The sequence below is a fragment of the Lepisma saccharinum genome, unplaced genomic scaffold (genome assembly GCF_977018435.1).
Source record: "Lepisma saccharinum unplaced genomic scaffold, izLepSacc3.1 HAP1_SCAFFOLD_252, whole genome shotgun sequence".
Classification (NCBI taxonomy): Eukaryota; Metazoa; Arthropoda; class Insecta; order Zygentoma; family Lepismatidae; genus Lepisma; species Lepisma saccharinum.
Genome location: NW_028143018.1, coordinates 443,743 through 515,831, shown reverse-complemented (window position 1 = coordinate 515,831; position 72,089 = coordinate 443,743).

The following is a 72,089-nucleotide window of genomic DNA, read 5'->3' as shown; positions in this document are numbered from 1 at the left end:
CAAGAGATAGGAGACATCAAGATTTTGGACGAATTTTTTAACAATTTTCAAATTTTCAGAAAGGATGTTCCAGATAAGGTCAAAAACAACATACTCAGATCTTCACCAAACTTTGCAGGGATACATTGGATATCAAGACACGTGGAAAAAACGTACAAAACAAGAGATTGGAGACATCAAGATTTTGGACGAATTTTTTAAGAATTTTCAAATTTTCAGATAGGAGGTTCCAGATAAGATCAAAAACTACATACTCAGATCTTCACCAAACTTTGCAGGTATACATTGGATGTCAAGACACGTGGAAAAAAAGTACAAAACAAGAGATTGGGGTCATCAAGATTTTGGACGGATTTTTTAGGAATTTTCAAATTTTCAGATGGGAGGTTCCAGATAAGGTCAAAAACTACATACTCAGATCTTCACCAAACATTGCAGGGATACATTGGATGTCAAGACACGTGGAAAAAACGTACAAAACAAGAGATTGGAGACATCAAGATTTTGGACGAATTTTTTAAGAATTTTCAAATTTTCAGATAGGAGGTTCCAGATGAGGTCAAAAACTACATACTCAGATCTTCACCAAACTTTGCAGGAATACTTTGCATGTCAAGACACGTGGAAAAAACGTACAAAACAAGAGATCGGAGACATCAAGATTTTCGACGAATTTTTTAAGAATTTTCAAATTTTCAGATGGGAGGTTCCAGATAAGGTCAAAAACGACATACTCAGATCTTCACCAAACTTTGCATGGATACATTGGATGTCAAGACACGTGGAAAAAACATACAAAACATAGGATTGGTGACATCAAGATTTTTGACGAATTTTTTAAGAATTTTCAAATTTTCAGATAGGAGGTTCCATATAAGGTCAAAAACTACATACTCAGATCTTCACCAAACTTTGCAGGGATACATTGGATGTCAAGACACGTGGAAAAAACGTACAAAACAAGAGATTGGAGACATCAAGATTTTGGACGAATTTTTGAAGAATTTTCAAATTTTCAGAAAGGAGGTTCCAGATAAGGTCTAAAACTACATACTCAGATCTCCACCAAACATTGCAGGAATACATTGGATGTCAAGACACGTGGAAAAAACGTACAAAACAAGAGATTGGAGACATCAAGATTTTCGACGAATTTTTGAAGAATTTTCAAATTTTCAGATAGGAGGTTCCAGATAAGGTCAAAAACTACATACTCAGATCTTCACCAAACGTTGCAGGGATACTTTGCATGTCAAGACACGTGGAAAAAACGTACAAAACAAAAGATTGGAGACATCAAGATTTTCGACGAATTTTTTAAGAATTTTCAAATTTTCAGATGGGAGGTTCCAGATAAGGTCAAAAACGACATACTCAGATCTTCACCAAACTTTGCATGGATACATTGGATGTCAAGACACGTGGAAAAAACGTACAAAACAAGAGATTGGAGACATCAAGATTTTGGACGAATTTTTTAAGAATTTTCATATTTTCAGATGGGAGGTTCAATATAAGGTCAAAAACTACATACTCAGATCTTCACCAAACTTTGCGGGGATACTTTGGATGTCAAGACACGTGGAAAAAACGTACAAAACAAGAGATTGGGGTCATCAAGATTTTGGACGAATTTTTTAAGAATTTTCAAATTTTCAGATGGGAGGTTCAATATAAGGTCAAAAACTACATACTCAGATCTTCACCAAACTTTGCATGGATACATTGGATGTCAAGACACGTGGAAAAAACGTACAAAACAAGAGATCGGAGACATCAAGATTTTCGACGAATTTTTTAAGAATTTTCAAATTTTCAGATGGGAGGTTCCAGATAAGGTCAAAAACGACATACTCAGATCTTCACCAAACTTTGCATGGATACATTTAATGTCAAGACACGTGGAAAAAACATACAAAACATAGGATTGGTGACATCAAGATTTTCGACGAATTTTTTAAGAATTTTCAAATTTTCAGATAGGAGGTTCCATATAAGGTCAAAAACTACATGCTCAGATCTTCACCAAACTTTGCAGGGATACATTGGATGTCAAGACACGTGGAAAAAACGTACAAAACAAGAGATTGGAGACATCAAGATTATGGACGAATTTTTTGAGAATTTTCAAATTTTCAGAAAGGAGGTTCCATATAAGGTCAAAAACTACATACTCATATCTTCACCAAACTTTGCAGGGATACATTGGATGTCAAGGAACGTGGAAAAAACGTACAAAACAAGAGATTGGAGACATCAAGATTTTCGACGAATTTTTTAAGAATTTTCAAATTTTCAGAAAGGATGTTCCAGATAAGGTCAAAAACGACATACTCAGATCTTCACTAACTTTGCAGGGATACATTGGAGGTCGAGACACGTGGAAAAAACGTACAAAACAAGAGATTGGAGACATCAAGATTTTGGACGAATTTTTGAAGAATTTTCAAATTTTCAGATAGGAGGTTCCAGATAAGGTCAAAAACTACATACTCAGATCTCCACCAAACATTGCAGGGATACATTGGATGTCAAGACACGTGGAAAAAACGTACAAAGCAAGAGATTGGAGACATCAAGATTTTCGACGAATTTTTGAAGAATTTTCAAATTTTCAGATAGGAGGTTCCAGATAAGGTCAAAAACTACATACTCAGATCTTCACCAAACGTTGCAGGGATACTTTGCATGTCAAGACACGTGGAAAAAACGTACAAAACAAGAGATTGGAGACATCAAGATTTTCGACGAATTTTTTAAGAATTTTCAAATTTTCGGATGGGAGGTTCCAGATAAGGTCAAAAACGACATACTCAGATCTTCACCAAACTTTGCATGGATACATTGGATGTCAAGACACGTGGAAAAAACGTACAAAACAAGAGATTGGAGACATCAAGATTTTGGACGAATTTTTTAAGAATTCTCAAATTTTCAGAAAGGAGGTTCCATATAAGGTCAAAAACTACATACTCAGATCTTCACCAAACTTTGCAGGGATACATTGGATGTCAAGACACGTGGAAAAAACGTACAAAACAAGAGATTGGGGTCTTCAAGATTTTGGACGAATTTTTTAAGAATTTTCAAATTTTCAGAAAGGAGGTTCCATATAAGGTCAAAAACTACATACTCAGATCTTCACCAAACTTTGCAGGGATACATTGAATGTCAAGACACGTGGAAAAAACGTACAAAACAAGAGATTGTGGTCATCAAGATTTTGGACGGATTTTTTAGGAATTTTCAAATTTTCAGATGGGAGGTTCCAGGTAAGGTCAAAAACTACATACTCAGATCTTCACCAAACTTTGCAGGGATACATTGGATGTCAAGACACGTGGAAAAAACGTACAAAACAAGAGATTGGAGACATCAAGATTTTGGACGAATTTTTTAAGAATTTTCAAATTTTCAGATAGGAGGTTCCATATAAGGTCAAAAACTACATACTCAGATCTTCACCAAACTTTGCATGGATACATTATGTGTCAAGACACGTGGAAAAAACGTACAAAACAAGAGATTGGAGACATCAAGATTTTGGTCGAATTTTTTAAGAATTTTCAAATTTTCAGATGGGAGGTTCCAGATAAGGTCAAAAACTACATACTCAGATCTTCACCAAACTTTGCAGGGATACATTGGATGTCAAGACACGTGGAAAAAACGTACAAAACAAGAGATAGGAGACATCAAGATTTTGGACGAATTTTTTAACAATTTTCAAATTTTCAGAAAGGATGTTCCAGATAAGGTCAAAAACGACATACTCAGATCTTCACCAAACTTTGCAGGGATACATTGGATATCAAGACACGTGGAAAAAACGTACAAAACAAGAGATTGGAGACATCAAGATTTTGGACGAATTTTTTAAGAATTTTCAAATTTTCAGATAGGAGGTTCCAGATAAGGTCAAAAACTACATACTCAGATCTTCACCAAACTTTGCAGGGATACATTGGATGTCAAGACACGTGGAAAAAACGTACAAAACAAGAGATTGGAGACATCAAGGTTTTGGACGAATTTTTTAAGAATTTTCAAATTTTCAGATGGGAGGTTCCAGATAAGGTCAAAAACGACATACTCAGATCTTCACCAAACTTTGCAGGGATCCATTGGAGGTCGAGACACGTGGAAAAAACGTACAAAACAAGAGATTGGAGACATCAAGATTTTGGACGAATTTTTTAAGAATTTTCAAATTTTCAGATAGGAGGTTCCATATAAGGTCAAAAACTACATACTCAGATCTTCACCAAACTTTGCAGGGATACATTGGATGACAAGACACGTGGAAAAAACGTACAAAACAAGAGATTGGAGACATCAAGATTTTGGACGATTTTTTTAAAAATTTTCAAATTTTCAGAAATGCGGTTCCAGATAAGGTCAAAAACTACATACTCAGATCTTCACCAAACTTTGCAGGGATACATTGGATGTCAAGACACGTGGAAAAAACGTACAAAACAAGAGATTCGGGTCAACAAGATTTTGGACGGATTTTTTAGGAATTTTCAAATTTTCAGATGGGAGGTTCCAGATAAGGTCAAAAACTACATACTCAGATCTTCACCAAACTCTGCAGGGATACATTGTATGTCAAGACACGTGGAAAAAACATACAAAACATAGGATTGGGGACATCAAGATTTTGTTAAATTCTTTTAAGAATTTTCAAATTTTCAGATAGGAGGTTCCATATAAGGTCAAAAACTACATACTCAGATCTTCACCAAACATTGCAGGGATACATTGGATGTCAAGACACGTGGAAAGAACGTACAAAACAAGAGATTGGAGACATCAAGATTTTCGACGAATTTTTTAAGAATTTTCAAATTTTCAGATGGGAGGTTCCAGATAAGGTCAAAAACTACATACTCAGATCTCCACCAAACATTGCAGGAATACATTGGATGTCAAGACACGTGGAAAAAACGTACAAAACAAGAGATTGGAGACATCAAGATTTTCGACGAATTTTTGAAGAATTTTCAAATTTTCAGATGGGAGGTTCCAGATAAGGTCAAAAACGACATACTCAGATCTTCACCAAACTTTGCGGGGATACTTTGGATGTCAAGACACGTGGAAAAAACGTACAAAACAAGAGATTGGGGTCATCAAGATTTTGGACGAATTTTTTAAGAATTTTCAAATTTTCAGATGGGAGGTTCAATATAAGGTCAAAAACTACATACTCAGATCTTCACCAAACTTTGCATGGATACATTGGATGTCAAGACACGTGGAAAAAACGTACAAAACAAGAGATCGGAGACATCAAGATTTTCGACGAATTTTTTAAGAATTTTCAAATTTTCAGATGGGAGGTTCCAGATAAGGTCAAAAACGACATACTCAGATCTTCACCAAACTTTGCATGGATACATTTAATGTCAAGACACGTGGAAAAAACATACAAAACATAGGATTGGTGACATCAAGATTTTCGACGAATTTTTTAAGAATTTTCAAATTTTCAGATAGGAGGTTCCATATAAGGTCAAAAACTACATGCTCAGATCTTCACCAAACTTTGCAGGGATACATTGGATGTCAAGACACGTGGAAAAAACGTACAAAACAAGAGATTGGAGACATCAAGATTATGGACGAATTTTTTGAGAATTTTCAAATTTTCAGAAAGGAGGTTCCATATAAGGTCAAAAACTACATACTCATATCTTCACCAAACTTTGCAGGGATACATTGGATGTCAAGGAACGTGGAAAAAACGTACAAAACAAGAGATTGGAGACATCAAGATTTTCGACGAATTTTTTAAGAATTTTCAAATTTTCAGAAAGGATGTTCCAGATAAGGTCAAAAACGACATACTCAGATCTTCACTAACTTTGCAGGGATACATTGGAGGTCGAGACACGTGGAAAAAACGTACAAAACAAGAGATTGGAGACATCAAGATTTTGGACGAATTTTTGAAGAATTTTCAAATTTTCAGATAGGAGGTTCCAGATAAGGTCAAAAACTACATACTCAGATCTCCACCAAACATTGCAGGGATACATTGGATGTCAAGACACGTGGAAAAAACGTACAAAGCAAGAGATTGGAGACATCAAGATTTTCGACGAATTTTTGAAGAATTTTCAAATTTTCAGATAGGAGGTTCCAGATAAGGTCAAAAACTACATACTCAGATCTTCACCAAACGTTGCAGGGATACTTTGCATGTCAAGACACGTGGAAAAAACGTACAAAACAAGAGATTGGAGACATCAAGATTTTCGACGAATTTTTTAAGAATTTTCAAATTTTCGGATGGGAGGTTCCAGATAAGGTCAAAAACGACATACTCAGATCTTCACCAAACTTTGCATGGATACATTGGATGTCAAGACACGTGGAAAAAACGTACAAAACAAGAGATTGGAGACATCAAGATTTTGGACGAATTTTTTAAGAATTCTCAAATTTTCAGAAAGGAGGTTCCATATAAGGTCAAAAACTACATACTCAGATCTTCACCAAACTTTGCAGGGATACATTGGATGTCAAGACACGTGGAAAAAACGTACAAAACAAGAGATTGGGGTCTTCAAGATTTTGGACGAATTTTTTAAGAATTTTCAAATTTTCAGAAAGGAGGTTCCATATAAGGTCAAAAACTACATACTCAGATCTTCACCAAACTTTGCAGGGATACATTGAATGTCAAGACACGTGGAAAAAACGTACAAAACAAGAGATTGTGGTCATCAAGATTTTGGACGGATTTTTTAGGAATTTTCAAATTTTCAGATGGGAGGTTCCAGGTAAGGTCAAAAACTACATACTCAGATCTTCACCAAACTTTGCAGGGATACATTGGATGTCAAGACACGTGGAAAAAACGTACAAAACAAGAGATTGTGGTCATCAAGATTTTGGACGGATTTTTTAGGAATTTTCAAATTTTCAGATGGGAGGTTCCAGGTAAGGTCAAAAACTACATACTCAGATCTTCACCAAACTTTGCAGGGATACATTGGATGTCAAGACACGTGGAAAAAACGTACAAAACAAGAGATTGGAGACATCAAGATTTTGGACGAATTTTTTAAGAATTTTCAAATTTTCAGATAGGAGGTTCCATATAAGGTCAAAAACTACATACTCAGATCTTCACCAAACTTTGCATGGATACATTATGTGTCAAGACACGTGGAAAAAACGTACAAAACAAGAGATTGGAGACATCAAGATTTTGGTCGAATTTTTTAAGAATTTTCAAATTTTCAGATGGGAGGTTCCAGATAAGGTCAAAAACTACATACTCAGATCTTCACCAAACTTTGCAGGGATACATTGGATGTCAAGACACGTGGAAAAAACGTACAAAACAAGAGATAGGAGACATCAAGATTTTGGACGAATTTTTTAACAATTTTCAAATTTTCAGAAAGGATGTTCCAGATAAGGTCAAAAACGACATACTCAGATCTTCACCAAACTTTGCAGGGATACATTGGATATCAAGACACGTGGAAAAAACGTACAAAACAAGAGATTGGAGACATCAAGATTTTGGACGAATTTTTTAAGAATTTTCAAATTTTCAGATAGGAGGTTCCAGATAAGGTCAAAAACTACATACTCAGATCTTCACCAAACTTTGCAGGGATACATTGGATGTCAAGACACGTGGAAAAAACGTACAAAACAAGAGATTGGAGACATCAAGGTTTTGGACGAATTTTTTAAGAATTTTCAAATTTTCAGATGGGAGGTTCCAGATAAGGTCAAAAACGACATACTCAGATCTTCACCAAACTTTGCAGGGATCCATTGGAGGTCGAGACACGTGGAAAAAACGTACAAAACAAGAGATTGGAGACATCAAGATTTTGGACGAATTTTTTAAGAATTTTCAAATTTTCAGATAGGAGGTTCCATATAAGGTCAAAAACTACATACTCAGATCTTCACCAAACTTTGCAGGGATACATTGGATGACAAGACACGTGGAAAAAACGTACAAAACAAGAGATTGGAGACATCAAGATTTTGGACGATTTTTTTAAAAATTTTCAAATTTTCAGAAATGCGGTTCCAGATAAGGTCAAAAACTACATACTCAGATCTTCACCAAACTTTGCAGGGATACATTGGATGTCAAGACACGTGGAAAAAACGTACAAAACAAGAGATTCGGGTCAACAAGATTTTGGACGGATTTTTTAGGAATTTTCAAATTTTCAGATGGGAGGTTCCAGATAAGGTCAAAAACTACATACTCAGATCTTCACCAAACTCTGCAGGGATACATTGTATGTCAAGACACGTGGAAAAAACATACAAAACATAGGATTGGGGACATCAAGATTTTGTTAAATTCTTTTAAGAATTTTCAAATTTTCAGATAGGAGGTTCCATATAAGGTCAAAAACTACATACTCAGATCTTCACCAAACATTGCAGGGATACATTGGATGTCAAGACACGTGGAAAGAACGTACAAAACAAGAGATTGGAGACATCAAGATTTTCGACGAATTTTTTAAGAATTTTCAAATTTTCAGATGGGAGGTTCCAGATAAGGTCAAAAACTACATACTCAGATCTCCACCAAACATTGCAGGAATACATTGGATGTCAAGACACGTGGAAAAAACGTACAAAACAAGAGATTGGAGACATCAAGATTTTCGACGAATTTTTGAAGAATTTTCAAATTTTCAGATGGGAGGTTCCAGATAAGGTCAAAAACGACATACTCAGATCTTCACCAAACTTTGCGGGGATACTTTGGATGTCAAGACACGTGGAAAAAACGTACAAAACAAGAGATTGGGGTCATCAAGATTTTGGACGAATTTTTTAAGAATTTTCAAATTTTCAGATGGGAGGTTCAATATAAGGTCAAAAACTACATACTCAGATCTTCACCAAACTTTGCATGGATACATTGGATGTCAAGACACGTGGAAAAAACGTACAAAACAAGAGATCGGAGACATCAAGATTTTCGACGAATTTTTTAAGAATTTTCAAATTTTCAGATGGGAGGTTCCAGATAAGGTCAAAAACGACATACTCAGATCTTCACCAAACTTTGCATGGATACATTTAATGTCAAGACACGTGGAAAAAACATACAAAACATAGGATTGGTGACATCAAGATTTTCGACGAATTTTTTAAGAATTTTCAAATTTTCAGATAGGAGGTTCCATATAAGGTCAAAAACTACATGCTCAGATCTTCACCAAACTTTGCAGGGATACATTGGATGTCAAGACACGTGGAAAAAACGTACAAAACAAGAGATTGGAGACATCAAGATTATGGACGAATTTTTTGAGAATTTTCAAATTTTCAGAAAGGAGGTTCCATATAAGGTCAAAAACTACATACTCATATCTTCACCAAACTTTGCAGGGATACATTGGATGTCAAGGAACGTGGAAAAAACGTACAAAACAAGAGATTGGAGACATCAAGATTTTCGACGAATTTTTTAAGAATTTTCAAATTTTCAGAAAGGATGTTCCAGATAAGGTCAAAAACGACATACTCAGATCTTCACTAACTTTGCAGGGATACATTGGAGGTCGAGACACGTGGAAAAAACGTACAAAACAAGAGATTGGAGACATCAAGATTTTGGACGAATTTTTGAAGAATTTTCAAATTTTCAGATAGGAGGTTCCAGATAAGGTCAAAAACTACATACTCAGATCTCCACCAAACATTGCAGGGATACATTGGATGTCAAGACACGTGGAAAAAACGTACAAAGCAAGAGATTGGAGACATCAAGATTTTCGACGAATTTTTGAAGAATTTTCAAATTTTCAGATAGGAGGTTCCAGATAAGGTCAAAAACTACATACTCAGATCTTCACCAAACGTTGCAGGGATACTTTGCATGTCAAGACACGTGGAAAAAACGTACAAAACAAGAGATTGGAGACATCAAGATTTTCGACGAATTTTTTAAGAATTTTCAAATTTTCGGATGGGAGGTTCCAGATAAGGTCAAAAACGACATACTCAGATCTTCACCAAACTTTGCATGGATACATTGGATGTCAAGACACGTGGAAAAAACGTACAAAACAAGAGATTGGAGACATCAAGATTTTGGACGAATTTTTTAAGAATTCTCAAATTTTCAGAAAGGAGGTTCCATATAAGGTCAAAAACTACATACTCAGATCTTCACCAAACTTTGCAGGGATACATTGGATGTCAAGACACGTGGAAAAAACGTACAAAACAAGAGATTGGGGTCTTCAAGATTTTGGACGAATTTTTTAAGAATTTTCAAATTTTCAGAAAGGAGGTTCCATATAAGGTCAAAAACTACATACTCAGATCTTCACCAAACTTTGCAGGGATACATTGAATGTCAAGACACGTGGAAAAAACGTACAAAACAAGAGATTGTGGTCATCAAGATTTTGGACGGATTTTTTAGGAATTTTCAAATTTTCAGATGGGAGGTTCCAGGTAAGGTCAAAAACTACATACTCAGATCTTCACCAAACTTTGCAGGGATACATTGGATGTCAAGACACGTGGAAAAAACGTACAAAACAAGAGATTGGAGACATCAAGATTTTGGACGAATTTTTTAAGAATTTTCAAATTTTCAGATAGGAGGTTCCATATAAGGTCAAAAACTACATACTCAGATCTTCACCAAACTTTGCATGGATACATTATGTGTCAAGACACGTGGAAAAAACGTACAAAACAAGAGATTGGAGACATCAAGATTTTGGTCGAATTTTTTAAGAATTTTCAAATTTTCAGATGGGAGGTTCCAGATAAGGTCAAAAACTACATACTCAGATCTTCACCAAACTTTGCAGGGATACATTGGATGTCAAGACACGTGGAAAAAACGTACAAAACAAGAGATAGGAGACATCAAGATTTTGGACGAATTTTTTAACAATTTTCAAATTTTCAGAAAGGATGTTCCAGATAAGGTCAAAAACGACATACTCAGATCTTCACCAAACTTTGCAGGGATACATTGGATATCAAGACACGTGGAAAAAACGTACAAAACAAGAGATTGGAGACATCAAGATTTTGGACGAATTTTTTAAGAATTTTCAAATTTTCAGATAGGAGGTTCCAGATAAGGTCAAAAACTACATACTCAGATCTTCACCAAACTTTGCAGGGATACATTGGATGTCAAGACACGTGGAAAAAACGTACAAAACAAGAGATTGGAGACATCAAGGTTTTGGACGAATTTTTTAAGAATTTTCAAATTTTCAGATGGGAGGTTCCAGATAAGGTCAAAAACGACATACTCAGATCTTCACCAAACTTTGCAGGGATCCATTGGAGGTCGAGACACGTGGAAAAAACGTACAAAACAAGAGATTGGAGACATCAAGATTTTGGACGAATTTTTTAAGAATTTTCAAATTTTCAGATAGGAGGTTCCATATAAGGTCAAAAACTACATACTCAGATCTTCACCAAACTTTGCAGGGATACATTGGATGACAAGACACGTGGAAAAAACGTACAAAACAAGAGATTGGAGACATCAAGATTTTGGACGATTTTTTTAAAAATTTTCAAATTTTCAGAAATGCGGTTCCAGATAAGGTCAAAAACTACATACTCAGATCTTCACCAAACTTTGCAGGGATACATTGGATGTCAAGACACGTGGAAAAAACGTACAAAACAAGAGATTCGGGTCAACAAGATTTTGGACGGATTTTTTAGGAATTTTCAAATTTTCAGATGGGAGGTTCCAGATAAGGTCAAAAACTACATACTCAGATCTTCACCAAACTCTGCAGGGATACATTGTATGTCAAGACACGTGGAAAAAACATACAAAACATAGGATTGGGGACATCAAGATTTTGTTAAATTCTTTTAAGAATTTTCAAATTTTCAGATAGGAGGTTCCATATAAGGTCAAAAACTACATACTCAGATCTTCACCAAACATTGCAGGGATACATTGGATGTCAAGACACGTGGAAAGAACGTACAAAACAAGAGATTGGAGACATCAAGATTTTGGACGAATTTTTTAAGAATTTTCAAATTTTCAGATAGGAGGCTCCAGATAAGGTCAAAAACTACATACTCAGATCTTCACCAAACGTTGCAGGGATACTTTGCATGTCAAGACACGTGGAAAAAACGTACAAAACAAGAGATTGGAGACATCAAGATTTTCGACGAATTTTTTAAGAATTTTCAAATTTTCAGATGGGAGGTTCCAGATAAGGTCAAAAACTACATACTCAGATCTTCACCAAACTTTGCATGGATACATTGGATGTCAAGACACGTGGAAAAAACATACAAAACATAGGATTGGGGACATCAAGATTTTGGTCAAATTTTTTAAGAATTTTCAAATTTTCAGATAGGAGGTTCCATATAAGGTCAAAAACTACATACTCAGATCTTCACCAAACTTTGCATGGATACATTATGTGTCAAGACACGTGGAAAAAACGTACAAAACAAGAGATTGGAGACATCAAGATTTTGGTCGAATTTTTTAAGAATTTTCAAATTTTCAGATGGGAGGTTCCAGATAAGGTCAAAAACTACATACTCAGATCTTCACCAAACTTTGCAGGGATACATTGGATGTCAAGACACGTGGAAAAAACGTACAAAACAAGAGATAGGAGACATCAAGATTTTGGACGAATTTTTTAACAATTTTCAAATTTTCAGAAAGGATGTTCCAGATAAGGTCAAAAACGACGTACTCAGATCTTCACCAAACTTTGCAGGGATACATTGGATATCAAGACACGTGGAAAAAACGTACAAAACAAGAGATTGGAGACATCAAGATTTTGGACGAATATTTTAAGAATTTTCAAATTTTCAGATGGGAGGTTCCAGATAAGGTCAAAAACTACATACTCAGATCTTCACCAAACTTTGCAGGGATACATTGGATGTCAAGACACGTGGAAAAAACGTACAAAACAAGAGATTGGAGACATCAAGATTTTGGACGATTTTTTTAAGAATTTTCAAATTTTCAGAAATGCGGTTCCAGATAAGGTCAAAAACTACATACTCAGATCTTCACCAAACTTTGCAGGGATACATTGGATGTCAAGACACGTGGAAAAAACGTACAAAACAAGAGATTGGGGTCAACAAAATTTTGGACGGATTTTTTAGGAATTTTCAAATTTTCAGATGGGAGGTTCCAGATAAGGTCAAAAACTACATACTCAGATCTTCACCAAACTTTGCAGGGATACATTGGATGTGAAGACACGTGGAAAAAACGTACAAAACAAGAGATTGGAGACATCAAGATTTTGGACGAATTTTTTAAGAATTTTCAAATTTTCAGATAGGAGGTTCCATATAAGGTCAAAAACTACATACTCAGATCTTCACCAAACATTGCAGGGATACATTGGATGTCAAGACACGTGGAAAAAACGTACAAAACAAGAGATTGGAGACATCAAGATTTTGGACGAATTTTTTAAGAATTTTCAAATTTTCAGATAGGAGGTTCCAGATAAGGTCAAAAACTACATACTCAGATCTTCACCAAACGTTGCAGGGATACTTTGCATGTCAAGACACGTGGAAAAAACGTACAAAACAAGAGATTGGAGACATCAAGATTTTCGACGAATTTTTTAAGAATTTTCAAATTTTCAGATGGGAGGTTCCAGATAAGGTCAAAAACTACATACTCAGATCTTCACCAAACTCTGCAGGGATACATTGGATGTCAAGACACGTGGAAAAAACATACAAAACATAGGATTGGGGACATCAAGATTTTGGTCAAATTTTTTAAGAATTTTCAAATTTTCAGATAGGAGGTTCCATATAAGGTCAAAAACTACATACTCAGATCTTCACCAAACTTTGCATGGATTCATTATGTGTCAAGACACGTGGAAAAAACGTACAAAAGAAGAGATTGGAGACATCAAGATTTTGGTCGAATTTTTTAAGAATTTTCAAATTTTCAGATGGGAGGTTCCATATAAGGTCAAAAACTACATACTCAGATCTTCACCAAACTCTGCAGGGATACATTGTATGTCAAGACACGTGGAAAAAACATACAAAACATAGGATTGGGGACATCAAGATTTTGTTAAATTCTTTTAAGAATTTTCAAATTTTCAGATAGGAGGTTCCATATAAGGTCAAAAACTACATACTCAGATCTTCACCAAACATTGCAGGGATACATTGGATGTCAAGACACGTGGAAAGAACGTACAAAACAAGAGATTGGAGACATCAAGATTTTGGACGAATTTTTTAAGAATTTTCAAATTTTCAGATAGGAGGCTCCAGATAAGGTCAAAAACTACATACTCAGATCTTCACCAAACGTTGCAGGGATACTTTGCATGTCAAGACACGTGGAAAAAACGTACAAAACAAGAGATTGGAGACATCAAGATTTTCGACGAATTTTTTAAGAATTTTCAAATTTTCAGATGGGAGGTTCCAGATAAGGTCAAAAACTACATACTCAGATCTTCACCAAACTTTGCATGGATACATTGGATGTCAAGACACGTGGAAAAAACATACAAAACATAGGATTGGGGACATCAAGATTTTGGTCAAATTTTTTAAGAATTTTCAAATTTTCAGATAGGAGGTTCCATATAAGGTCAAAAACTACATACTCAGATCTTCACCAAACTTTGCATGGATACTTTATGTGTCAAGACACGTGGAAAAAACGTACAAAACAAGAGATTGGAGACATCAAGATTTTGGTCGAATTTTTTAAGAATTTTCAAATTTTCAGATGGGAGGTTCCAGATAAGGTCAAAAACTACATACTCAGATCTTCACCAAACTTTGCAGGGATACATTGGATGTCAAGACACGTGGAAAAAACGTACAAAACAAGAGATAGGAGACATCAAGATTTTGGACGAATTTTTTAACAATTTTCAAATTTTCAGAAAGGATGTTCCAGATAAGGTCAAAAACGACGTACTCAGATCTTCACCAAACTTTGCAGGGATACATTGGATATCAAGACACGTGGAAAAAACGTACAAAACAAGAGATTGGAGACATCAAGATTTTGGACGAATATTTTAAGAATTTTCAAATTTTCAGATGGGAGGTTCCAGATAAGGTCAAAAACTACATACTCAGATCTTCACCAAACTTTGCAGGGATACATTGGATGTCAAGACACGTGGAAAAAACGTACAAAACAAGAGATTGGAGACATCAAGATTTTGGACGATTTTTTTAAGAATTTTCAAATTTTCAGAAATGCGGTTCCAGATAAGGTCAAAAACTACATACTCAGATCTTCACCAAACTTTGCAGGGATACATTGGATGTCAAGACACGTGGAAAAAACGTACAAAACAAGAGATTGGGGTCAACAAAATTTTGGACGGATTTTTTAGGAATTTTCAAATTTTCAGATGGGAGGTTCCAGATAAGGTCAAAAACTACATACTCAGATCTTCACCAAACTTTGCAGGGATACATTGGATGTGAAGACACGTGGAAAAAACGTACAAAACAAGAGATTGGAGACATCAAGATTTTGGACGAATTTTTTAAGAATTTTCAAATTTTCAGATAGGAGGTTCCATATAAGGTCAAAAACTACATACTCAGATCTTCACCAAACATTGCAGGGATACATTGGATGTCAAGACACGTGGAAAAAACGTACAAAACAAGAGATTGGAGACATCAAGATTTTGGACGAATTTTTTAAGAATTTTCAAATTTTCAGATAGGAGGTTCCAGATAAGGTCAAAAACTACATACTCAGATCTTCACCAAACGTTGCAGGGATACTTTGCATGTCAAGACACGTGGAAAAAACGTACAAAACAAGAGATTGGAGACATCAAGATTTTCGACGAATTTTTTAAGAATTTTCAAATTTTCAGATGGGAGGTTCCAGATAAGGTCAAAAACTACATACTCAGATCTTCACCAAACTCTGCAGGGATACATTGGATGTCAAGACACGTGGAAAAAACATACAAAACATAGGATTGGGGACATCAAGATTTTGGTCAAATTTTTTAAGAATTTTCAAATTTTCAGATAGGAGGTTCCATATAAGGTCAAAAACTACATACTCAGATCTTCACCAAACTTTGCATGGATTCATTATGTGTCAAGACACGTGGAAAAAACGTACAAAAGAAGAGATTGGAGACATCAAGATTTTGGTCGAATTTTTTAAGAATTTTCAAATTTTCAGATGGGAGGTTCCAGATAAGGTCAAAAACTACATACTCAGATCTTCACCAAACTTTGCAGGGATACATTGGATGTCAAGACACGTGGAAAAAACGTACAAAACAAGAGATAGGAGACATCAAGATTTTGGACGAATTTTTTAACAATTTTCAAATTTTCAGAAAGGATGTTCCAGATAAGGTCAAAAACGACATACTCAGATCTTCACCAAACTTTGCAGGGATACATTGGATATCAAGACACGTGGAAAAAACGTACAAAACAAGAGATTGGAGACATCAAGATTTTGGACGAATTTTTTAAGAATTTTCAAATTTTCAGATAGGAGGTTCCAGATAAGGTCAAAAACTACATACTCAGATCTTCACCAAACTTTGCAGGGATACATTGGATGTCAAGACACGTGGAAAAAACGTACAAAACAAGAGATTGGGGTCATCAAGATTTTGGACGGATTTTTTAGGAATTTTCAAATTTTCAGATGGGAGGTTCCAGATAAGGTCAAAAACTACATACTCAGATCTTCACCAAACGTTGCAGGGATACTTTGCATGTCAAGACACGTGGAAAAAACGTACAAAACAAAAGATTGGAGACATCAAGATTTTCGACGAATTTTTTAAGAATTTTCAAATTTTCAGATGGGAGGTTCCAGATAAGGTCAAAAACGACATACTCAGATCTTCACCAAACTTTGCATGGATACATTGGATGTCAAGACACGTGGAAAAAACGAACAAAACAAGAGATTGGGGTCATCAAGATTTTGCACGGATTTTTTAGGAATTTTCAAATTTTCAGATGGGAGGTTCCAGATAAGGTCAAAAACTACATACTCAGATCTTCACCAAACTTTGCAGGGATACATTGGATGTCAAGACACGTGGAAAAAACGTACAAAACAAGAGATTGGAGACATCAAGATTTTGGACGAATTTTTGAAGAATTTTCAAATTTTCAGATAGGAGGTTCCATATAAGGTCAAAAACTACATACTCAGATCTTCACCAAACTTTGCATGGATACATTATGTGTCAAGACACGTGGAAAAAACGTACAAAACAAAAGATTGGAGACATCAAGATTTTGGTCGAATTTTTTAAGAATTTTCAAATTTTTAGATGGGAGGTTCCAGATAAGGTCAAAAACTACATACTCAGATCTTCACCAAACTTTGCAGGGATACATTGGATGTCAAGACACGTGGAAAAAACGTACAAAACAAGAGATTGGAGACATCAAGATTTTGGACGAATTTTTTAAGAATTTTTAAATTTTCAGATAGGAGGTTCCATATAAGGTCAAAAACTACATACTCAGATCTTCACCAAACTTTGCATGGATACATTATGTGTCAAGACACGTGGAAAAAACGTACAAAACAAGAGATTGGAGACATCAAGATATTGGTCGAATTTTTTAAGAATTTTCAAATTTTCAGATGGGAGGTTCCAGATAAGGTCAAAAACTACATACTCAGATCTTCACCAAACTTTGCAGGGATACATTGGATGTCAAGACACGTGGAAAAAACGTACAAAACAAGAGATAGGAGACATCAAGATTTTGGACGAATTTTTTAACAATTTTCAAATTTTCAGAAAGGATGTTCCAGATAAGGTCAAAAACAACATACTCAGATCTTCACCAAACTTTGCAGGGATACATTGGATATCAAGACACGTGGAAAAAACGTACAAAACAAGAGATTGGAGACATCAAGATTTTGGACGAATTTTTTAAGAATTTTCAAATTTTCAGATAGGAGGTTCCAGATAAGATCAAAAACTACATACTCAGATCTTCACCAAACTTTGCAGGGATACATTGGATGTCAAGACACGTGGAAAAAAAGTACAAAACAAGAGATTGGGGTCATCAAGATTTTGGACGGATTTTTTAGGAATTTTCAAATTTTCAGATGGGAGGTTCCAGATAAGGTCAAAAACTACATACTCAGATCTTCACCAAACATTGCAGGGATACATTGGATGTCAAGACACGTGGAAAAAACGTACAAAACAAGAGATTGGAGACATCAAGATTTTGGACGAATTTTTTAAGAATTTTCAAATTTTCAGATAGGAGGTTCCAGATGAGGTCAAAAACTACATACTCAGATCTTCACCAAACTTTGCAGGAATACTTTGCATGTCAAGACACGTGGAAAAAACGTACAAAACAAGAGATCGGAGACATCAAGATTTTCGACGAATTTTTTAAGAATTTTCAAATTTTCAGATGGGAGGTTCCAGATAAGGTCAAAAACGACATACTCAGATCTTCACCAAACTTTGCATGGATACATTGGATGTCAAGACACGTGGAAAAAACATACAAAACATAGGATTGGTGACATCAAAATTTTGGACGAATTTTTTAAGAATTTTCAAATTTTCAGATAGGAGGTTCCATATAAGGTCAAAAACTACATACTCAGATCTTCACCAAACTTTGCAGGGATACATTGGAGGTCGAGACACGTGGAAAAAAAGTACAAAACAAGAGATTGGGGTCATCAAGATTTTGGACGGATTTTTTAGGAATTTTCAAATTTTCAGATGGGAGGTTCCAGATAAGGTCAAAAACTACATACTCAGATCTTCACCAAACATTGCAGGGATACATTGGATGTCAAGACACGTGGAAAAAACGTACAAAACAAGAGATTGGAGACATCAAGGTTTTGGACGAATTTTTTAAGAATTTTCAAATTTTCAGATAGGAGGTTCCAGATGAGGTCAAAAACTACATACTCAGATCTTCACCAAACTTTGCAGGAATACTTTGCATGTCAAGACACGTGGAAAAAACGTACAAAACAAGAGATCGGAGACATCAAGATTTTCGACGAATTTTTTAAGAATTTTCAAATTTTCAGATGGGAGGTTCCAGATAAGGTCAAAAACGACATACTCAGATCTTCACCAAACTTTGCAGGGATCCATTGGAGGTCGAGACACGTGGAAAAAACGTACAAAACAAGAGATTGGAGACATCAAGATTTTGGACGAATTTTTTAAGAATTTTCAAATTTTCAGATAGGAGGTTCCATATAAGGTCAAAAACTACATACTCAGATCTTCACCAAACTTTGCAGGGATACATTGGATGTCAAGACACGTGGAAAAAACGTACAAAACAAGAGATTGGAGACATCAAGATTTTCGACGAATTTTTTAAGAATTTTCAAATTTTCAGAAAGGATGTTCCAGATAAGGTCAAAAACGACATACTCAGATCTTCACCAAACTTTGCAGGGATACATTGGATGTCAAGACACGTGGAAAAAACGTACAAAAAAGAGATTGGAGACATCAAGATTTTCGACGAATTTTTGAAGAATTTTCAAATTTTCAGATAGGAGGTTCCAGATAAGGTCTAAAACTACATACTCAGATCTCCACCAAACATTGCAGGAATACATTGGATGTCAGGACACGTGGAAAAAACGTACAAAACAAGAGATTGGAGACATCAAGATTTTCGACGAATTTTTGAAGAATTTTCAAATTTTCAGATAGGAGGTTCCAGATAAGGTCAAAAACTACATACTCAGATCTTCACCAAACGTTGCAGGGATACTTTGCATGTCAAGACACGTCGAAAAAACGTACAAAACAAAAGATTGGAGACATCAAGATTTTCGACGAATTTTTTAAGAATTTTCAAATTTTCAGATGGGAGGTTCCAGATAAGGTCAAAAACGACATACTCAGATCTTCACCAAACATTGCAGGGATACATTGGATGTCAAGACACGTGGAAAAAACGTACAAAACAAGAGATTGGGGTCATCAAGATTTTGGACGGATTTTTTAGGAATTTTCAAATTTTCAGATGGGAGGTTCCAGATAAGGTCAAAAACTACATACTCAGATCTTCACCAAACTTTGCAGGAATACTTTGCATGTCAAGACACGTGGAAAAAACGTACAAAACAAGAGATCGGAGACATCAAGATTTTCGACGAATTTTTTAAGAATTTTCAAATTTTCAGATAGGAGGTTCCAGATAAGGTCAAAAACTACATACTCAGATCTTCACCAAACTTTGCAGGAATACTTTGCATGTCAAGACACGTGGAAAAAACATACAAAACATAGGATTCGGAACATCAAGATTTTGGTCGAATTTTTTAAGAATTTTCAAATTTTCAGATAGGAGGTTCCATATAAGGTCAAAAACTACATACTCAGATCTTCACCAAACTTTGCAGGGATACATTGGATGTCAAGACACGTGGAAAAAACGTACAAAACAAGAGATTGGAGACATCAAAATTTTGGACGAATTTTTTAAGAATTTTCAAATTTTCAGATAGGAGGTTCCATATAAGGTCAAAAACTACATACTCAGATCTTCACCAAACTTTGCATGGATACATTATGTGTCAAGACACGTGGAAAAAACGTACAAAACAAAAGATTGGAGACATCAAGATTTTGGTCGAATTTTTTAAGAATTTTCAAATTTTCAGATGGGAGGTTCCAGATAAGGTCAAAAACTACATACTCAGATCTTCACCAAACTTTGCAGGGATACATTGGATGTCAAGACACGTGGAAAAAACGTACAAAAAAGAGATTGGAGACATCAAGATTTTGGACGAATTTTTTAACAATTTTCAAATTTTCAGAAAGGATGTTCCAGATAAGGTCAAAAACGACATACTCAGATCTTCACCAAACTTTGCAGGGATCCATTGGAGGTCGAGACACGTGGAAAAAACGTACAAAACAAGAGATTGGAGACATCAAGATTTTGGACGAATTTTTGAAGAATTTTCAAATTTTCAGATAGGAGGTTCCAGATAAGGTCTAAAACTACATACTCAGATCTCCACCAAACATTGCAGGAATACATTGGATGTCAAGACACGTGGAAAAAACGTTCAAAACAAGAGATTGGAGACATCAAGATTTTCGACGAATTTTTGAAGAATTTTCAAATTTTCAGATAGGAGGTTCCAGATAAGGTCAAAAATTACATACTCAGATCTTCAACAAACGTTGCAGTGATACTTTGCATGTCAAGACACGTGGAAAAAACGTACAAAACAAAAGATTGGAGACATCAAGATTTTCGACGAATTTTTTAAGAATTTTCAAATTTTCAGATGGGAGGTTCCAGATAAGGTCAAAAACGACATACTCAGATCTTCACCAAACTTTGCATGGATACATTGGATGTCAAGACACGTGGAAAAAACGTACAAAACAAGAGATTGGAGACATCAAGATTTTGGACGAATTTTTTAAGAATTTTCAAATTTTCAGATGGGAGGTTCAATATAAGGTCAAAAACTACATACTCAGATCTTCACCAAACTTTGCAGGGATACTTTGGATGTCAAGACACGTGGAAAAAACGTACAAAACAAGAGATTGGGGTCATCAAGATTTTGGACGATTTTTTTAAGAATTTTCAAATTTTCAGATGGGAGGTTCAATATAAGGTCAAAAACTACATACTCAGATCTTCACCAAACTTTGCATGGATACATTGGATGTCAAGACACGTGGAAAAAACATACAAAACATAGGATTCGGAACATCAAGATTTTGGTCGAATTTTTTAAGAATTTTCAAATTTTCAGATAGGAGGTTCCATATAAGGTCAAAAACTACATACTCAGATCTTCACCAAACATTGCAGGAATACATTGGATGTCAAGACACGTGGAAAAAACGTACAAAACAAGAGATTGGGGTCATCAAGATTTTGCACGGATTTTTTAGGAATTTTCAAATTTTCAGATGGGAGGTTCCAGATAAGGTCAAAAACTACATACTCAGATCTTCACCAAACTTTGCAGGGATACATTGGATGTCAAGACACGTGGAAAAAACGTACAAAACAAGAGATTGGAGACATCAAGATTTTGGACGAATTTTTTAAGAATTTTCAAATTTTCAGATAGGAGGTTCCATATAAGGTCAAAAACTACATACTCAGATCTTCACCAAACTCTGCAGGGATACATTATGTGTCAAGACACGTGGAAAAAACGTACAAAACAAAAGATTGGAGACATCAAGATTTTGGTCGAATTTTTTAAGAATTTTCAAATTTTCAGATGGGAGGTTCCAGATAAGGTCAAAAACTACATACTCAGATCTTCACCAAACTTTGCAGGGATACATTGGATGTCAAGACACGTGGAAAAAACGTACAAAACAAGAGATTGGAGACATCAAGATTTTGGACGAATTTTTTAAGAATTCTCAAATTTTCAGAAAGGAGGTTCCATATAAGGTCAAAAACTACATACTCAGATCTTCACCAAACTTTGCAGGGATACTTTGGATGTCAAGACACGTGGAAAAAACGTACAAAACAAGAGATTGGGGTCATCAAGATTTTGGACGAATTTTTTAAGAATTTTCAAATTTTCAGATGGGAGGTTCAATATAAGGTCAAAAACTACATACTCAGATCTTCACCAAACTTTGCATGGATACATTGGATGTCAAGACACGTGGAAAAAAAATACAAAACATAGGATTCGGAACATCAAGATTTTGGTCGAATTTTTTAAGAATTTTCAAATTTTCAGATAGGAGGTTCCATATAAGGTCAAAAACTACATACTCAGATCTTCACCAAACATTGCAGGAATACATTGGATGTCCAGACACGTGGAAAAAACGTACAAAACAAGAGATTGGGGTCATCAAGATTTTGCACGGATTTTTTAAGAATTTTCAAATTTTCAGATAGGAGGTTCCAGATGAGGTCAAAAACTACATACTCAGATCTTCACCAAACTTTGCAGGAATACTTTGCATGTCAAGACACGTGGAAAAAACGTACAAAACAAGAGATCGGAGACATCAAGATTTTCGACGAATTTTTTAAGAATTTTCAAATTTTCAGATGGGAGGTTCCAGATAAGGTCAAAAACGACATACTCAGATCTTCACCAAACTTTGCAGGGATCCATTGGAGGTCGAGACACGTGGAAAAAACGTACAAAACAAGAGATTGGAGACATCAAGATTTTGGACGAATTTTTTAAGAATTTTCAAATTTTCAGATAGGAGGTTCCATATAAGGTCAAAAACTACATACTCAGATCTTCACCAAACTTTGCAGGGATACATTGGATGTCAAGACACGTGGAAAAAACGTACAAAACAAGAGATTGGAGACATCAAGATTTTCGACGAATTTTTTAAGAATTTTCAAATTTTCAGAAAGGATGTTCCAGATAAGGTCAAAAACGACATACTCAGATCTTCACCAAACTTTGCAGGGATCCATTGGAGGTCGAGACACGTGGAAAAAACGTACAAAACAAGAGATTGGAGACATCAAGATTTTGGACGAATTTTTGAAGAATTTTCAAATTTTCAGATAGGAGGTTCCAGATAAGGTCTAAAACTACATACTCAGATCTCCACCAAACATTGCAGGAATACATTGGATGTCAAGACACGTGGAAAAAAACGTACAAAACAAGAGATTGGAGACATCAAGATTTTCGACGAATTTTTGAAGAATTTTCAAATTTTCAGATAGGAGGTTCCAGATAAGGTCAAAAACTACATACTCAGATCTTCACCAAACGTTGCAGGGATACTTTGCATGTCAAGACACGTGGAAAAAACGTACAAAACAAAAGATTGGAGACATCAAGATTTTCGACGAATTTTTTAAGAATTTTCAAATTTTCAGATGGGAGGTTCCAGTTAAGGTCAAAAACGACATACTCAGATCTTCACCAAACTTTGCAGGGATACATTGGATGTCAAGACACGTGGAAAAAACGTACAAAACAAGAGATTGGAGACATCAAGATTTTGGACGAATTTTTTAAGAATTTTCAAATTTTCAGATAGGAGGTTCCAGATGAGGTCAAAAACTACATACTCAGATCTTCACCAAACTTTGCAGGAATACTTTGCATGTCAAGACACGTGGAAAAAACGTACAAAACAAGAGATCGGAGACATCAAGATTTTCGACGAATTTTTTAAGAATTTTCAAATTTTCAGATGGGAGGTTCCAGATAAGGTCAAAAACGACATACTCAGATCTTCACCAAACTTTGCATGGATACATTGGATGTCAAGACACGTGGAAAAAACATACAAAACATAGGATTGGTGACATCAAGATTTTGGACGAATTTTTTAAGAATTTTCAAATTTTCAGATAGGAGGTTCCATATAAGGTCAAAAACTACATACTCAGATCTTCACCAAACTTTGCAGGGATACATTGGAGGTCGAGACACGTGGAAAAAAAGTACAAAACAAGAGATTGGGGTCATCAAGATTTTGGACGGATTTTTTAGGAATTTTCAAATTTTCAGATGGGAGGTTCCAGATAAGGTCAAAAACTACATACTCAGATCTTCACCAAACATTGCAGGGATACATTGGATGTCAAGACACGTGGAAAAAACGTACAAAACAAGAGATTGGAGACATCAAGGTTTTGGACGAATTTTTTAAGAATTTTCAAATTTTCAGATAGGAGGTTCCAGATGAGGTCAAAAACTACATACTCAGATCTTCACCAAACTTTGCAGGAATACTTTGCATGTCAAGACACGTGGAAAAAACGTACAAAACAAGAGATCGGAGACATCAAGATTTTCGACGAATTTTTTAAGAATTTTCAAATTTTCAGATGGGAGGTTCCAGATAAGGTCAAAAACGACATACTCAGATCTTCACCAAACTTTGCAGGGATCCATTGGAGGTCGAGACACGTGGAAAAAACTTACAAAACAAGAGATTGGAGACATCAAGATTTTGGACGAATTTTTTATGAATTTTCAAATTTTCAGATAGGAGGTTCCATATAAGGTCAAAAACTACATACTCAGATCTTCACCAAACTTTGCAGGGATACATTGGATGTCAAGACACGTGGAAAAAACGTACAAAACAAGAGATTGGAGACATCAAGATTTTCGACGAATTTTTTAAGAATCTTCAAATTTTCAGAAAGGATGTTCCAGATAAGGTCAAAAACGACATACTCAGATCTTCACCAAACTTTGCAGGGATACATTGGATGTCAAGACACGTGGAAAAAACGTACAAAAAAGAGATTGGAGACATCAAGATTTTCGACGAATTTTTGAAGAATTTTCAAATTTTCAGATAGGAGGTTCCAGATAAGGTCTAAAACTACATACTCAGATCTCCACCAAACATTGCAGGAATACATTGGATGTCAAGACACGTGGAAAAAACGTACAAAACAAGAGATTGGAGACATCAAGATTTTCGACGAATTTTTGAAGAATTTTCAAATTTTCAGATAGGAGGTTCCAGATAAGGTCAAAAACTACATACTCAGATCTTCACCAAACGTTGCAGGGATACTTTGCATGTCAAGACACGTCGAAAAAACGTACAAAACAAAAGATTGGAGACATCAAGATTTTCGACGAATTTTTTAAGAATTTTCAAATTTTCAGATGGGAGGTTCCAGATAAGGTCAAAAACGACATACTCAGATCTTCACCAAACATTGCAGGGATACATTGGATGTCAAGACACGTGGAAAAAACGTACAAAACAAGAGATTGGGGTCATCAAGATTTTGGACGGATTTTTTAGGAATTTTCAAATTTTCAGATGGGAGGTTCCAGATAAGGTCAAAAACTACATACTCAGATCTTCACCAAACTTTGCAGGAATACTTTGCATGTCAAGACACGTGGAAAAAACGTACAAAACAAGAGATCGGAGACATCAAGATTTTCGACGAATTTTTTAAGAATTTTCAAATTTTCAGATAGGAGGTTCCAGATAAGGTCAAAAACTACATACTCAGATCTTCACCAAACTTTGCAGGAATACTTTGCATGTCAAGACACGTGGAAAAAACATACAAAACATAGGATTCGGAACATCAAGATTTTGGTCGAATTTTTTAAGAATTTTCAAATTTTCAGATAGGAGGTTCCATATAAGGTCAAAAACTACATACTCAGATCTTCACCAAACTTTGCAGGGATACATTGGATATCAAGACACGTGGAAAAAACGTACAAAACAAGAGATTGGAGACATCAAGGTTTTGGACGAATTTTTTAAGAATTTTCAAATTTTCAGATGGGAGGTTCAATATAAGGTCAAAAACTACATACTCAGATCTTCACCAAACTTTGCAGGGATACATTGGATGTCAAGACACGTGGAAAAAACGTACAAAACAAGAGATTGGAGACATCAAAATTTTGGACGAATTTTTTAAGAATTTTCAAATTTTCAGATAGGAGGTTCCATATAAGGTCAAAAACTACATACTCAGATCTTCACCAAACTTTGCATGGATACATTATGTGTCAAGACACGTGGAAAAAACGTACAAAACAAAAGATTGGAGACATCAAGATTTTGGTCGAATTTTTTAAGAATTTTCAAATTTTCAGATGGGAGGTTCCAGATAAGGTCAAAAACTACATACTCAGATCTTCACCAAACTTTGCAGGGATACATTGGATGTCAAGACACGTGGAAAAAACGTACAAAAAAGAGATTGGAGACATCAAGATTTTGGACGAATTTTTTAACAATTTTCAAATTTTCAGAAAGGATGTTCCAGATAAGGTCAAAAACGACATACTCAGATCTTCACCAAACTTTGCAGGGATCCATTGGAGGTCGAGACACGTGGAAAAAACGTACAAAACAAGAGATTGGAGACATCAAGATTTTGGACGAATTTTTGAAGAATTTTCAAATTTTCAGATAGGAGGTTCCAGATAAGGTCTAAAACTACATACTCAGATCTCCACCAAACATTGCAGGAATACATTGGATGTCAAGACACGTGGAAAAAACGTTCAAAACAAGAGATTGGAGACATCAAGATTTTCGACGAATTTTTGAAGAATTTTCAAATTTTCAGATAGGAGGTTCCAGATAAGGTCAAAAATTACATACTCAGATCTTCACCAAACGTTGCAGTGATACTTTGCATGTCAAGACACGTGGAAAAAACGTACAAAACAAAAGATTGGAGACATCAAGATTTTCGACGAATTTTTTAAGAATTTTCAAATTTTCAGATGGGAGGTTCCAGATAAGGTCAAAAACGACATACTCAGATCTTCACCAAACTTTGCATGGATACATTGGATGTCAAGACACGTGGAAAAAACGTACAAAACAAGAGATTGGAGACATCAAGATTTTGGACGAATTTTTTAAGAATTTTCAAATTTTCAGATGGGAGGTTCAATATAAGGTCAAAAACTACATACTCAGATCTTCACCAAACTTTGCAGGGATACTTTGGATGTCAAGACACGTGGAAAAAACGTACAAAACAAGAGATTGGGGTCATCAAGATTTTGGACGATTTTTTTAAGAATTTTCAAATTTTCAGATGGGAGGTTCAATATAAGGTCAAAAACTACATACTCAGATCTTCACCAAACTTTGCATGGATACATTGGATGTCAAGACACGTGGAAAAAACATACAAAACATAGGATTCGGAACATCAAGATTTTGGTCGAATTTTTTAAGAATTTTCAAATTTTCAGATAGGAGGTTCCATATAAGGTCAAAAACTACATACTCAGATCTTCACCAAACATTGCAGGAATACATTGGATGTCAAGACACGTGGAAAAAACGTACAAAACAAGAGATTGGGGTCATCAAGATTTTGCACGGATTTTTTAGGAATTTTCAAATTTTCAGATGGGAGGTTCCAGATAAGGTCAAAAACTACATACTCAGATCTTCACCAAACTTTGCAGGGATACATTGGATGTCAAGACACGTGGAAAAAACGTACAAAACAAGAGATTGGAGACATCAAGATTTTGGACGAATTTTTTAAGAATTTTCAAATTTTCAGATAGGAGGTTCCATATAAGGTCAAAAACTACATACTCAGATCTTCACCAAACTCTGCAGGGATACATTATGTGTCAAGACACGTGGAAAAAACGTACAAAACAAAAGATTGGAGACATCAAGATTTTGGTCGAATTTTTTAAGAATTTTCAAATTTTCAGATGGGAGGTTCCAGATAAGGTCAAAAACTACATACTCAGATCTTCACCAAACTTTGCAGGGATACATTGGATGTCAAGACACGTGGAAAAAACGTACAAAACAAGAGATTGGAGACATCAAGATTTTGGACGAATTTTTTAAGAATTCTCAAATTTTCAGAAAGGAGGTTCCATATAAGGTCAAAAACTACATACTCAGATCTTCACCAAACTTTGCAGGGATACTTTGGATGTCAAGACACGTGGAAAAAACGTACAAAACAAGAGATTGGGGTCATCAAGATTTTGGACGAATTTTTTAAGAATTTTCAAATTTTCAGATGGGAGGTTCAATATAAGGTCAAAAACTACATACTCAGATCTTCACCAAACTTTGCATGGATACATTGGATGTCAAGACACGTGGAAAAAAAATACAAAACATAGGATTCGGAACATCAAGATTTTGGTCGAATTTTTTAAGAATTTTCAAATTTTCAGATAGGAGGTTCCATATAAGGTCAAAAACTACATACTCAGATCTTCACCAAACATTGCAGGAATACATTGGATGTCAAGACACGTGGAAAAAACGTACAAAACAAGAGATTGGGGTCATCAAGATTTTGCACGGATTTTTTAAGAATTTTCAAATTTTCAGATAGGAGGTTCCAGATGAGGTCAAAAACTACATACTCAGATCTTCACCAAACTTTGCAGGAATACTTTGCATGTCAAGACACGTGGAAAAAACGTACAAAACAAGAGATCGGAGACATCAAGATTTTCGACGAATTTTTTAAGAATTTTCAAATTTTCAGATGGGAGGTTCCAGATAAGGTCAAAAACGACATACTCAGATCTTCACCAAACTTTGCAGGGATCCATTGGAGGTCGAGACACGTGGAAAAAACGTACAAAACAAGAGATTGGAGACATCAAGATTTTGGACGAATTTTTTAAGAATTTTCAAATTTTCAGATAGGAGGTTCCATATAAGGTCAAAAACTACATACTCAGATCTTCACCAAACTTTGCAGGGATACATTGGATGTCAAGACACGTGGAAAAAACGTACAAAACAAGAGATTGGAGACATCAAGATTTTCGACGAATTTTTTAAGAATTTTCAAATTTTCAGAAAGGATGTTCCAGATAAGGTCAAAAACGACATACTCAGATCTTCACCAAACTTTGCAGGGATCCATTGGAGGTCGAGACACGTGGAAAAAACGTACAAAACAAGAGATTGGAGACATCAAGATTTTGGACGAATTTTTGAAGAATTTTCAAATTTTCAGATAGGAGGTTCCAGATAAGGTCTAAAACTACATACTCAGATCTCCACCAAACATTGCAGGAATACATTGGATGTCAAGACACGTGGAAAAAAACGTACAAAACAAGAGATTGGAGACATCAAGATTTTCGACGAATTTTTGAAGAATTTTCAAATTTTCAGATAGGAGGTTCCAGATAAGGTCAAAAACTACATACTCAGATCTTCACCAAACGTTGCAGGGATACTTTGCATGTCAAGACACGTGGAAAAAACGTACAAAACAAAAGATTGGAGACATCAAGATTTTCGACGAATTTTTTAAGAATTTTCAAATTTTCAGATGGGAGGTTCCAGTTAAGGTCAAAAACGACATACTCAGATCTTCACCAAACTTTGCATGGATACATTGGATGTCAAGACACGTGGAAAAAACGTACAAAACAAGAGATTGGAGACATCAAGATTTTGGACGAATTTTTGAAGAATTTTCAAATTTTCAGATAGGAGGTTCCAGATAAGGTCTAAAACTACATACTCAGATCTCCACCAAACATTGCAGGAATACATTGGATGTCAAGACACGTGGAAAAAACGTTCAAAACAAGAGATTGGAGACATCAAGGTTTTCGACGAATTTTTGAAGAATTTTCAAATTTTCAGATAGGAGGTTCCAGATAAGGTCAAAAATTACATACTCAGATCTTCACCAAACGTTGCAGTGATACTTTGCATGTCAAGACACGTGGAAAAAACGTACAAAACAAAAGATTGGAGACATCAAGATTTTCGACGAATTTTTTAAGAATTTTCAAATTTTCAGATGGGAGGTTCCAGATAAGGTCAAAAACGACATACTCAGATCTTCACCAAACTTTGCATGGATACATTGGATGTCAAGACACGTGGAAAAAACGTACAAAACAAGAGATTGGAGACATCAAGATTTTGGACGAATTTTTTAAGAATTTTCAAATTTTCAGATGGGAGGTTCAATATAAGGTCAAAAACTACATACTCAGATCTTCACCAAACTTTGCAGGGATACTTTGGATGTCAAGACACGTGGAAAAAACGTACAAAACAAGAGATTGGGGTCATCAAGATTTTGGACGATTTTTTTAAGAATTTTCAAATTTTCAGATGGGAGGTTCAATATAAGGTCAAAAACTACATACTCAGATCTTCACCAAACTTTGCATGGATACATTGGATGTCAAGACACGTGGAAAAAACATACAAAACATAGGATTCGGAACATCAAGATTTTGGTCGAATTTTTTAAGAATTTTCAAATTTTCAGATAGGAGGTTCCATATAAGGTCAAAAACTACATACTCAGATCTTCACCAAACATTGCAGGAATACATTGGATGTCAAGACACGTGGAAAAAACGTACAAAACAAGAGATTGGGGTCATCAAGATTTTGCACGGATTTTTTAGGAATTTTCAAATTTTCAGATGGGAGGTTCCAGATAAGGTCAAAAACTACATACTCAGATCTTCACCAAACTTTGCAGGGATACATTGGATGTCAAGACACGTGGAAAAAACGTACAAAACAAGAGATTGGAGACATCAAGATTTTGGACGAATTTTTTAAGAATTTTCAAATTTTCAGATAGGAGGTTCCATATAAGGTCAAAAACTACATACTCAGATCTTCACCAAACTCTGCAGGGATACATTATGTGTCAAGACACGTGGAAAAAACGTACAAAACAAAAGATTGGAGACATCAAGATTTTGGTCGAATTTTTTAAGAATTTTCAAATTTTCAGATGGGAGGTTCCAGATAAGGTCAAAAACTACATACTCAGATCTTCACCAAACTTTGCAGGGATACATTGGATGTCAAGACACGTGGAAAAAACGTACAAAACAAGAGATTGGAGACATCAAGATTTTGGACGAATTTTTTAAGAATTCTCAAATTTTCAGAAAGGAGGTTCCATATAAGGTCAAAAACTACATACTCAGATCTTCACCAAACTTTGCAGGGATACTTTGGATGTCAAGACACGTGGAAAAAACGTACAAAACAAGAGATTGGGGTCATCAAGATTTTGGACGAATTTTTTAAGAATTTTCAAATTTTCAGATGGGAGGTTCAATATAAGGTCAAAAACTACATACTCAGATCTTCACCAAACTTTGCATGGATACATTGGATGTCAAGACACGTGGAAAAAAAATACAAAACATAGGATTCGGAACATCAAGATTTTGGTCGAATTTTTTAAGAATTTTCAAATTTTCAGATAGGAGGTTCCATATAAGGTCAAAAACTACATACTCAGATCTTCACCAAACATTGCAGGAATACATTGGATGTCAAGACACGTGGAAAAAACGTACAAAACAAGAGATTGGGGTCATCAAGATTTTGCACGGATTTTTTAAGAATTTTCAAATTTTCAGATAGGAGGTTCCAGATGAGGTCAAAAACTACATACTCAGATCTTCACCAAACTTTGCAGGAATACTTTGCATGTCAAGACACGTGGAAAAAACGTACAAAACAAGAGATCGGAGACATCAAGATTTTCGACGAATTTTTTAAGAATTTTCAAATTTTCAGATGGGAGGTTCCAGATAAGGTCAAAAACGACATACTCAGATCTTCACCAAACTTTGCAGGGATCCATTGGAGGTCGAGACACGTGGAAAAAACGTACAAAACAAGAGATTGGAGACATCAAGATTTTGGACGAATTTTTTAAGAATTTTCAAATTTTCAGATAGGAGGTTCCATATAAGGTCAAAAACTACATACTCAGATCTTCACCAAACTTTGCAGGGATACATTGGATGTCAAGACACGTGGAAAAAACGTACAAAACAAGAGATTGGAGACATCAAGATTTTCGACGAATTTTTTAAGAATTTTCAAATTTTCAGAAAGGATGTTCCAGATAAGGTCAAAAACGACATACTCAGATCTTCACCAAACTTTGCAGGGATCCATTGGAGGTCGAGACACGTGGAAAAAACGTACAAAACAAGAGATTGGAGACATCAAGATTTTGGACGAATTTTTGAAGAATTTTCAAATTTTCAGATAGGAGGTTCCAGATAAGGTCTAAAACTACATACTCAGATCTCCACCAAACATTGCAGGAATACATTGGATGTCAAGACACGTGGAAAAAAACGTACAAAACAAGAGATTGGAGACATCAAGATTTTCGACGAATTTTTGAAGAATTTTCAAATTTTCAGATAGGAGGTTCCAGATAAGGTCAAAAACTACATACTCAGATCTTCACCAAACGTTGCAGGGATACTTTGCATGTCAAGACACGTGGAAAAAACGTACAAAACAAAAGATTGGAGACATCAAGATTTTCGACGAATTTTTTAAGAATTTTCAAATTTTCAGATGGGAGGTTCCAGTTAAGGTCAAAAACGACATACTCAGATCTTCACCAAACTTTGCATGGATACATTGGATGTCAAGACACGTGGAAAAAACGTACAAAACAAGAGATTGGAGACATCAAGATTTTGGACGAATTTTTTAAGAATTTTCAAATTTTCAGATGGGAGGTTCCAGTTAAGGTCAAAAACGACATACTCAGATCTTCACCAAACTTTGCATGGATACATTGGATGTCAAGACACGTGGAAAAAACGTACAAAACAAGAGATTGGAGACATCAAGATTTTCGACGAATTTTTTAAGAATTTTCAAATTTTCAGAAAGGATGTTCCAGATAAGGTCAAAAACGACATACTCAGATCTTCACCAAACTTTGCAGGGATCCATTGGAGGTCGAGACACGTGGAAAAAACGTACAAAACAAGAGATTGGAGACATCAAGATTTTGGACGAATTTTTTGAGAATTTTCAAATTTTCAGAAAGGATGTTCCAGATAAGGTCAAAAACGACATACTCAGATCTTCACCAAACTTTGCAGGGATCCATTGGAGGTCGAGACACGTGGAAAAAACGTGCAAAACAAGAGATTGGAGACATCAAGATTTTGGACGAATTTTTGAAGAATTTTCAAATTTTCAGATAGGAGGTTCCAGATAAGGTCTAAAACTACATACTCAGATCTCCACCAAACATTGCAGGAATACATTGGATGTCAAGACACGTGGAAAAAACGTACAAAACAAGAGATTGGAGACATCAAGATTTTCGACGAATTTTTGAAGAATTTTCAAATTTTCAGATGGGAGGTTCAATATAAGGTCAAAAACTACATACTCAGATCTTCACCAAACTTTGCAGGGATACTTTGGATGTCAAGACACGTGGAAAAAACGTACAAAACAAGAGATTGGGGTCATCAAGATTTTGGACGAATTTTTTAAGAATTTTCAAATTTTCAGATGGGAGGTTCAATATAAGGTCAAAAACTACATACTCAGATCTTCACCAAACTTTGCAGGGATACATTGGATGTCAAGACACGTGGAAAAAACGTACAAAACAAGAGATTGGAGACATCAAGATTTTCGACGAATTTTTTAAGAATTTTCAAATTTTCAGAAAGGATGTTCCAGATAAGGTCAAAAACGACATACTCAGATCTTCACCAAACTTTGCAGGGATCCATTGGATGTCAAGACACGTGGAAAAAACGTACAAAACAAGAGATTGGAGACATCAAGATTTTCGACGAATTTTTTAAGAATTTTCAAATTTTCAGAAAGGATGTTCCAGATAAGGTCAAAAACGACATACTCAGATCTTCACCAAACTTAGCAGGGATCCATTGGAGGTCGAGACACGTGGAAAAAACGTACAAAACAAGAGATTGGAGACATCAAGATTTTGGACGAATTTTTGAAGAATTTTCAAATTTTCAGATAGGAGGTTCCAGATAAGGTCTAAAACTACATACTCAGATCTCCACCAAACATTGCAGGAATACATTGGATGTCAAGACACGTGGAAAAAACGTACAAAACAAGAGATTGGAGACATCAAGATTTTCGACGAATTTTTGAAGAATTTTCAAATTTTCAGATAGGAGGTTCCAGATAAGGTCAAAAACTACATACTCAGATCTTCACCAAACGTTGCAGGGATACTTTGCATGTCAAGACACGTGGAAAAAACGTACAAAACAAAAGATTGGAGACATCAAGATTTTCGACGAATTTTTGAAGAATTTTCAAATTTTCAGATGGGAGGTTCCAGATAAGGTCAAAAACGACATACTCAGATCTTCACCAAACTTTGCATGGATACATTGGATGTCAAGACACGTGGAAAAAACGTACAAAACAAGAGATTGGAGACATCAAGATTTTGGACGAATTTTTTAAGAATTTTCAAATTTTCAGATGGGAGGTTCAATATAAGGTCAAAAACTACATACTCAGATCTTCACCAAACTTTGCAGGGATACTTTGGATGTCAAGACACGTGGAAAAAACGTACAAAACAAGAGATTGGGGTCATCAAGATTTTGGACGAATTTTTTAAGAATTTTCAAATTTTCAGATGGGAGGTTCAATATAAGGTCAAAAACTACATACTCAGATCTTCACCAAACTTTGCAGGGATACATTGGATGTCAAGACACGTGGAAAAAACGTACAAAACAAGAGATTGGAGACATCAAGATTTTGGTCGAATTTTTTAAGAATTTTCAAATTTTCAGATGGGAGGTTCCAGATAAGGTCAAAAACTACATACTCAGATCTTCACCAAACTTTGCAGGGATACATTGGATGTCAAGACACGTGGAAAAAACGTACAAAACAAGAGATTGGAGACATCAAGATTATGGACGAATTTTTTGAGAATTTTCAAATTTTCAGAAAGGAGGTTCCATATAAGGTCAAAAACTACATACTCAGATCTTCACCAAACTTTGCAGGGATACATTGGATGTCAAGACACGTGGAAAAAACGTACAAAACAAGAGATTGGAGACATCAAGATTTTCGACGAATTTTTTAAGAATTTTCAAATTTTCAGAAAGGATGTTCCAGATAAGGTCAAAAACGACATACTCAGATCTTCACCAAACTTTGCAGGGATACATTGGAGGTCGAGACACGTGGAAAAAACGTACAAAACAAGAGATTGGAGACATCAAGATTTTGGACGAATTTTTGAAGAATTTTCAAATTTTCTGATAGGAGGTCCCAGATAAGGTCAAAAACTACATACTCAGATCTCCACCAAACATTGCAGGGATACATTGGATGTCAAGACACGTGGAAAAAACGTACAAAACAAGAGATTGGAGACATCAAGATTTTCGACGAATTTTTGAAGAATTTTCAAATTTTCAGATAGGAGGTTCCAGATAAGGTCAAAAACTACATACTCAGATCTTCACCAAACGTTGCAGGGATACTTTGCATGTCAAGACACGTGGAAAAAACGTACAAAACAAGAGATCGGAGACATCAAGATTTTCGATGAATTTTTTAAGAATTTTCAAATTTTCAGATGGGAGGTTCCAGATAAGGTCAAAAACGACATACTCAGATCTTCACCAAACTTTGCATGGATACATTGGATGTCAAGACACGTGGAAAAAACATACAAAACATAGGATTGGTGACATCAAGATTTTGGACGAATTTTTTAAGAATTTTCAAATTTTCAGATAGGAGGTTCCATATAAGGTCAAAAACTACATACTCAGATCTTCACCAAAGTTTGCAGGGATACATTGGAGGTCGAGACACGTGGAAAAAAAGTACAAAACAAGAGATTGGGGTCATCAAGATTTTGGACGGATTTTTTAGGAATTTTCAAATTTTCAGATGGGAGGTTCCAGATAAGGTCAAAAACTACATACTCAGATCTTCACCAAACATTGCAGGGATACATTGGATGTCAAGACACGTGGAAAAAACGTACAAAACAAGAGATTGGAGACATCAAGATTTTGGACGAATTTTTTAAGAATTTTCAAATTTTCAGTTAGGAGGTTCCAGATGAGGTCAAAAACTACATACTCAGATCTTCACCAAACTTTGCAGGAATACTTTGCATGTCAAGACACGTGGAAAAAACGTACAAAACAAGAGATCGGAGACATCAAGATTTTCGACGAATTTTTTAAGAATTTTCAAATTTTCAGATGGGAGGTTCCAGATAAGGTCAAAAACGACATACTCAGATCTTCACCAAACTTTGCAGGGATCCATTGGAGGTCGAGACACGTGGAAAAAACGTACAAAACAAGAGATTGGAGACATCAAGATTTTGGACGAATTTTTTAAGAATTTTCAAATTTTCAGATAGGAGGTTCCATATAAGGTCAAAAACTACATACTCAGATCTTCACCAAACTTTGCAGGGATACATTGGATGTCAAGACACGTGGAAAAAACGTACAAAACAAGAGATTGGAGACATCAAGATTTTCGACGAATTTTTTAAGAATTTTCAAATTTTCAGAAAGGATGTTCCAGATAAGGTCAAAAACGACATACTCAGATCTTCACCAAACTTTGCAGGGATCCATTGGAGGTCGAGACACGTGGAAAAAACGTACAAAACAAGAGATTGGAGACATCAAGATTTTGGACGAATTTTTGAAGAATTTTCAAATTTTCAGATAGGAGGTTCCAGATAAGGTCTAAAACTACATACTCAGATCTCCACCAAACATTGCAGGAATACATTGGATGTCAAGACACGTGGAAAAAACGTACAAAACAAGAGATTGGAGACATCAAGATTTTGGACGAATTTTTGAAGAATTTTCAAATTTTCAGATAGGAGGTTCCAGATAAGGTCAAAAACTACATACTCAGATCTTCACCAAACGTTGCAGGGATACTTTGCATGTCAAGACACGTGGAAAAAACGTACAAAACAAAAGATTGGAGACATCAAGATTTTCGACGAATTTTTTAAGAATTTTCAAATTTTCAGATGGGAGGTTCCAGATAAGGTCAAAAACGACATACTCAGATCTTCACCAAACTTTGCATGGATACATTGGATGTCAAGACACGTGGAAAAAACGTACAAAACAAGAGATTGGAGACATCAAGATTTTGGACGAATTTTTTAAGAATTTTCAAATTTTCAGATGGGAGGTTCAATATAAGGTCAAAAACTACATACTCAGATCTTCACCAAACTTTGCAGGGATACTTTGGATGTCAAGACACGTGGAAAAAACGTACAAAACAAGAGATTGGGGTCATCAAGATTTTGGACGAATTTTTTAAGAATTTTCAAATTTTCAGATGGGAGGTTCAATATAAGGTCAAAAACTACATACTCAGATCTTCACCAAACTTTGCATGGATACATTGGATGTCAAGACACGTGGAAAAAACATACAAAACATAGGATTCGGAACATCAAGATTTTGGTCGAATTTTTTAAGAATTTTCAAATTTTCAGATAGGAGGTTCCATATAAGGTCAAAAACTACATACTCAGATCTTCACCAAACATTGCAGGAATACATTGGATGTCAAGACACGTGGAAAAAACGTACAAAACAAGAGATTGGGGTCATCAAGATTTTGCACGGATTTTTTAGGAATTTTCAAATTTTCAGATGGGAGGTTCCAGATAAGGTCAAAAACTACATACTCAGATCTTCACCAAACTTTGCAGGGATACATTGGATGTCAAGACACGTGGAAAAAACGTACAAAACAAGAGATTGGAGACATCAAGATTTTGGACGAATTTTTTAAGAATTTTCAAATTTTTAGATAGGAGGTTCCATATAAGGTCAAAAACTACATACTCAGATCTTCACCAAACTTTGCATGGATACATTATGTGTCAAGACACGTGGAAAAAACGTACAAAACAAAAGATTGGAGACATCAAGATTTTGGTCGAATTTTTTAAGAATTTTCAAATTTTCAGATGGGAGGTTCCAGATAAGGTCAAAAACTACATACTCAGATCTTCACCAAACTTTGCAGGGATACATTGGATGTCAAGACACGTGGAAAAAACGTACAAAAAAGAGATTGGAGACATCAAGATTTTGGACGAATTTTTTAACAATTTTCAAATTTTCAGAAAGGATGTTCCAGATAAGGTCAAAAACTACATACTCAGATCTTCACCAAACTTTGCAGGGATACATTGGATGTCAAGACACGTGGAAAAAACGTACAAAACAAGAGATTGGAGACATCAAGATTTTGGACGAATTTTTTAAGAATTCTCAAATTTTCAGAAAGGAGGTTCCATATAAGGTCAAAAACTACATACTCAGATCTTCACCAAACTTTGCAGGGATACTTTGGATGTCAAGACACGTGGAAAAAACGTACAAAACAAGAGATTGGGGTCATCAAGATTTTGGACGAATTTTTTAAGAATTTTCAAATTTTCAGATGGGAGGTTCAATATAAGGTCAAAAACTACATACTCAGATCTTCACCAAACTTTGCATGGATACATTGGATGTCAAGACACGTGGAAAAAACATACAAAACATAGGATTCGGAACATCAAGATTTTGGTCGAATTTTTTAAGAATTTTCAAATTTTCAGATAGGAGGTTCCATATAAGGTCAAAAACTACATACTCAGATCTTCACCAAACATTGCAGGAATACATTGGATGTCAAGACACGTGGAAAAAACGTACAAAACAAGAGATTGGGGTCATCAAGATTTTGCACGGATTTTTTAAGAATTTTCAAATTTTCAGATAGGATGTTCCAGATGAGGTCAAAAACTACATACTCAGATCTTCACCAAACTTTGCAGGAATACTTTGCATGTCAAGACACGTGGAAAAAACGTACAAAACAAGAGATCGGAGACATCAAGATTTTCGACGAATTTTTTAAGAATTTTCAAATTTTCAGATGGGAGGTTCCAGATAAGGTCAAAAACGACATACTCAGATCTTCACCAAACTTTGCAGGGATCCATTGGAGGTCGAGACACGTGGAAAAAACGTACAAAACAAGAGATTGGAGACATCAAGATTTTGGACGAATTTTTTAAGAATTTTCAAATTTTCAGATAGGAGGTTCCATATAAGGTCAAAAACTACATACTCAGATCTTCACCAAACTTTGCAGGGATACATTGGATGTCAAGACACGTGGAAAAAACGTACAAAACAAGAGATTGGAGACATCAAGATTTTCGACGAATTTTTTAAGAATTTTCAAATTTTCAGAAAGGATGTTCCAGATAAGGTCAAAAACGACATACTCAGATCTTCACCAAACTTTGCAGGGATCCATTGGAGGTCGAGACACGTGGAAAAAACGTACAAAACAAGAGATTGGAGACATCAAGATTTTGGACGAATTTTTGAAGAATTTTCAAATTTTCAGATAGGAGGTTCCAGATAAGGTCTAAAACTACATACTCAGATCTCCACCAAACATTGCAGGAATACATTGGATGTCAAGACACGTGGAAAAAACGTACAAAACAAGAGATTGGAGACATCAAGATTTTCGACGAATTTTTGAAGAATTTTCAAATTTTCAGATAGGAGGTTCCAGATAAGGTCAAAAACTACATACTCAGATCTTCACCAAACGTTGCAGGGATACTTTGCATGTCAAGACACGTGGAAAAAACGTACAAAAAAGAGATTGGAGACATCAAGATTTTCGACGAATTTTTTAAGAATTTTCAAATTTTCAGATGGGAGGTTCCAGATAAGGTCAAAAACGACATACTCAGATCTTCACCAAACTTTGCAGGGATACATTGGATGTCAAGACACGTGGAAAAAACGTACAAAACAAGAGATTGGAGACATCAAGATTATGGACGAATTTTTTGAGAATTTTCAAATTTTCAGAAAGGAGGTTCCATATAAGGTCAAAAACTACATACTCAGATCTTCACCAAACTTTGCAGGGATACATTGGATGTCAAGACACGTGGAAAAAACGTACAAAACAAGAGATCGGAGACATCAAGATTTTCGACGAATTTTTTAAGAATTTTCAAATTTTCAGATGGGAGGTTCCAGATAAGGTCAAAAACTACATACTCAGATCTTCACCAAACTTTGCAGGGATACATTGGATGTCAAGACACGTGGAAAAAACGTACAAAACAAGAGATTGGAGACATCAAAATTTTGGACGAATTTTTTAAGAATTTTCAAATTTTCAGATAGGAGGTTCCAGATGAGGTCAAAAACTACATACTCAGATCTTCACCAAACTTTGCAGGAATACTTTGCATGTCAAGACACGTGGAAAAAACGTACAAAACAAGAGATCGGAGACATCAAGATTTTCGACGAATTTTTTAAGAATTTTCAAATTTTCAGATGGGAGGTTCCAGATAAGGTCAAAAACTACATACTCAGATCTTCACCAAACTTTGCAGGGATACATTGGATGTCAAGACACGTGGAAAAAACGTACAAAAAAGAGATTGGAGACATCAAGATTTTGGACGAATTTTTTAACAATTTTCAAATTTTCAGAAAGGATGTTCCAGATAAGGTCAAAAACGACATACTCAGATCTTCACCAAACTTTGCATGGATACATTGGATGTCAAGACACGTGGAAAAAACGTACAAAACAAGAGATTGGGGTCATCAAGATTTTGCACGGATTTTTTAGGAATTTTCAAATTTTCAGATGGAAGGTTCCAGATAAGGTCAAAAACTACATACTCAGATCTTCACCAAACTTTGCAGGGATACATTGGATGTCAAGACACGTGGAAAAAACGTACAAAACAAGAGATTGGAGACATCAAGATTTTGGACGAATTTTTTAAGAATTTTCAAATTTTCAGATAGGAGGTTCAATATAAGGTCAAAAACTACATACTCAGATCTTCACCAAACTTTGCATGGATACATTATGTGTCAAGACACGTGGAAAAAACGTACAAAACAAAAGATTGGAGACATCTAGATTTTGGTCGAATTTTTTAAGAATTTTCAAATTTTCAGATGGGAGGTTCCAGATAAGGTCAAAAACTACATACTCAGATCTTCACCAAACTTTGCAGGGATTCATTGGATGTCAAGACACGTGGAAAAAACGTACAAAAAAGAGATTGGAGACATCAAGATTTTGGACGAATTTTTTAACAATTTTCAAATTTTCAGAAAGGATGTTCCAGATAAGGTCAAAAACGACATACTCAGATCTTCACCAAACTTTGCAGGGATACATTGGATATCAAGACACGTGGAAAAAACGTACAAAACAAGAGATTGGAGACATCAAGATTTTGGACGAATTTTTTAAGAATTTTCAAATTTTCAGATAGGAGGTTCCAGATAAGGTCAAAAACTACATACTCAGATCTTCACCAAACGTTGCAGGGATACTTTGCATGTCAAGACACGTGGAAAAAACGTACAAAACAAAAGATTGGAGACATCAAGATTTTCGACGAATTTTTTAAGAATTTTCAAATTTTCAGATGGGAGGTTCCAGATAAGGTCAAAAACGACATACTCAGATCTTCACCAAACTTTGCATGGATACATTGGATGTCAAGACACGTGGAAAAAACGTACAAAACAAGAGATTGGAGACATCAAGATTTTGGACGAATTTTTTAAGAATTCTCAAATTTTCAGAAAGGAGGTTCCATATAAGGTCAAAAACTACATACTCAGATCTTCACCAAACTTTGCAGGGATACTTTGGATGTCAAGACACGTGGAAAAAACGTACAAAACAAGAGATTGGGGTCATCAAGATTTTGGACGAATTTTTTAAGAATTTTCAAATTTTCAGATGGGAGGTTCCAGATAAGGTCAAAAACTACATACTCAGATCTTCACCAAACTTTGCAGGGATACATTGGATGTCAAGACACGTGGAAAAAACGTACAAAACAAGAGATTGGAGACATCAAGATTTTGGACGAATTTTTTAAGAATTTTCAAATTTTCAGATAGGAGGTTCCATATAAGGTCAAAAACTACATACTCAGATCTTCACCAAACTTTGCATGGATACATTATGTGTCAAGACACGTGGAAAAAACGTACAAAACAAAAGATTGGAGACATCAAGATTTTGGTCGAATTTTTTAAGAATTTTCAAATTTTCAGATGGGAGGTTCCAGATAAGGTCAAAAACTACATACTCAGATCTTCACCAAACTTTTTCAGGGATACATTGGATGTCAAGACACGTGGAAAAAACGTACAAAAAAGAGATTGGAGACATCAAGATTTTGGACGAATTTTTTAACAATTTTCAAATTTTCAGATGGGAGGTTCAATATAAGGTCAAAAACTACATACTCAGATCTTCACCAAACTTTGCATGGATACATTGGATGTCAAGACACGTGGAAAAAACATACAAAACATAGGATTCGGAACATCAAGATTTTGGTCGAATTTTTTAAGAATTTTCAAATTTTCAGATAGGAGGTTCCATATAAGGTCAAAAACTACATACTCAGATCTTCACCAAACTTTGCAGGGATACATTGGATGTCAAGACACGTGGAAAAAACGTACAAAACAAGAGATTGGAGACATCAAGATTTTGGACGATTTTTTTAAGAATTTTCAAATTTTCAGATAGGAGGTTCCATATAAGGTCAAAAACTACATACTCAGATCTTCACCAAACTTTGCATGGATACATTATGTGTCAAGACACGTGGAAAAAACGTACAAAACAAGAGATTGGGGTCATCAAGATTTTGGACGAATTTTTTAAGAATTTTCAAATTTTCAGATAGGAGGTTCCATATAAGGTCAAAAACTACATACTCAGATCTTCACCAAACTTTGCATGGATACATTATGTGTCAAGACACGTGGAAAAAACGTACAAAACAAGAGATTGGAGACATCAAGATTTTTGACGAATTTTTTAAGAATTTTCAAATTTTCGGAAAGGATGTTCCAGATAAGGTCAAAAACGACATACTCAGATCTTCACCAAACTTTGCATGGATACATTGGATGTCAAGACACGTGGAAAAAACGTACAAAACAAGAGATTGGGGTCGTCAAGATTTTGGACGGATTTTTTAGGAATTTTCAAATTTTCAGATAGGAGGTTCCAGATGAGTTCAAAAACTACATACTCAGATCTTCACCAAACTTTGCAGGAATACATTGGATGTCAAGACACGTGGAAAAAACGTACAAAACAAGAGATTGGAGACATCAAAATTTTGGACGAATTTTTTAAGAATTTTCAAATTTTCAGATAGGAGGTTCCATATAAGGTCAAAAACTACATACTCAGATCTTCACCAAACTTTGCATGGATACATTATGTGTCAAGACACGTGGAAAAAACGTACAAAACAAAAGATTGGAGACATCAAGATTTTGGTCGAATTTTTTAAGAATTTTCAAATTTTCAGATGGGAGGTTCCAGATAAGGTCAAAAACTACATACTCAGATCTTCACCAAACTTTGCAGGGATACATTGGATGTCAAGACACGTGGAAAAAACGTACAAAAAAGAGATTGGAGACATCAAGATTTTGGACGAATTTTTTAACAATTTTCAAATTTTCAGAAAGGATGTTCCAGATAAGGTCAAAAACTACATACTCAGATCTTCACCAAACTTTGCAGGGATACATTGGATGTCAAGACACGTGGAAAAAACGTACAAAACAAGAGATTGGAGACATCAAGATTTTGGACGAATTTTTTAAGAATTCTCAAATTTTCAGAAAGGAGGTTCCATATAAGGTCAAAAACTACATACTCAGATCTTCACCAAACTTTGCAGGGATACTTTGGATGTCAAGACACGTGGAAAAAACGTACAAAACAAGAGATTGGGGTCATCAAGATTTTGGACGAATTTTTTAAGAATTTTCAAATTTTCAGATGGGAGGTTCCAGATAAGGTCAAAAACTACATACTCAGATCTTCACCAAACTTTGCAGGGATACATTGGATGTCAAGACACGTGGAAAAAACGTACAAAACAAGAGATTGGAGACATCAAGATTTTGGACGAATTTTTTAAGAATTTTCAAATTTTCAGATAGGAGGTTCCATATAAGGTCAAAAACTACATACTCAGATCTTCACCAAACTTTGCATGGATACATTATGTGTCAAGACACGTGGAAAAAACGTACAAAACAAAAGATTGGAGACATCAAGATTTTGGTCGAATTTTTTAAGAATTTTCAAATTTTCAGATGGGAGGTTCCAGATAAGGTCAAAAACTACATACTCAGATCTTCACCAAACTTTGCAGGGATACATTGGATGTCAAGACACGTGGAAAAAACGTACAAAAAAGAGATTGGAGACATCAAGATTTTGGACGAATTTTTTAACAATTTTCAAATTTTCAGATGGGAGGTTCAATATAAGGTCAAAAACTACATACTCAGATCTTCACCAAACTTTGCATGGATACATTGGATGTCAAGACACGTGGAAAAAACATACAAAACATAGGATTCGGAACATCAAGATTTTGGTCGAATTTTTTAAGAATTTTCAAATTTTCAGATAGGAGGTTCCATATAAGGTCAAAAACTACATACTCAGATCTTCACCAAACTTTGCATGGATACATTATGTGTCAAGACACGTGGAAAAAACGTACAAAACAAGAGATTGGGGTCATCAAGATTTTGGACGAATTTTTTAAGAATTTTCAAATTTTCAGATAGGAGGTTCCATATAAGGTCAAAAACTACATACTCAGATCTTCACCAAACTTTGCATGGATACATTATGTGTCAAGACACGTGGAAAAAACGTACAAAACAAGAGATTGGAGACATCAAGATTTTTGACGAATTTTTTAAGAATTTTCAAATTTTCGGAAAGGATGTTTCAGATAAGGTCAAAAACGACATACTCAGATCTTCACCAAACTTTGCATGGATACATTGGATGTCAAGACACGTGGAAAAAACGTACAAAACAAGAGATTTGGGTCGTCAAGATTTTGGACGGATTTTTTAGGAATTTTCAAATTTTCAGATAGGAGGTTCCAGATGAGTTCAAAAACTACATACTCAGATCTTCACCAAACTTTGCAGGAATACATTGGATGTCAAGACACGTGGAAAAAACGTACAAAACAAGAGATTGGAGACATCAAAATTTTGGACGAATTTTTTAAGAATTTTCAAATTTTCAGATAGGAGGTTCCATATAAGGTCAAAAACTACATACTCAGATCTTCACCAAACTTTGCATGGATACATTATGTGTCAAGACACGTGGAAAAAACGTACAAAACAAAAGATTGGAGACATCAAGATTTTGGTCGAATTTTTTAAGAATTTTCAAATTTTCAGATGGGAGGTTCCAGATAAGGTCAAAAACTACATACTCAGATCTTCACCAAACTTTGCAGGGATACATTGGATGTCAAGACACGTGGAAAAAACGTACAAAAAAGAGATTGGAGACATCAAGATTTTGGACGAATTTTTTAACAATTTTCAAATTTTCAGAAAGGATGTTCCAGATAAGGTCAAAAACTACATACTCAGATCTTCACCAAACTTTGCAGGGATACATTGGATGTCAAGACACGTGGAAAAAACGTACAAAACAAGAGATTGGAGACATCAAGATTTTGGACGAATTTTTTAAGAATTCTCAAATTTTCAGAAAGGAGGTTCCATATAAGGTCAAAAACTACATACTCAGATCTTCACCAAACTTTGCAGGGATACTTTGGATGTCAAGACACGTGGAAAAAACGTACAAAACAAGAGATTGGGGTCATCAAGATTTTGGACGAATTTTTTAAGAATTTTCAAATTTTCAGATGGGAGGTTCAATATAAGGTCAAAAACTACATACTCAGATCTTCACCAAACTTTGCATGGATACATTGGATGTCAAGACACGTGGAAAAAACATACAAAACATAGGATTCGGAACATCAAGATTTTGGTCGAATTTTTTAAGAATTTTCAAATTTTCAGATAGGAGGTTCCATATAAGGTCAAAAACTACATACTCAGATCTTCACCAAACATTGCAGGAATACATTGGATGTCAAGACACGTGGAAAAAACGTACAAAACAAGAGATTGGGGTCATCAAGATTTTGCACGGATTTTTTAAGAATTTTCAAATTTTCAGATAGGAGGTTCCAGATGAGGTCAAAAACTACATACTCAGATCTTCACCAAACTTTGCAGGAATACTTTGCATGTCAAGACACGTGGAAAAAACGTACAAAACAAGAGATCGGAGACATCAAGATTTTCGACGAATTTTTTAAGAATTTTCAAATTTTCAGATGGGAGGTTCCAGATAAGGTCAAAAACGACATACTCAGATCTTCACCAAACTTTGCAGGGATCCATTGGAGGTCGAGACACGTGGAAAAAACGTACAAAACAAGAGATTGGAGACATCAAGATTTTGGACGAATTTTTTAAGAATTTTCAAATTTTCAGATAGGAGGTTCCAGATAAGGTCAAAAACTACATACTCAGATCTTCACCAAACGTTGCAGGGATACTTTGCATGTCAAGACACGTGGAAAAAACGTACAAAACAAAAGATTGGAGACATCAAGATTTTCGACGAATTTTTTAAGAATTTTCAAATTTTCAGATGGGAGGTTCCAGATAAGGTCAAAAACGACATACTCAGATCTTCACCAAACTTTGCATGGATACATTGGATGTCAAGACACGTGGAAAAAACGTACAAAACAAGAGATTGGAGACATCAAGATTTTGGACGAATTTTTTAAGAATTCTCAAATTTTCAGAAAGGAGGTTCCATATAAGGTCAAAAACTACATACTCAGATCTTCACCAAACTTTGCAGGGATACTTTGGATGTCAAGACACGTGGAAAAAACGTACAAAACAAGAGATTGGGGTCATCAAGATTTTGGACGAATTTTTTAAGAATTTTCAAATTTTCAGATGGGAGGTTCCAGATAAGGTCAAAAACTACATACTCAGATCTTCACCAAACTTTGCAGGGATACATTGGATGTCAAGACACGTGGAAAAAACGTACAAAACAAGAGATTGGAGACATCAAGATTTTGGTCGAATTTTTTAAGAATTTTCAAATTTTCAGATGGGAGGTTCCAGATAAGGTCAAAAACTACATACTCAGATCTTCACCAAACTTTGCAGGGATACATTGGATGTCAAGACACGTGGAAAAAACGTACAAAAAAGAGATTGGAGACATCAAGATTTTGGACGAATTTTTTAACAATTTTCAAATTTTCAGAAAGGATGTTCCAGATAAGGTCAAAAACTACATACTCAGATCTTCACCAAACTTTGCAGGGATACATTGGATGTCAAGACACGTGGAAAAAACGTACAAAACAAGAGATTGGAGACATCAAGATTTTGGACGAATTTTTTAAGAATTCTCAAATTTTCAGAAAGGAGGTTCCATATAAGGTCAAAAACTACATACTCAGATCTTCACCAAACTTTGCAGGGATACTTTGGATGTCAAGACACGTGGAAAAAACGTACAAAACAAGAGATTGGGGTCATCAAGATTTTGGACGAATTTTTTAAGAATTTTCAAATTTTCAGATGGGAGGTTCCAGATAAGGTCAAAAACTACATACTCAGATCTTCACCAAACTTTGCAGGGATACATTGGATGTCAAGACACGTGGAAAAAACGTACAAAACAAGAGATTGGAGACATCAAGATTTTGGACGAATTTTTTAAGAATTTTCAAATTTTCAGATAGGAGGTTCCATATAAGGTCAAAAACTACATACTCAGATCTTCACCAAACTTTGCATGGATACATTATGTGTCAAGACACGTGGAAAAAACGTACAAAACAAAAGATTGGAGACATCAAGATTTTGGTCGAATTTTTTAAGAATTTTCAAATTTTCAGATGGGAGGTTCCAGATAAGGTCAAAAACTACATACTCAGATCTTCACCAAACTTTGCAGGGATACATTGGATGTCAAGACACGTGGAAAAAACGTACAAAAAAGAGATTGGAGACATCAAGATTTTGGACGAATTTTTTAACAATTTTCAAATTTTCAGATGGGAGGTTCAATATAAGGTCAAAAACTACATACTCAGATCTTCACCAAACTTTGCATGGATACATTGGATGTCAAGACACGTGGAAAAAACATACAAAACATAGGATTCGGAACATCAAGATTTTGGTCGAATTTTTTAAGAATTTTCAAATTTTCAGATAGGAGGTTCCATATAAGGTCAAAAACTACATACTCAGATCTTCACCAAACTTTGCATGGATACATTATGTGTCAAGACACGTGGAAAAAACGTACAAAACAAGAGATTGGGGTCATCAAGATTTTGGACGAATTTTTTAAGAATTTTCAAATTTTCAGATAGGAGGTTCCATATAAGGTCAAAAACTACATACTCAGATCTTCACCAAACTTTGCATGGATACATTATGTGTCAAGACACGTGGAAAAAACGTACAAAACAAGAGATTGGAGACATCAAGATTTTTGACGAATTTTTTAAGAATTTTCAAATTTTCGGAAAGGATGTTCCAGATAAGGTCAAAAACGACATACTCAGATCTTCACCAAACTTTGCATGGATACATTGGATGTCAAGACACGTGGAAAAAACGTACAAAACAAGAGATTTGGGTCGTCAAGATTTTGGACGGATTTTTTAGGAATTTTCAAATTTTCAGATAGGAGGTTCCAGATGAGTTCAAAAACTACATACTCAGATCTTCACCAAACTTTGCAGGAATACATTGGATGTCAAGACACGTGGAAAAAACGTACAAAACAAGAGATTGGAGACATCAAAATTTTGGACGAATTTTTTAAGAATTTTCAAATTTTCAGATAGGAGGTTCCATATAAGGTCAAAAACTACATACTCAGATCTTCACCAAACTTTGCATGGATACATTATGTGTCAAGACACGTGGAAAAAACGTACAAAACAAAAGATTGGAGACATCAAGATTTTGGTCGAATTTTTTAAGAATTTTCAAATTTTCAGATGGGAGGTTCCAGATAAGGTCAAAAACTACATACTCAGATCTTCACCAAACTTTGCAGGGATACATTGGATGTCAAGACACGTGGAAAAAACGTACAAAAAAGAGATTGGAGACATCAAGATTTTGGACGAATTTTTTAACAATTTTCAAATTTTCAGAAAGGATGTTCCAGATAAGGTCAAAAACTACATACTCAGATCTTCACCAAACTTTGCAGGGATACATTGGATGTCAAGACACGTGGAAAAAACGTACAAAACAAGAGATTGGAGACATCAAGATTTTGGACGAATTTTTTAAGAATTCTCAAATTTTCAGAAAGGAGGTTCCATATAAGGTCAAAAACTACATACTCAGATCTTCACCAAACTTTGCAGGGATACTTTGGATGTCAAGACACGTGGAAAAAACGTACAAAACAAGAGATTGGGGTCATCAAGATTTTGGACGAATTTTTTAAGAATTTTCAAATTTTCAGATGGGAGGTTCAATATAAGGTCAAAAACTACATACTCAGATCTTCACCAAACTTTGCATGGATACATTGGATGTCAAGACACGTGGAAAAAACATACAAAACATAGGATTCGGAACATCAAGATTTTGGTCGAATTTTTTAAGAATTTTCAAATTTTCAGATAGGAGGTTCCATATAAGGTCAAAAACTACATACTCAGATCTTCACCAAACATTGCAGGAATACATTGGATGTCAAGACACGTGGAAAAAACGTACAAAACAAGAGATTGGGGTCATCAAGATTTTGCACGGATTTTTTAAGAATTTTCAAATTTTCAGATAGGAGGTTCCAGATGAGGTCAAAAACTACATACTCAGATCTTCACCAAACTTTGCAGGAATACTTTGCATGTCAAGACACGTGGAAAAAACGTACAAAACAAGAGATCGGAGACATCAAGATTTTCGACGAATTTTTTAAGAATTTTCAAATTTTCAGATGGGAGGTTCCAGATAAGGTCAAAAACGACATACTCAGATCTTCACCAAACTTTGCAGGGATCCATTGGAGGTCGAGACACGTGGAAAAAACGTACAAAACAAGAGATTGGAGACATCAAGATTTTGGACGAATTTTTTAAGAATTTTCAAATTTTCAGATAGGAGGTTCCAGATAAGGTCAAAAACTACATACTCAGATCTTCACCAAACGTTGCAGGGATACTTTGCATGTCAAGACACGTGGAAAAAACGTACAAAACAAAAGATTGGAGACATCAAGATTTTCGACGAATTTTTTAAGAATTTTCAAATTTTCAGATGGGAGGTTCCAGATAAGGTCAAAAACGACATACTCAGATCTTCACCAAACTTTGCATGGATACATTGGATGTCAAGACACGTGGAAAAAACGTACAAAACAAGAGATTGGAGACATCAAGATTTTGGACGAATTTTTTAAGAATTCTCAAATTTTCAGAAAGGAGGTTCCATATAAGGTCAAAAACTACATACTCAGATCTTCACCAAACTTTGCAGGGATACTTTGGATGTCAAGACACGTGGAAAAAACGTACAAAACAAGAGATTGGGGTCATCAAGATTTTGGACGAATTTTTTAAGAATTTTCAAATTTTCAGATGGGAGGTTCCAGATAAGGTCAAAAACTACATACTCAGATCTTCACCAAACTTTGCAGGGATACATTGGATGTCAAGACACGTGGAAAAAACGTACAAAACAAGAGATTGGAGACATCAAGATTTTGGACGAATTTTTTAAGAATTTTCAAATTTTCAGATAGGAGGTTCCATATAAGGTCAAAAACTACATACTCAGATCTTCACCAAACTTTGCATGGATACATTATGTGTCAAGACACGTGGAAAAAACGTACAAAACAAAAGATTGGAGACATCAAGATTTTGGTCGAATTTTTTAAGAATTTTCAAATTTTCAGATGGGAGGTTCCAGATAAGGTCAAAAACTACATACTCAGATCTTCACCAAACTTTGCAGGGATACATTGGATGTCAAGACACGTGGAAAAAACGTACAAAAAAGAGATTGGAGACATCAAGATTTTGGACGAATTTTTTAACAATTTTCAAATTTTCAGATGGGAGGTTCAATATAAGGTCAAAAACTACATACTCAGATCTTCACCAAACTTTGCATGGATACATTGGATGTCAAGACACGTGGAAAAAACATACAAAACATAGGATTCGGAACATCAAGATTTTGGTCGAATTTTTTAAGAATTTTCAAATTTTCAGATAGGAGGTTCCATATAAGGTCAAAAACTACATACTCAGATCTTCACCAAACATTGCAGGAATACATTGGATGTCAAGACACGTGGAAAAAACGTACAAAACAAGAGATTGGAGACATCAAAATTTTGGACGAATTTTTTAACAATTTTCAAATTTTCAGAAAGGATGTTCCAGATAAGGTCAAAAACGACATACTCAGATCTTCACCAAACTTTGCATGGATACATTATGTGTCAAGACACGTGGAAAAAACGTACAAAACAAAAGATTGGAGACATCAAGATTTTGGTCGAATTTTTTAAGAATTTTCAAATTTTCAGATGGGAGGTTCCAGATAAGGTCAAAAACTACATACTCAGATCTTCACCAAACTTTGCAGGGATACATTGGATGTCAAGACACGTGGAAAAAACGTACAAAAAAGAGATTGGAGACATCAAGATTTTGGACGAATTTTTTAACAATTTTCAAATTTTCAGAAAGGATGTTCCAGATAAGGTCAAAAACTACATACTCAGATCTTCACCAAACTTTGCAGGGATACATTGGATGTCAAGACACGTGGAAAAAACGTACAAAACAAGAGATTGGAGACATCAAGATTTTGGACGAATTTTTTAAGAATTCTCAAATTTTCAGAAAGGAGGTTCCATATAAGGTCAAAAACTACATACTCAGATCTTCACCAAACTTTGCAGGGATACTTTGGATGTCAAGACACGTGGAAAAAACGTACAAAACAAGAGATTGGGGTCATCAAGATTTTGGACGAATTTTTTAAGAATTTTCAAATTTTCAGATGGGAGGTTCCAGATAAGGTCAAAAACTACATACTCAGATCTTCACCAAACTTTGCAGGGATACATTGGATGTCAAGACACGTGGAAAAAACGTACAAAACAAGAGATTGGAGACATCAAGATTTTGGACGAATTTTTTAAGAATTTTCAAATTTTCAGATAGGAGGTTCCATATAAGGTCAAAAACTACATACTCAGATCTTCACCAAACTTTGCATGGATACATTATGTGTCAAGACACGTGGAAAAAACGTACAAAACAAAAGATTGGAGACATCAAGATTTTGGTCGAATTTTTTAAGAATTTTCAAATTTTCAGATGGGAGGTTCCAGATAAGGTCAAAAACTACATACTCAGATCTTCACCAAACTTTGCAGGGATACATTGGATGTCAAGACACGTGGAAAAAACGTACAAAAAAGAGATTGGAGACATCAAGATTTTGGACGAATTTTTTAACAATTTTCAAATTTTCAGATGGGAGGTTCAATATAAGGTCAAAAACTACATACTCAGATCTTCACCAAACTTTGCATGGATACATTGGATGTCAAGACACGTGGAAAAAACATACAAAACATAGGATTCGGAACATCAAGATTTTGGTCGAATTTTTTAAGAATTTTCAAATTTTCAGATAGGAGGTTCCATATAAGGTCAAAAACTACATACTCAGATCTTCACCAAACTTTGCATGGATACATTATGTGTCAAGACACGTGGAAAAAACGTACAAAACAAGAGATTGGGGTCATCAAGATTTTGGACGAATTTTTTAAGAATTTTCAAATTTTCAGATAGGAGGTTCCATATAAGGTCAAAAACTACATACTCAGATCTTCACCAAACTTTGCATGGATACATTATGTGTCAAGACACGTGGAAAAAACGTACAAAACAAGAGATTGGAGACATCAAGATTTTTGACGAATTTTTTAAGAATTTTCAAATTTTCGGAAAGGATGTTCCAGATAAGGTCAAAAACGACATACTCAGATCTTCACCAAACTTTGCATGGATACATTGGATGTCAAGACACGTGGAAAAAACGTACAAAACAAGAGATTTGGGTCGTCAAGATTTTGGACGGATTTTTTAGGAATTTTCAAATTTTCAGATAGGAGGTTCCAGATGAGTTCAAAAACTACATACTCAGATCTTCACCAAACTTTGCAGGAATACATTGGATGTCAAGACACGTGGAAAAAACGTACAAAACAAGAGATTGGAGACATCAAAATTTTGGACGAATTTTTTAACAATTTTCAAATTTTCAGATAGGAGGTTCCATATAAGGTCAAAAACTACATACTCAGATCTTCACCAAACTTTGCATGGATACATTATGTGTCAAGACACGTGGAAAAAACGTACAAAACAAAAGATTGGAGACATCAAGATTTTGGTCGAATTTTTTAAGAATTTTCAAATTTTCAGATGGGAGGTTCCAGATAAGGTCAAAAACTACATACTCAGATCTTCACCAAACTTTGCAGGGATACATTGGATGTCAAGACACGTGGAAAAAACGTACAAAAAAGAGATTGGAGACATCAAGATTTTGGACGAATTTTTTAACAATTTTCAAATTTTCAGAAAGGATGTTCCAGATAAGGTCAAAAACTACATACTCAGATCTTCACCAAACTTTGCAGGGATACATTGGATGTCAAGACACGTGGAAAAAACGTACAAAACAAGAGATTGGAGACATCAAGATTTTGGACGAATTTTTTAAGAATTCTCAAATTTTCAGAAAGGAGGTTCCATATAAGGTCAAAAACTACATACTCAGATCTTCACCAAACTTTGCAGGGATACTTTGGATGTCAAGACACGTGGAAAAAACGTACAAAACAAGAGATTGGGGTCATCAAGATTTTGGACGAATTTTTTAAGAATTTTCAAATTTTCAGATGGGAGGTTCAATATAAGGTCAAAAACTACATACTCAGATCTTCACCAAACTTTGCATGGATACATTGGATGTCAAGACACGTGGAAAAAACATACAAAACATAGGATTCGGAACATCAAGATTTTGGTCGAATTTTTTAAGAATTTTCAAATTTTCAGATAGGAGGTTCCATATAAGGTCAAAAACTACATACTCAGATCTTCACCAAACATTGCAGGAATACATTGGATGTCAAGACACGTGGAAAAAACGTACAAAACAAGAGATTGGGGTCATCAAGATTTTGCACGGATTTTTTAAGAATTTTCAAATTTTCAGATAGGAGGTTCCAGATGAGGTCAAAAACTACATACTCAGATCTTCACCAAACTTTGCAGGAATACTTTGCATGTCAAGACACGTGGAAAAAACGTACAAAACAAGAGATCGGAGACATCAAGATTTTCGACGAATTTTTTAAGAATTTTCAAATTTTCAGATGGGAGGTTCCAGATAAGGTCAAAAACGACATACTCAGATCTTCACCAAACTTTGCAGGGATCCATTGGAGGTCGAGACACGTGGAAAAAACGTACAAAACAAGAGATTGGAGACATCAAGATTTTGGACGAATTTTTTAAGAATTTTCAAATTTTCAGATAGGAGGTTCCAGATAAGGTCAAAAACTACATACTCAGATCTTCACCAAACGTTGCAGGGATACTTTGCATGTCAAGACACGTGGAAAAAACGTACAAAACAAAAGATTGGAGACATCAAGATTTTCGACGAATTTTTTAAGAATTTTCAAATTTTCAGATGGGAGGTTCCAGATAAGGTCAAAAACGACATACTCAGATCTTCACCAAACTTTGCATGGATACATTGGATGTCAAGACACGTGGAAAAAACGTACAAAACAAGAGATTGGAGACATCAAGATTTTGGACGAATTTTTTAAGAATTCTCAAATTTTCAGAAAGGAGGTTCCATATAAGGTCAAAAACTACATACTCAGATCTTCACCAAACTTTGCAGGGATACTTTGGATGTCAAGACACGTGGAAAAAACGTACAAAACAAGAGATTGGGGTCATCAAGATTTTGGACGAATTTTTTAAGAATTTTCAAATTTTCAGATGGGAGGTTCCAGATAAGGTCAAAAACTACATACTCAGATCTTCACCAAACTTTGCAGGGATACATTGGATGTCAAGACACGTGGAAAAAACGTACAAAACAAGAGATTGGAGACATCAAGATTTTGGTCGAATTTTTTAAGAATTTTCAAATTTTCAGATGGGAGGTTCCAGATAAGGTCAAAAACTACATACTCAGATCTTCACCAAACTTTGCAGGGATACATTGGATGTCAAGACACGTGGAAAAAACGTACAAAAAAGAGATTGGAGACATCAAGATTTTGGACGAATTTTTTAACAATTTTCAAATTTTCAGAAAGGATGTTCCAGATAAGGTCAAAAACTACATACTCAGATCTTCACCAAACTTTGCAGGGATACATTGGATGTCAAGACACGTGGAAAAAACGTACAAAACAAGAGATTGGAGACATCAAGATTTTGGACGAATTTTTTAAGAATTCTCAAATTTTCAGAAAGGAGGTTCCATATAAGGTCAAAAACTACATACTCAGATCTTCACCAAACTTTGCAGGGATACTTTGGATGTCAAGACACGTGGAAAAAACGTACAAAACAAGAGATTGGGGTCATCAAGATTTTGGACGAATTTTTTAAGAATTTTCAAATTTTCAGATGGGAGGTTCCAGATAAGGTCAAAAACTACATACTCAGATCTTCACCAAACTTTGCAGGGATACATTGGATGTCAAGACACGTGGAAAAAACGTACAAAACAAGAGATTGGAGACATCAAGATTTTGGACGAATTTTTTAAGAATTTTCAAATTTTCAGATAGGAGGTTCCATATAAGGTCAAAAACTACATACTCAGATCTTCACCAAACTTTGCATGGATACATTATGTGTCAAGACACGTGGAAAAAACGTACAAAACAAAAGATTGGAGACATCAAGATTTTGGTCGAATTTTTTAAGAATTTTCAAATTTTCAGATGGGAGGTTCCAGATAAGGTCAAAAACTACATACTCAGATCTTCACCAAACTTTGCAGGGATACATTGGATGTCAAGACACGTGGAAAAAACGTACAAAAAAGAGATTGGAGACATCAAGATTTTGGACGAATTTTTTAACAATTTTCAAATTTTCAGATGGGAGGTTCAATATAAGGTCAAAAACTACATACTCAGATCTTCACCAAACTTTGCATGGATACATTGGATGTCAAGACACGTGGAAAAAACATACAAAACATAGGATTCGGAACATCAAGATTTTGGTCGAATTTTTTAAGAATTTTCAAATTTTCAGATAGGAGGTTCCATATAAGGTCAAAAACTACATACTCAGATCTTCACCAAACTTTGCATGGATACATTATGTGTCAAGACACGTGGAAAAAACGTACAAAACAAGAGATTGGGGTCATCAAGATTTTGGACGAATTTTTTAAGAATTTTCAAATTTTCAGATAGGAGGTTCCATATAAGGTCAAAAACTACATACTCAGATCTTCACCAAACTTTGCATGGATACATTATGTGTCAAGACACGTGGAAAAAACGTACAAAACAAGAGATTGGAGACATCAAGATTTTTGACGAATTTTTTAAGAATTTTCAAATTTTCGGAAAGGATGTTCCAGATAAGGTCAAAAACGACATACTCAGATCTTCACCAAACTTTGCATGGATACATTGGATGTCAAGACACGTGGAAAAAACGTACAAAACAAGAGATTTGGGTCGTCAAGATTTTGGACGGATTTTTTAGGAATTTTCAAATTTTCAGATAGGAGGTTCCAGATGAGTTCAAAAACTACATACTCAGATCTTCACCAAACTTTGCAGGAATACATTGGATGTCAAGACACGTGGAAAAAACGTACAAAACAAGAGATTGGAGACATCAAAATTTTGGACGAATTTTTTAAGAATTTTCAAATTTTCAGATAGGAGGTTCCATATAAGGTCAAAAACTACATACTCAGATCTTCACCAAACTTTGCATGGATACATTATGTGTCAAGACACGTGGAAAAAACGTACAAAACAAAAGATTGGAGACATCAAGATTTTGGTCGAATTTTTTAAGAATTTTCAAATTTTCAGATGGGAGGTTCCAGATAAGGTCAAAAACTACATACTCAGATCTTCACCAAACTTTGCAGGGATACATTGGATGTCAAGACACGTGGAAAAAACGTACAAAAAAGAGATTGGAGACATCAAGATTTTGGACGAATTTTTTAACAATTTTCAAATTTTCAGAAAGGATGTTCCAGATAAGGTCAAAAACTACATACTCAGATCTTCACCAAACTTTGCAGGGATACATTGGATGTCAAGACACGTGGAAAAAACGTACAAAACAAGAGATTGGAGACATCAAGATTTTGGACGAATTTTTTAAGAATTCTCAAATTTTCAGAAAGGAGGTTCCATATAAGGTCAAAAACTACATACTCAGATCTTCACCAAACTTTGCAGGGATACTTTGGATGTCAAGACACGTGGAAAAAACGTACAAAACAAGAGATTGGGGTCATCAAGATTTTGGACGAATTTTTTAAGAATTTTCAAATTTTCAGATGGGAGGTTCAATATAAGATCAAAAACTACATACTCAGATCTTCACCAAACTTTGCATGGATACATTGGATGTCAAGACACGTGGAAAAAACATACAAAACATAGGATTCGGAACATCAAGATTTTGGTCGAATTTTTTAAGAATTTTCAAATTTTCAGATAGGAGGTTCCATATAAGGTCAAAAACTACATACTCAGATCTTCACCAAACATTGCAGGAATACATTGGATGTCAAGACACGTGGAAAAAACGTACAAAACAAGAGATTGGGGTCATCAAGATTTTGCACGGATTTTTTAAGAATTTTCAAATTTTCAGATAGGAGGTTCCAGATGAGGTCAAAAACTACATACTCAGATCTTCACCAAACTTTGCAGGAATACTTTGCATGTCAAGACACGTGGAAAAAACGTACAAAACAAGAGATCGGAGACATCAAGATTTTCGACGAATTTTTTAAGAATTTTCAAATTTTCAGATGGGAGGTTCCAGATAAGGTCAAAAACGACATACTCAGATCTTCACCAAACTTTGCAGGGATCCATTGGAGGTCGAGACACGTGGAAAAAACGTACAAAACAAGAGATTGGAGACATCAAGATTTTGGACGAATTTTTTAAGAATTTTCAAATTTTCAGATAGGAGGTTCCAGATAAGGTCAAAAACTACATACTCAGATCTTCACCAAACGTTGCAGGGATACTTTGCATGTCAAGACACGTGGAAAAAACGTACAAAACAAAAGATTGGAGACATCAAGATTTTCGACGAATTTTTTAAGAATTTTCAAATTTTCAGATGGGAGGTTCCAGATAAGGTCAAAAACGACATACTCAGATCTTCACCAAACTTTGCATGGATACATTGGATGTCAAGACACGTGGAAAAAACGTACAAAACAAGAGATTGGAGACATCAAGATTTTGGACGAATTTTTTAAGAATTCTCAAATTTTCAGAAAGGAGGTTCCATATAAGGTCAAAAACTACATACTCAGATCTTCACCAAACTTTGCAGGGATACTTTGGATGTCAAGACACGTGGAAAAAACGTACAAAACAAGAGATTGGGGTCATCAAGATTTTGGACGAATTTTTTAAGAATTTTCAAATTTTCAGATGGGAGGTTCCAGATAAGGTCAAAAACTACATACTCAGATCTTCACCAAACTTTGCAGGGATACATTGGATGTCAAGACACGTGGAAAAAACGTACAAAACAAGAGATTGGAGACATCAAGATTTTGGACGAATTTTTTAAGAATTTTCAAATTTTCAGATAGGAGGTTCCATATAAGGTCAAAAACTACATACTCAGATCTTCACCAAACTTTGCATGGATACATTATGTGTCAAGACACGTGGAAAAAACGTACAAAACAAAAGATTGGAGACATCAAGATTTTGGTCGAATTTTTTAAGAATTTTCAAATTTTCAGATGGGAGGTTCCAGATAAGGTCAAAAACTACATACTCAGATCTTCACCAAACTTTGCAGGGATACATTGGATGTCAAGACACGTGGAAAAAACGTACAAAAAAGAGATTGGAGACATCAAGATTTTGGACGAATTTTTTAACAATTTTCAAATTTTCAGATGGGAGGTTCAATATAAGGTCAAAAACTACATACTCAGATCTTCACCAAACTTTGCATGGATACATTGGATGTCAAGACACGTGGAAAAAACATACAAAACATAGGATTCGGAACATCAAGATTTTGGTCGAATTTTTTAAGAATTTTCAAATTTTCAGATAGGAGGTTCCATATAAGGTCAAAAACTACATACTCAGATCTTCACCAAACATTGCAGGAATACATTGGATGTCAAGACACGTGGAAAAAACGTACAAAACAAGAGATTGGAGACATCAAAATTTTGGACGAATTTTTTAACAATTTTCAAATTTTCAGAAAGGATGTTCCAGATAAGGTCAAAAACGACATACTCAGATCTTCACCAAACTTTGCATGGATACATTGGTTGTCAAGACACGTGGAAAAAACGTACAAAACAAGAGATTGGGGTCATCAAGATTTTGCACGGATTTTTTAGGAATTTTCAAATTTTCAGATGGGAGGTTCCAGATAAGGTCAAAAACTACATACTCAGATCTTCACCAAACTTTGCAGGGATACATTGGATGTCAAGACACGTGGAAAAAACGTACAAAACAAGAGATTGGAGACATCAAGATTTTGGACGATTTTTTTAAGAATTTTCAAATTTTCAGATAGGAGGTTCCATATAAGGTCAAAAACTACATACTCAGATCTTCACCAAACTTTGCATGGATACATTATGTGTCAAGACACGTGGAAAAAACGTACAAAACAAGAGATTGGGGTCATCAAGATTTTGGACGAATTTTTTAAGAATTTTCAAATTTTCAGATAGGAGGTTCCATATAAGGTCAAAAACTACATACTCAGATCTTCACCAAACTTTGCATGGATACATTATGTGTCAAGACACGTGGAAAAAACGTACAAAACAAGAGATTGGAGACATCAAGATTTTTGACGAATTTTTTAAGAATTTTCAAATTTTCAGAAAGGATGTTCCAGATAAGGTCAAAAACGACATACTCAGATCTTCACCAAACTTTGCATGGATACATTGGATGTCAAGACACGTGGAAAAAACGTACAAAACAAGAGATTGGGGTCATCAAGATTTTGGACGGATTTTTTAGGAATTTTCAAATTTTCAGATAGGAGGTTCCAGATGAGTTCAAAAACTACATACTCAGATCTTCACCAAACTTTGCAGGAATACATTGGATGTCAAGACACGTGGAAAAAACGTACAAAACAAGAGATTGGAGACATCAAAATTTTGGACGAATTTTTTAAGAATTTTCAAATTTTCAGATAGGAGGTTCCATATAAGGTCAAAAACTACATACTCAGATCTTCACCAAACTTTGCAGGGATACATTGGATATCAAGACACGTGGAAAAAACGTACAAAACAAGAGATTGGAGACATCAAGATTTTGGACGAATTTTTTAAGAATTTTCAAATTTTCAGATGGGAGGTTCAATATAAGGTCAAAAACTACATACTCAGATCTTCACCAAACTTTGCAGGGATACATTGGATGTCAAGACACGTGGAAAAAACGTACAAAACAAGAGATTGGAGACATCAAGATTTTGGACGAATTTTTTAAGAATTTTCAAATTTTCAGATAGGAGGTTCCATATAAGGTCAAAAACTACATACTCAGATCTTCACCAAACTTTGCAGGGATACATTGGATATCAAGACACGTGGAAAAAACGTACAAAACAAGAGATTGGAGACATCAAGATTTTGGACGAATTTTTTAAGAATTTTCAAATTTTCAGATAGGAGGTTCCAGATAAGGTCAAAAACTACATACTCAGATCTTCACCAAACTTTGCAGGGATACATTGGATGTCAAGACACGTGGAAAAAACGTACAAAACAAGAGATTGGGGTCGTCAAGATTTTGGACGGATTTTTTAGGAATTTTCAAATTTTCAGATGGGAGGTTCCAGATAAGGTCAAAAACTACATACTCAGATCTTCACCAAACATTGCAGGGATACATTGGATGTCAAGACACGTGGAAAAAACGTACAAAACAAGAGATTGGAGACATCAAAATTTTGGACGAATTTTTTAAGAATTTTCAAATTTTCAGATAGGAGGTTCCAGATGAGGTCAAAAACTACATACTCAGATCTTCACCAAACTTTGCAGGAATACTTTGCATGTCAGGACACGTGGAAAAAACGTACAAAACAAGAGATCGGAGACATCAAGATTTTCGACGAATTTTTTAAGAATTTTCAAATTTTCAGATGGGAGGTTCCAGATAAGGTCAAAAACGACATACTCAGATCTTCACCAAACTTTGCATGGATACATTGGATGTCAAGACACGTGGAAAAAACATACAAAACATAGGATTGGTGACATCAAGATTTTGGACGAATTTTTTAAGAATTTTCAAATTTTCAGATAGGAGGTTCCATATAAGGTCAAAAACTACATACTCAGATCTCCACCAAACATTGCAGGGATACATTGGATGTCAAGACACGTGGAAAAAACGTACAAAACAAGAGATTGGAGACATCAAGATTTTCGACGAATTTTTGAAGAATTTTCAAATTTTCAGATAGGAGGTTCCAGATAAGGTCAAAAACTACATACTCAGATCTTCACCAAACGTTGCAGGGATACTTTGCATGTCAAGACACGTGGAAAAAACGTACAAAACAAGAGATTGGAGACATCAAGATTTTGGACGATTTTTTTAAGAATTTTCAAATTTTCAGATAGGAGGTTCCATATAAGGTCAAAAACTACATACTCAGATCTTCACCAAACTTTGCATGGATACATTATGTGTCAAGACACGTGGAAAAAACGTACAAAACAAAAGATTGGAGACATCAAGATATTGGTCGAATTTTTTAAGAATTTTCAAATTTTCAGATGGGAGGTTCCAGATAAGGTCAAAAACTACATACTCAGATCTTCACCAAACTTTGCAGGGATACATTGGATGTCAAGACACGTGGAAAAAACGTACAAAACAAGAGATTGGAGACATCAAGATTTTGGACGAATTTTTTAAGAATTTTCAAATTTTCAGAAAGGATGTTCCAGATAAGGTCAAAAACGACATACTCAGATCTTCACCAAACTTTGCAGGGATCCATTGGAGGTCGAGACACGTGGAAAAAACGTACAAAACAAGAGATTGGAGACATCAAGATTTTCGACGAATTTTTGAAGAATTTTCAAATTTTCAGATGGGAGGTTCCAGAAAAGGTCAAAAACTACATACTCAGATCTTCACCAAACTTTGCAGGGATACATTGGATGTCAAGACACGTGGAAAAAACGTACAAAAAAGAGATTGGAGACATCAAGATTTTGGACGAATTTTTTAACAATTTTCAAATTTTCAGAAAGGATGTTCCAGATAAGGTCAAAAACGACATACTCAGATCTTCACCAAACTTTGCAGGGATACATTGGATATCAAGACACGTGGAAAAAACGTACAAAACAAGAGATTGGGGTCATCAAGATTTTGCACGGATTTTTTAGGAATTTTCAAATTTTCAGATGGGAGGTTCCAGATAAGGTCAAAAACTACATACTCAGATCTTCACCAAACTTTGCAGGGATACATTGGATGTCAAGACACGTGGAAAAAACGTACAAAACAAGAGATTGGAGACATCAAGATTTTGGACGAATTTTTTAAGAATTTTCAAATTTTCAGATAGGAGGTTCCATATAAGGTCAAAAACTACATACTCAGATCTTCACCAAACTTTGCATGGATACATTATGTGTCAAGACACGTGGAAAAAACGTACAAAACAAAAGATTGGAGACATCAAGATTTTGGTCGAATTTTTTATCAATTTTCAAATTTTCAGAAAGGATGTTCCAGATAAGGTCAAAAACGACATACTCAGATCTTCACCAAACTTTGCAGGGATACATTGGATATCAAGACACGTGGAAAAAACGTACAAAACAAGAGATTGGAGACATCAAGATTTTGGACGAATTTTTTAAGAATTCTCAAATTTTCAGAAAGGAGGTTCCATATAAGGTCAAAAACTACATACTCAGATCTTCACCAAACTTTGCAGGGATACTTTGGATGTCAAGACACGTGGAAAAAACGTACAAAACAAGAGATTGGGGTCATCAAGATTTTGGACGAATTTTTTAAGAATTTTCAAATTTTCAGATGGGAGGTTCAATATAAGGTCAAAAACTACATACTCAGATCTTCACCAACCTTTGCTTGGATACATTGGATGTCAAGACACGTGGAAAAAACATACAAAACATAGGATTCGGAACATCAAGATTTTGGTCGAATTTTTTAAGAATTTTCAAATTTTCAGATAGGAGGTTCCATATAAGGTCAAAAACTACATACTCAGATCTTCACCAAACATTGCAGGAATACATTGGATGTCAAGACACGTGGAAAAAACGTACAAAACAAGAGATTGGGGTCATCAAGATTTTGCACGGATTTTTTAGGAATTTTCAAATTTTCAGATGGGAGGTTCCAGATAAGGTCAAAAACTACATACTCAGATCTTCACCAAACTTTGCAGGGATACATTGGATGTCAAGACACGTGGAAAAAACGTACAAAACAAGAGATTGGAGACATCAAGATTTTGGACGAATTTTTTAAGAATTTTCAAATTTTCAGATAGGAGGTTCCATATAAGGTCAAAAACTACATACTCAGATCTTCACCAAACTTTGCATGGATACATTATGTGTCAAGACACGTGGAAAAAACGTACAAAACAAAAGATTGGAGACATCAAGATTTTGGTCGAATTTTTTAAGAATTTTCAAATTTTCAGATGGGAGGTTCCAGATAAGGTCAAAAACTACATACTCAGATCTTCACCAAACTTTGCAGGGATACATTGGATGTCAAGACACGTGGAAAAAACGTACAAAAAAGAGATTGGAGACATCAAGATTTTGGACGAATTTTTTAACAATTTTCAAATTTTCAGATGGGAGGTTCAATATAAGGTCAAAAACTACATACTCAGATCTTCACCAAACTTTGCATGGATACATTGGATGTCAAGACACGTGGAAAAAACATACAAAACATAGGATTCGGAACATCAAGATTTTGGTCGAATTTTTTAAGAATTTTCAAATTTTCAGATAGGAGGTTCCATATAAGGTCAAAAACTACATACTCAGATCTTCACCAAACATTGCAGGAATACATTGGATGTCAAGACACGTGGAAAAAACGTACAAAACAAGAGATTGGAGACATCAAAATTTTGGACGAATTTTTTAACAATTTTCAAATTTTCAGAAAGGATGTTCCAGATAAGGTCAAAAACGACATACTCAGATCTTCACCAAACTTTGCATGGATACATTGGATGTCAAGACACGTGGAAAAAACGTACAAAACAAGAGATTGGGGTCATCAAGATTTTGCACGGATTTTTTAGGAATTTTCAAATTTTCAGATGGGAGGTTCCAGATAAGGTCAAAAACTACATACTCAGATCTTCACCAAACTTTGCAGGGATACATTGGATGTCAAGACACGTGGAAAAAACGTACAAAACAAGAGATTTGAGACATTAAGATTTTGGACGAATTTTTTAAGAATTTTCAAATTTTCAGATAGGAGGTTCCATATAAGGTCAAAAACTACATACTCAGATCTTCACCAAACTTTGCATGGATACATTATGTGTCAAGACACGTGGAAAAAACGTACAAAACAAGAGATTGGGGTCATCAAGATTTTGGACGAATTTTTTAAGAATTTTCAAATTTTCAGATAGGAGGTTCCATATAAGGTCAAAAACTACATACTCAGATCTTCACCAAACTTTGCATGGATACATTATGTGTCAAGACACGTGGAAAAAACGTACAAAACAAGAGATTGGAGACATCAAAATTTTGGACGAATTTTTTAACAATTTTCAAATTTTCAGAAAGGATGTTCCAGATAAGGTCAAAAACGACATACTCAGATCTTCACCAAACTTTGCATGGATACATTGGATGTCAAGACACGTGGAAAAAACGTACAAAACAAGAGATTGGGGTCATCAAGATTTTGGACGGATTTTTTAGGAATTTTCAAATTTTCAGATGGGAGGTTCCAGATAAGGTCAAAAACTACATACTCAGATCTTCACCAAACATTGCAGGGATACATTGGATGTCAAGACACGTGGAAAAAACGTACAAAACAAGAGATTGGAGACATCAAGATTTTGGACGAATTTTTTAACAATTTTCAAATTTTCAGAAAGGATGTTCCAGATAAGGTCAAAAACGACATACTCAGATCTTCACCAAACTTTGCAGGGATCCATTGGAGGTCGAGACACGTGGAAAAAACGTACAAAACAAGAGATTGGAGACATCAAGATTTTCGACGAATTTTTGAAGAATTTTCAAATTTTCAGATGGGAGGTTCCAGAAAAGGTCAAAAACTACATACTCAGATCTTCACCAAACTTTGCAGGGATACATTGGATGTCAAGACACGTGGAAAAAACGTACAAAAAAGAGATTGGAGACATCAAGATTTTGGACGAATTTTTTAACAATTTTCAAATTTTCAGAAAGGATGTTCCAGATAAGGTCAAAAACGACATACTCAGATCTTCACCAAACTTTGCAGGGATACATTGGATATCAAGACACGTGGAAAAAACGTACAAAACAAGAGATTGGGGTCATCAAGATTTTGCACGGATTTTTTAGGAATTTTCAAATTTTCAGATGGGAGGTTCCAGATAAGGTCAAAAACTACATACTCAGATCTTCACCAAACTTTGCAGGGATACATTGGATGTCAAGACACGTGGAAAAAACGTACAAAACAAGAGATTGGAGACATCAAGATTTTGGACGAATTTTTTAAGAATTTTCAAATTTTCAGATAGGAGGTTCCATATAAGGTCAAAAACTACATACTCAGATCTTCACCAAACTTTGCATGGATACATTATGTGTCAAGACACGTGGAAAAAACGTACAAAACAAAAGATTGGAGACATCAAGATTTTGGTCGAATTTTTTATCAATTTTCAAATTTTCAGAAAGGATGTTCCAGATAAGGTCAAAAACGACATACTCAGATCTTCACCAAACTTTGCAGGGATACATTGGATATCAAGACACGTGGAAAAAACGTACAAAACAAGAGATTGGAGACATCAAGATTTTGGACGAATTTTTTAAGAATTCTCAAATTTTCAGAAAGGAGGTTCCATATAAGGTCAAAAACTACATACTCAGATCTTCACCAAACTTTGCAGGGATACTTTGGATGTCAAGACACGTGGAAAAAACGTACAAAACAAGAGATTGGGGTCATCAAGATTTTGGACGAATTTTTTAAGAATTTTCAAATTTTCAGATGGGAGGTTCAATATAAGGTCAAAAACTACATACTCAGATCTTCACCAACCTTTGCTTGGATACATTGGATGTCAAGACACGTGGAAAAAACATACAAAACATAGGATTCGGAACATCAAGATTTTGGTCGAATTTTTTAAGAATTTTCAAATTTTCAGATAGGAGGTTCCATATAAGGTCAAAAACTACATACTCAGATCTTCACCAAACATTGCAGGAATACATTGGATGTCAAGACACGTGGAAAAAACGTACAAAACAAGAGATTGGGGTCATCAAGATTTTGCACGGATTTTTTAGGAATTTTCAAATTTTCAGATGGGAGGTTCCAGATAAGGTCAAAAACTACATACTCAGATCTTCACCAAACTTTGCAGGGATACATTGGATGTCAAGACACGTGGAAAAAACGTACAAAACAAGAGATTGGAGACATCAAGATTTTGGACGAATTTTTTAAGAATTTTCAAATTTTCAGATAGGAGGTTCCATATAAGGTCAAAAACTACATACTCAGATCTTCACCAAACTTTGCATGGATACATTATGTGTCAAGACACGTGGAAAAAACGTACAAAACAAAAGATTGGAGACATCAAGATTTTGGTCGAATTTTTTAAGAATTTTCAAATTTTCAGATGGGAGGTTCCAGATAAGGTCAAAAACTACATACTCAGATCTTCACCAAACTTTGCAGGGATACATTGGATGTCAAGACACGTGGAAAAAACGTACAAAAAAGAGATTGGAGACATCAAGATTTTGGACGAATTTTTTAACAATTTTCAAATTTTCAGATGGGAGGTTCAATATAAGGTCAAAAACTACATACTCAGATCTTCACCAAACTTTGCATGGATACATTGGATGTCAAGACACGTGGAAAAAACATACAAAACATAGGATTCGGAACATCAAGATTTTGGTCGAATTTTTTAAGAATTTTCAAATTTTCAGATAGGAGGTTCCATATAAGGTCAAAAACTACATACTCAGATCTTCACCAAACATTGCAGGAATACATTGGATGTCAAGACACGTGGAAAAAACGTACAAAACAAGAGATTGGAGACATCAAAATTTTGGACGAATTTTTTAACAATTTTCAAATTTTCAGAAAGGATGTTCCAGATAAGGTCAAAAACGACATACTCAGATCTTCACCAAACTTTGCATGGATACATTGGATGTCAAGACACGTGGAAAAAACGTACAAAACAAGAGATTGGGGTCATCAAGATTTTGCACGGATTTTTTAGGAATTTTCAAATTTTCAGATGGGAGGTTCCAGATAAGGTCAAAAACTACATACTCAGATCTTCACCAAACTTTGCAGGGATACATTGGATGTCAAGACACGTGGAAAAAACGTACAAAACAAGAGATTTGAGACATTAAGATTTTGGACGAATTTTTTAAGAATTTTCAAATTTTCAGATAGGAGGTTCCATATAAGGTCAAAAACTACATACTCAGATCTTCACCAAACTTTGCATGGATACATTATGTGTCAAGACACGTGGAAAAAACGTACAAAACAAGAGATTGGGGTCATCAAGATTTTGGACGAATTTTTTAAGAATTTTCAAATTTTCAGATAGGAGGTTCCATATAAGATCAAAAACTACATACTCAGATCTTCACCAAACTTTGCATGGATACATTATGTGTCAAGACACGTGGAAAAAACGTACAAAACAAGAGATTGGAGACATCAAAATTTTGGACGAATTTTTTAACAATTTTCAAATTTTCAGAAAGGATGTTCCAGATAAGGTCAAAAACGACATACTCAGATCTTCACCAAACTTTGCATGGATACATTGGATGTCAAGACACGTGGAAAAAACGTACAAAACAAGAGATTGGGGTCATCAAGATTTTGGACGGATTTTTTAGGAATTTTCAAATTTTCAGATGGGAGGTTCCAGATAAGGTCAAAAACTACATACTCAGATCTTCACCAAACATTGCAGGGATACATTGGATGTCAAGACACGTGGAAAAAACGTACAAAACAAGAGATTGGAGACATCAAAATTTTGGACGAATTTTTTAAGAATTTTCAAATTTTCAGATAGGAGGTTCCATATAAGGTCAAAAATTACATACTCAGATCTTCACCAAACTTTGCAGGGATACATTGGATATCAAGACACGTGGAAAAAACGTACAAAACAAGAGATTGGAGACATCAAGATTTTGGACGAATTTTTTAAGAATTTTCAAATTTTCAGATGGGAGGTTCAATATAAGGTCAAAAACTACATACTCAGATCTTCACCAAACTTTGCAGGGATACATTGGATGTCAAGACACGTGGAAAAAACGTACAAAACAAGAGATTGGAGACATCAAGATTTTGGACGAATTTTTTAAGAATTTTCAAATTTTCAGATAGGAGGTTCCATATAAGGTCAAAAACTACATACTCAGATCTTCACCAAACTTTGCAGGGATACATTGGATATCAAGACACGTGGAAAAAACGTACAAAACAAGAAATTGGAGACATCAAGATTTTGGACGAATTTTTTAAGAATTTTCAAATTTTCAGATAGGAGGTTCCAGATAAGGTCAAAAACTACATACTCAGATCTTCACCAAACTTTGCAGGGATACATTGGATGTCAAGACACGTGGAAAAAACGTACAAAACAAGAGATTGGGGTCATCAAGATTTTGGACGGATTTTTTAGGAATTTTCAAATTTTCAGATGGGAGGTTCCAGATAAGGTCAAAAACTACATACTCAGATCTTCACCAAACATTGCAGGGATACATTGGATGTCAAGACACGTGGAAAAAACGTACAAAACAAGAGATTGGAGACATCAAAATTTTGGACGAATTTTTTAAGAATTTTCAAATTTTCAGATAGGAGGTTCCAGATGAGGTCAAAAACAACATACTCAGATCTTCACCAAACTTTGCAGGAATACTTTGCATGTCAAGACACGTGGAAAAAACGTACAAAACAAGAGATCGGAGACATCAAGATTTTCGACGAATTTTTTAAGAATTTTCAAATTTTCAGATGGGAGGTTCCAGATAAGGTCAAAAACGACATACTCAGATCTTCACCAAACTTTGCATGGATACATTGGATGTCAAGACACGTGGAAAAAACATACAAAACATAGGATTGGTGACATCAAGATTTTGGACGAATTTTTTAAGAATTTTCAAATTTTCAGATAGGAGGTTCCATATAAGGTCAAAAACTACATACTCAGATCTTCACCAAACTTTGCAGGGATACATTGGAGGTCGAGACACGTGGAAAAAAAGTACAAAACAAGAGATTGGGGTCATCAAGATTTTGGACGGATTTTTTAGGAATTTTCAAATTTTCAGATGGGAGGTTCCAGATAAGGTCAAAAACTACATACTCAGATCTTCACCAAACATTGCAGGGATACATTGGATGTCAAGACACGTGGAAAAAACGTACAAAACAAGAGATTGGAGACATCAAGATTTTGGACGAATTTTTTAAGAATTTTCAAATTTTCAGATAGGAGGTTCCAGATGAGGTCAAAAACTACATACTCAGATCTTCACCAAACTTTGCAGGAATACTTTGCATGTCAAGACACGTGGAAAAAACGTACAAAACAAGAGATCGGAGACATCAAGATTTTCGACGAATTTTTTAAGAATTTTCAAATTTTCAGATGGGAGGTTCCAGATAAGGTCAAAAACGACATACTCAGATCTTCACCAAACTTTGCAGGGATCCATTGGAGGTCGAGACACGTGGAAAAAACGTACAAAACAAGAGATTGGAGACATCAAGATTTTGGACGAATTTTTTAAGAATTTTCAAATTTTCAGATAGGAGGTTCCATATAAGTTCAAAAACTACATACTCAGATCTTCACCAAACTTTGCAGGGATACATTGGATGTCAAGACACGTGGAAAAAACGTACAAAACAAGAGATTGGAGACATCAAGATTTTGGACGAATTTTTTAAGAATTTTCAAATTTTCAGATAGGAGGTTCCATATAAGGTCAAAAACTACATACTCAGATCTTCACCAAACTTCGCATGGATACATTATGTGTCAAGACACGTGGAAAAAACGTACAAAACAAAAGATTGGAGACATCAAGATTTTGGTCGAATTTTTTATCAATTTTCAAATTTTCAGAAAGGATGTTCCAGATAAGGTCAAAAACTACATACTCAGATCTTCACCAAACTTTGCAGGGATACATTGGATATCAAGACACGTGGAAAAAACGTACAAAACAACAGATTGGAGACATCAAGATTTTGGACGAATTTTTTAAGAATTTTCAAATTTTCAGATAGGAGGTTCCATATAAGGTCAAAAACTACATACTCAGATCTTCACCAAACTTTGCATGGATACATTATGTGTCAAGACACGTGGAAAAAACGTACAAAACAAGAGATTGGGGTCATCAAGATTTTGGACGAATTTTTTAAGAATTTTCAAATTTTCAGATAGGAGGTTCCATATAAGGTCAAAAACTACATACTCAGATCTTCACCAAACTTTGCAGGGATACATTGGATGTCAAGACACGTGGAAAAAACGTACAAAACAAGAGATTGGAGACATCAAGATTATGGACGAATTTTTTGAGAATTTTCAAATTTTCAGAAAGGAGGTTCCATATAAGGTCAAAAACTACATACTCAGATCTTCACCAAACTTTGCAGGGATACATTGGATGTCAAGACACGTGGAAAAAACGTACAAAACAAGAGATTGGAGACATCAAGATTTTCGACGAATTTTTTAAGAATTTTCAAATTTTCAGAAAGGATGTTCCAGATAAGGTCAAAAACGACATACTCAGATCTTCACCAAACTTTGCAGGGATACATTGGAGGTCGAGACACGTGGAAAAAACGTACAAAACAAGAGATTGGAGACATCAAGATTTTGGACGAATTTTTGAAGAATTTTCAAATTTTCTGATAGGAGGTCCCAGATAAGGTCAAAAACTACATACTCAGATCTCCACCAAACATTGCAGGGATACATTGGATGTCAAGACACGTGGAAAAAACGTACAAAACAAGAGATTGGAGACATCAAGATTTTCGACGAATTTTTGAAGAATTTTCAAATTTTCAGATAGGAGGTTCCAGATAAGGTCAAAAACTACATACTCAGATCTTCACCAAACGTTG